The sequence below is a fragment of the Oncorhynchus clarkii genome, chromosome 6 (genome assembly GCF_045791955.1).
Source record: "Oncorhynchus clarkii lewisi isolate Uvic-CL-2024 chromosome 6, UVic_Ocla_1.0, whole genome shotgun sequence".
NCBI lineage: Eukaryota > Metazoa > Chordata > Actinopteri > Salmoniformes > Salmonidae > Oncorhynchus > Oncorhynchus clarkii.
Genome location: NC_092152.1, coordinates 20524372 through 20586343, shown reverse-complemented (window position 1 = coordinate 20586343; position 61972 = coordinate 20524372). Strand labels below are relative to the sequence as shown.

Here is a 61972-nt window from a genome sequence, read left to right as displayed (position 1 = left end):
TCTTGATGTCTATAGTATTCTCTCGGGTATGCAATCTGGTTTCCGCTCAGGTTATGGACGTGTCACTGCAACCTAAAAGGTCCTAAATTATGTCACCATTGCCCTTGATTTTAAGCAATGTTGTGCTGCTATTTTTATTGACTTAGCCAAAGCTTTTGATACGGTAGACCATTCCATTCTTGTGGGCCGGCTAAGGAGTATTGGTGTCTCTGAGGGGTCTTTGGCCTGGTTTGCTAACTACAGTGCCTTGCGAAAGTATTCGGCCCCCTTGAACTCTGCGACCTTTTGCCACATTTCAGGCTTCAAACATAAAGATATAAAACTGTATTTTTTTGTGAAAATCAACAACAAGTGGGACACAATCATGAAGTGGAACGACATTTATTGGATATTTCAAACTTTTTTAACAAATCAAAAACTGAAAAATTGGGCGTGCAAAATTATTCAGCCCCTTTACTTTCAGTGCAGCAAACTCTCTCCAGAAGTTCAGTGAGGATCTCTGAATGATCCAATGTTGACCTAAATGACTAATGATGATAAATACAATCCACCTGTGTGTAATCAAGTCTCCGTATAAATGCACCTGCACTGTGATAGTCTCAGAGGTCCGTTAAAAGCGCAGAGAGCATCATGAAGAACAAGGAACACACCAGGCAGGTCCGAGATACTGTTGTGAAGAAGTTTAAAGCCGGATTTGGATACAAAAAGATTTCCCAAGCTTTAAACATCCCAAGGAGCACTGTGCAAGTAATAATATTGAAATGAAAGGAGTATCAGACCACTGCAAATCTACCAAGACCTGGCCGTCCCTCTAAACTTTCAGCTCATACAAGGAGAAGACTGATCAGAGATGCAGCCAAGAGGCCCATGATCACTCTGGATGAACTGCAGAGATCTACAGCTGAGGTGGGAGACTCTGTCCATAGGACAACAATCAGTCGTATATTGCACAAATCTGGCCTTTATGGAAGAGTGGCAAGAAGAAAGCCATTTCTTAAAGATATCCATAAAAAGTGTCGTTTAAAGTTTGCCACAAGCCACCTGGGAGACACACCAAACATGTGGAAGAAGGTGCTCTGGTCAGATGAAACCAAAATTGAACTTTTGGCAACAATGCAAAACGTTATGTTTGGCGTAAAAGCAACACAGCTGAACACACCATCCCCACTGTCAAACATGGTGGTGGCAGCATCATGGTTTGGGCCTGCTTTTCTTCAGCAGGGACAGGGAAGATGGTTAAAATTGATGGGAAGATGGATGGAGCCAAATACAGGACCATTCTGGAAGAAAACCTGATGGAGTCTGCAAAAGACCTGAGACTGGGACGGAGATTTGTCTTCCAACAAGACAATGATCCAAAACATAAAGCAAAATCTACAATGGAATGGTTCAAAAATAAACATATCCAGGTGTTAGAATGGCCAAGTCAAAGTCCAGACCTGAATCCAATCGAGAATCTGTGGAAAGAACTGAAAACTGCTGTTCACAAATGCTCTCCATCCAACCTCACTGAGCTCGAGCTGTTTTGCAAGGAGGAATGGGAAAAAAATTCAGTCTCTCGATGTGCAAAACTGATAGAGACATACCCCAAGCGACTTACAGCTGTAATCACAGCAAAAGGTGGCGCTACAAAGTATTAACTTAAGGGGGCTGAATAATTTTGCACGCCCAATTTTTCAGTTTTTGATTTGTTAAAAAAGTTTGAAATATCCAATAAATGTTGTTCCACTTCATGATTGTGTCCCACTTGTTGTTGATTCTTCACAAAAAAATACAGTTTTATATCTTTATGTTTGAAGCCTGAAATGTGGCAAAAGGTCGCAAAGTTCAAGGGGGCCGAATACTTTCGCAAGGCACTGTACCTCTCTCAAAGAGTGCAGTGTATAAACTTAGAACATGTCTCAGAAACTGTCTGCCATCAAGGGAGTACCCCAAGGCTCAATCCTAGGCCCCATGCTCTTCTCAATTTACATCAACAACATACTGTAGCTCAGGCAGTAAGAAGCTCTCTCATCCATTCATAAGCAGATAATACAGTCTTATACTCAGCTGGTCCCTCCCCGGATTATGTGTTAAACGGTCCACAACAAATCTTTCTTGGTGTCCAACAAGCTTTCTCTGCCCTTAACCCTGTTCTGAACACCTCCAAAACAAAGGTCATGTGATTTGGTAAGAAAAATGCCCCTCTCCCTACCGGTGTGATTACTACCTCTGAGAGTTTAGAGCTTGAGGTAGTCACCTCATACAAGTACTTGGGAGTATGGCTAGACTGTCCTTCTCAGCAAATATCAAAGCTGCAGGCTTAAATCTAGACTTGGTTTCCTCTATCGTAGTCGCTCCTCTTTCACCCCAGCTGCCAAACTAACCCTGACTCAGATGAGCATCCTACCTACACTAGATTACGGAGACGTAATTTATAGATTGGCAGGTAAGGGTGCTCTCGAGCGGTTAATGTTCTTTACCATTCGGCCATCAGCTTTGCCACCAATGCTCCTTATAGGACACATCACTGCACTCCTGTGTAACTGGTCATCTCTGTATACCTGTCGCAAGACTCACTGGTTGATGCTTATTTATAAAAACCTCTTAGGCTTCACTCCCCTCATCTGAGATATCTACTGCAGCCCTCATCCTCCACATACAACACCCATTCCACCACTCACATTCTGTTAAAGGTCCCCAAAGTGCACACATCGCTTGGTCGCTTCTCTTTTCAGTTCGCTGGAGCTAGAGACTGGAACGAGCTGCAAAAAACACTCAAACTGGACAGTTATCTTCATGCAAAGACTGTCATGGACACTCTTACTGACAGTTGTGGTGCATCGCCCGATGTATTGTTGTCTCTACCTTCTTGCCTTTGTGCTGTTGTCTGTGTCCAATAATGTTTGTACCATGTTTTGTGCTGCTGCCATGTTGTGTTGCTACCATGTTGTGTTGATACTATGCTGTGTTGTCATGTGTTGCTGCCATGCTATGTTGTTGTCTTAGGCCTCTCTTTATGTTGTGATATGTGTTTTGTCCTATATTTGTATATTTTGAATTCCAGCCCTCATCTCCGCAGGAGGCCTTTTGGTAAGGCGCAATTGTAAATACATTTGTTCTTAATGGACTTGCCTAGTTAAATAATGGTTAAAAAATATACATTTTAAAAAGGTACGACAGTCTGCTTGGAGTTTGCTATAAAGCACCTAAAGACTCTCAGACCATATGAAACAAAGATTGAACTATTTGGCCTGAATGCCAAGCGTCACATCTGGAGGAAACCTAGCACCATCCCCATGGTAAAGCATGGTGGTGGATGCATCATGGTGTGGCAATGTTTTTCAGTGGCAGGGACTTGGAGACTAGTCAGGATTGAGGGAAAAATGAACAGAGTAAAGTACAGAGATCCTTGATGAAAACCTACTCCAGAGCGCTCAGGACTTCAGACTAGGGCCAAGGTTCACCTTCTAACCGGACAACGACCCTAAGCACACAGCCAAGACAATACAGGAGTGGCTTCGGGACAAGTCTCCAAATGTCCTTGAGTGGCCGGGCAGCGACACTCCCCATCCAACCTGACAGAGCTTGAGAGGATCTGCAGAGAAGAATGGGTGAAACACCCCAAATACAGGTGTGCCAAGCTTGTAGCGTCATACCCAAGAAGACTCAAGGCTGTAATCGCTGCCAAAGGTTCTTCAACAAAGTACTGAGTAAAGTGTCTGAATACTTATGTAAATGTGATATTTCAGTTTAATTTTTGTATACATTCGCAAACATTTCTAAAATTGTTTTTGCTCTGATGAGGGGAAAAAACTATTTAATCAATTTTAGAATAATGCTGTAAAGTAACAAAATGGGGAAAAAGTCAAGGGGTCTGAATACACTGTACCTTTAAAATACTGGATAGTCATGTTCATATGTCCTTGAATAGTTCAAGAATCCATTCATCTGTCTCTGCACGATGATGGATGAGAGGTGTAAATGCTGCTTTGTGGTCACTGAGTGAGGAACAAGAAAATTAGGTGTGATATCATTGCAACAAAAAAATATAAGTATGATTCATTCAAAGCTTTGCTACACAGCATACTAAGATGTAAGACGAAACATGCCTTTAGGTTCACTACCATAAAGTTATGTTTGATTTTCTGATCCTCGGTCATATTCAACAACAATCACAGAGCAATGTTTCCAGCATGTGCAAGAGCTGCAGGCAAACTTAATAAAACAAGAATGTTTTACCAAAAGTTGTGTAGTCCTCTGTTGTGCTGTCTTCCTTCTTCAAAATGTTAGGGGGTTACAGTAATGTAAATTACGTCACATGTGGGACGTATTGGCAGGATTTCATCAGTGGGCAGTCAGACTAAATATTGTCAGGTGCTGTTCAGTTATTCGGTGATATGAAGGTCTACTAACGGATGCTTTTCTTCACAACCTCATCCCCTCTCCTTCCCTCAAACACTGGAAAAAAACACATATACTCTCTGTGCAATGAGAGGCAGTCACGGGATGCTCTTTTGATTACACAACCACCATATACAGTAAGGCCGGAGAGATCCGGGCTTCTGATCACATGATTTAAGGTTACATAAAATTGAATTTCCAACTCTACAACTGCAGAATTACATACATCTCTATGGGCATGCAAACAATATCATAATATTACTTCACCTAATCCACTCACAATAAAGATGATTTTTTCACCACATGAACTGAAACTACAATTCATTTTAGTAATATTTATTTAACATTTTACTCCTAGGCAGAATCTAATCACCACTCTTTGAAGTTTGGCAGAAATATGTAAATACTGACATTAAACTTAAGGTATAGTTTAATTCATGGATCTCTACAAAGCATTTCAGTGAACAATACTGTTTATGTTCATCTACATATTTCCTGCCTACACCTCCATTTTACAATGAGTAATACAAGAGAAAAGACCTTTATATACATGAAGGCAGGGAACAAGAATATCAAACAGGTCAAATATTAAAGTCTCCATTCCCTGTAGGGACCTTGTCTGCATCAGCATACGCCTGGTACTGTAGCTTATGGTGCTTCTGTGGACATAGTAACATTAGAGTTGTAGAGAACACAGAAAATGCCTTAAGACTGCAGTTCTTGTTTGATGTAAATATCTACTCTAGAGGGTAGCAGTATTGGGGTACTTTGGATTGAAGATACATTTGTGTAAATCTCCTGCTGGGCCATGAAGCCTATGCCGCACTGACTAGGATGCCACATAATGGCAGGGATGAGATGTCATTCCACTAATAATTACACAATCATCCCTTATTATTATGACTTTCATCTACCTGATATTTATACAATGTCATGTCATAACTGATCATCTTAAAGCTGGAATCCTTATTGGTGAAGCAGCCACACCATTTGCGATATTACAACAAAGAAGTTACTGCAAACAACAAACTGTTTTTTCAACTCTGACATCATTTAACACATCATAGAAGAGTACTGCATTTTTTTTTTTACCATGCTACGTGATGCTCCTCATCTCGGCAACAAAAACAAAAACGGTGCTGGTGTGGCCATTGGCACCGTTTTCATCTTTAATTCACATCCTCTACAGTAGTCCTGCAGATTTGTCCCGTGATGTGAAGTATCTTCCTCTCATATTGCTCCATTTGGAAGCTAACACATTTGGACTGCACTCCCGCACTCTCACAAAATTTGATGGTCACTTTTCCTGGTACCAACAATGGTTCCTTGAACTCTGCGGTGACAGAGATGGGGGCTCTAATGGCATCAACTCCTGTGGAATCAATGGATGTTTGGAGAATATCAATCAAGGTGCTAGATTGAGGATAAATAAAGTATGGACAGCAACAACAAAAAAATACTATTTGAGCCACCATCATTTTGCTTATAAATAATTCAGTTTTGAGGTAGAATCACTAGAAAAGCTACTTTACCTTTGTGCTTTTCAATTTCAGCCAAGCATTTAGACAGCATCCATAGACTAGGAGTTGGGGTACATCTGCAGCCCAAGAGTTTAGCAGGAAGAGTTAGGAGACAACGTGGAGAGTAGTCAGAGAAAGCCCACACAAACTTCAGTCCTGTAGTCCAGGGAACATTGATATCCACCGCCTTCACGTCATCTGGCTCTGATGTGTCCATGTGACCTGTCAAAGTGTAAGAAAATATATTGGTTTATGATGTGGGTTCTGTGCTATTCAAACTTGAATAGAACAATTTCATTCAACTTCCTCAGGTTTGTTGACTGGTGGCAAAATGTAGAATTAATTAACTTAAGTATTGGTCTACTCACCATCATACCACTCAGGTTTAGGTTGTGTGTTTGGTGTTCGGCCTCTGTCCTGGGAGAGCATTGTCAAAACACTCTCCCATACTGGCTGGTCAGTGTGTGAAATGGCAGTTAAAGAAATGTCAACCTCCACCCCATCTTCAACGACCCTGTACTCTAACACACGAGCCTGCAACTTGAAGGGTCCCTTCTTCAGCTCATCTATTGGCTGCCATGTTCTCAAACTCTGACGTACCCGGACTAGACCTAAGGAAACAATGTATTGAAGTGGGGGGATTTTGTATGAACTACACATCTGGCTGAATTGAATTAATATATTCTACAGAAATGTAGGAAGAAAACTGAGTACCTTGAGTGTTGACATTTGGATGGCCTTCAAAGACATGCAATACCCAGCCAGCAGAGGATGTGTTACTTACCCAGAGGGCTCAATCTGAACTTCTCAGCAGATATTAATATGTCAAGCATCCGCAGACAGAGGGTGTCTGGGTAACACAGAGGGATATCCCTGAACTCAATGTCTGGGTAGTCCCAGCCATATCCAGCTGCACTACAGAACCTCCTCAGTAGATCCTTGTTGAACCTTAGAGAGAAAAAAGTACAGCACATAGGAGATAATTGGTCCAAATGTGAACAAATAAACAACCATCTTTGTAAGGCAGTGTTGTTTGAAATTATTATAATAAAAGCAAACCATAGCACTAAAACAAATTGGACTGCTACATTGTCAAGCGCAATCAGTTTACCTGCAGTTAAAGATGGTGAAGGCAACTTCACCTTTGACATCTCTATCGCAAAAGTACAAATGCCCCTGTCTTTTGATAAGAGCTCTGAATACATATCTGAGAAAAAGGTAGGCAAAACTTGGAATCCTCTGACGACTGTCAAACACCACATTAGCTTTCAGTAGTTTATAAGAGCAATAAATGTTGGCGTAAAGAAAATATATGGCACACGCTGGGAGCCCAGCAATGAAAACGTTGGTCATAATATTTTCCATTTTCAAGTATTACATGAGATGCATCCACCGACTCTATTGTACTTGGTCACTAATATGTACTATACTGTTATAGGAAGGCCTCCTCGGGAGAACGAGTGCTAGTTGCCCTTGTGCTGAAGTTTGCAGCTAGTTCGAGAGTACACTGCCATGCCATTGATACACGGCAATTAAAAAACAAAAAACATCGCCAACATGCACACAATTTTGTATTTAACAAATATATTCCTAATCAAGTCACTTTGGTCTCCTTACTGCACTTTTGACACTTTCAACCATGATCAAAACGAAAGTTGTGAAGTAAGGAGTGCGTTATGGGACAAAACAATACAACGCAAAATGTAATGTCGTTGGGTAATATCAGTTATTGATATGAACAAACTCAAAATGTGTTGATATTTAAAACATCTTTATTTTTTTCAAGTAATTGATTGAAAGATACTGAGAAAAAAAGTCATACATAATTAAGTTGTCTACATGAGACACAAAATATATATCCCGATTTATGGCGTTTATGTCTGTTCAAATTATGTACATTTAACATTTTGTCCAGGAAGGTGTGAAGAAAAATACACTTTTTGCAACATAAGATTACAATATGTTAACAGCAACATGCATGCCATAATCAGCACTGTGACGCAATCACAGTTTCATATTAGGAGAAAGAAAGTTTAATTAAATTGCATGCTCAAAGTAAATTATCCTTTGACATTGTAGAAATCATCCAGCAGCAACATGCTTTGGACTGCTTTGTGTAAACATCATTGACTAACCGGTGTCTTTGAAAGAAACTGAATGGCGTAAAGGAGTAAACACTGACTGTTCCTGCATCTGAACTGTTACTCAGTCTGACCATGTAAAGTGGGAATAAATAAAAAGGAAATCAAATGTAATGCTGATTCTTTGTGATACAACACGTGTGTGTGTGTGTGTGTGTGTGTGTGTGTAATCTTCTTTGTTGTGCATGTAGGGTTTCTCCTTCAGGAATCATGGAGACATCCCCATGAGCCCTGAAAATGTCTTCTCTTAGTTCAACATCCAGATTCAGTCAAGTCTTCGCTTCAGCCAAACAGCAGCAACAACACAATGCAGACCGAATTGACAGCAATCAAGGGCACTGCAAGATGAGAGAAAATATGATGAAAAATGCCACAAACCAGTCTCAGTTCAGTTAGGTCAACATCATAAAAGTGTTTATAGAAAACAAGAAAAATCTATTAAAAAAAAATGCATGCAGAACGATGTTTGATATTTATAAATGGTATTGATTTTTCAGTCATACCTCTCATTACTGTTCTCACAGAGCGGACAAGGTTCATTAGCTGCACTTTAATGCCCGGTTCATCACCAAATCCCCCAATACTTTGGTCCACACCCCAGCCAACTAAGTTAGAAGGAACAAAACAATTACATTAATGCAAACAAAAATGACCCTGGCCATGAGGCAGATCAACGTATCTGTACGCTTTTCTAACTCATTATACTGGTGTAGTTAGCTAGCTAATTTAGCGGTAACGCCAAATTATCCTAAAATGACTCATATCAACCAAATATCGTTACTTTCTTGCTTCCCTGTCTAGCTAGCAAGCAAGCAAGCAAATCATTGTTGAAAGTAATGTTAGACCAAATGTGTAGACGGCCACTTACTTTTACTTAAAAATCTTTCTTCGTGCAATACGGCGACAGCATTTACACACAAAATCACCGCTTGAATAAGGGAGTATAATGTAAACGCCATATCTGTAACGTGTTAGCTGACGTTAGCAGCTTCAAGTATTTCCTTATGACGTTGCCTAAATGTATGGCATCATGAGAAGAACAAATTGAACGGGCAGTTCGAAAGCGTGACTTTCTTGACGGAATACAAAAGTGGGTGCCCAACAGTAAATGACCAATGTAATACCAATACTGTATAATCATAATCCATACTCATGTCCAAAGGGGTAGCATTTTGTGACTATTGATTTAATGTGGTAAGTGCTTGAAAACGTTGCAGTTGAACTAGCTAACATTCCTGAGAGGTTATTGATGTATCTAGCCAGACACACCACTGGAAGGCTATCTCCGTTAATAACACCTCAATATCTCCTTTATTTGCACTTGATTTACTAGAAAGGTAAAGGCATATTCCCAGAAGTTACATTTCTGTAGATGAGAAAAGGTAAACATGAGTACACCACTGTAGACCACTGAGATCAGTGGTAAACATTCTTGTTAATAAAGATGGAAAGAAACACATGGGCATCATGAGAATAAAAATCTTTATTAGTGTTTTATGAAGTCTGCATAATATGCCACACGCCTGAGAAGCATATGGTCAGAAAAAAAACCTGCTCTATCAATAACGCCCTCTACTGGTAAAACTGAGAACTACTGTACTGACTGTTTTGCAAATATTTGACTGTTAAATACACACTACTGTATAATGTACGTCTGGTCCACTTCAGATTTGTTATGTACTCTCTTCACATTCATATATTGTAGGCCAATGGTACAAGGATTCAACACTGGACCTTAACACATGGTTCAGTTCCCCAAATCCAAACTCACTAGTTGCACTTACAAAGTACAATCACTAGTGCCGTAAGGTTAATAGATGAATAACATCAATAAAGGAGATGGGAGAAAATAGATGTTAAAAGAAATCTTGCAATAGCCACAAAATGACAATGTCAGACTGCAAGCTCAGTCTTGTTGTACATACTGTATTTTATAGACAAGAACAAATACAATGCACACTAATACAGAAAATATGTCCCAGTGTGCAGTTTCATTTCTCTCTTCCTTTTGTGATGTAAGAACATAGAATACTGCCAAGTTTCTGTAACATTTAGCTAAAAAATAAATCACTTTTTTTGGTTGACCACTGTTTTATGGTGGACCTTTTTATCCTTTACTGAGCACCAAACAGCTTCCAGAAATCAAATGTGTTTCAAGAGTGAAGAGATGAATGAGTCAAAAGAAGTTTATACAACATTCCTCAGTCACATAACCCATCCATACATTGCAGGAAAGCAGATATCATGTTACAGGCATTTATGCTTTGATTTGTGTACTTCTGATGCACCAAGTTTATTCTTTTAAAGAGACAGAAACTGTCTACATAACATGGGGCTGTGTTTTTCTTACCAAGGCAAGGGCTTAAATTGGATTCAAGTTGAACCTTAAAAAAAACACAAAAAACCCACTAATGATCCATGCTCACCATGTCACTTAAAAAGAGACAGTCTTGAAAATATTAACTTTAATAAAAAGTGAACGACAGAAGTTGAATTATATTTATATATAAAAATACATGAGAATACAAAAAAGTAGCAAAAGAAAGGGGATATAGGCTAAAAACAATATAGAATGAAATTCATTGATACCTTCCATTCTCCAAGTGAAATAACTTTTTAACAATTCACCTCGAGAGACCTGGACACCAAGTGAGACATCAAAAAAAGATTTTACAGCTGATATTCTCTGGTCCTTGCCCGTTGCATCCAAACCTAACAGAGCCTAGAATTCACTAGCCTGCATCTGAGGCGGTGTGGTCCAAATGAAAACACGGGCTACCTATAATTACATTGGAGGTGCCATATAATGACAGAGCTAAAATGTATGTCAACTACAGCCGGATTGATTTCGCAGCTTGTTTAGTTTTTTTTGCTAAACATTCCTATATGTCCATTAAGAGGTGTCTTACAACGACACATCTGGAATTTAAAAAAAATACATTTTGACAAAAGGGTAGAGTTAATTAGGTAAATTAAACAATTACATTTTAAAAACATAATTGAGCATTTCCCTTCGAGGAGAAAGCGACAAATGCCATCTTCATTTCTTAACCACACTAACTCCCCAGACAAAAACAGATGGGTCCATGTTTCCCAGAGAAAAGTTACCTCATGGCCAAAAAGATGGATGGATGAGTTGAACCAAAATTCATTTAGCATTCACGCTTGTGTTACTTATACAAGCATTCTCCAATACTGAGAAACTATTTGTAAAATATTTTTTGGTATTTCCACTGCCTCCAATAACTCATACCTGGACTTTAAAAATCAATATACATTTTATTTGCACCACAAATAGATCTAATATTAAGGATTTGGGGGAAAGCAATTTAACAAAGATGGGTAACAAAGTGCCTAATTCTATTCTGAAAAGTATGTCTTGCTGTGTGTGTGTGTGTTTAGACAGGGACGTGGAGCTAGGCCACAAATACTATGAAGTATGTTAATAGCAGAAATTATTTCTGCAGCTTTTTTTCATGATAGGACTTGCAAGTTAGAATTTGATGATCTTTGAGTGGGCGACGTTTTGGGTCGTTTTCTAGCATTATGACATACTGGAGCAGCGTACAGAAGGGGAACCCATCTGAGTCAACACTTTGTCCAGCCATTGGAGAGGTCCATTCAAATGCAGTTCAATCCAGCAGGGAGTGCTCGTGACAGTCTGCCGTCTAGTAGACAAAAAGACAACAATGACAAATTGGTGAAATCACTCAGCATGCAAGCACAGGAATGTCACCAAAAAACAAAGAATAGCCTGAACCTCTCTTGACTTCTTCCATAACAGAAGTATTGTTTAAGAGGGACAAATCACATTTGAATACCCATCCCAACTCCTTAAACATTCCAAAGTTTCTACAAATACAGAAAAATGGATCATTAGCAGGCTAATGTTTTTTTTAAATATATGCCAATGATTACATTAATATTACTGTCTTCCTCCAACTATTCATCTTCTACTAACTATGCCATTGTGTACAACTGAAAGAATAAAAAGTAACAAGTCGGTCATCATGCTTGCCTGTATTCAGCCCCCCAGCCTTTGACAAAACTCATGCGGATGGTGCACATCCTGGTGAGCTGGTACACAGCCTCAAAGCCCTGGTTCACGGACTGGGCCAGCAGGGCGGCAAACTCCTGGTTGTTGAAGATCTTCAGGTTACAACCTGAGGGGCATTGGAAGGAGAGGGTCAGTTGAGACATTAGAAATGATTTCACTAGTCAAATAAGCAGGGGTGTAAAGTACTGAAGTAAAAATATTTTAAAGTACTACTTAAGTAGTTTTGGGGGTATCTGTACTTTACTATTGATATTTTTCACATTTCTAAAAAAAATAGTGTACTTTTTACTCCATACATTTGACCTGACACCCAAAAGTACTCGTTGTATTTTGAATGCTTAGCAGGACAGGAAAATGGTCCAATTCACACACTTACCAATCCAACACATGGTCATCCCTTCTGCCTCTGATCTGGCGGAATCACTAAACACAAATGCATCTTTTCTATGGGTTCCCGAGTGGCGCAGCGGTCTAAGGCACTGCATCTCAATGCTAGAGGCGTCACTACAGACACCCTGGTTTGAATCCAGGCTGTATCACAACCGGCCGTGATTGGGAGTCAATTGGGCGGCGCAAAATTAGCCCAGCGTCGTCCGGGTTTGGCCGGTGTAGGCCGTCATTGTAAATAAGAATTTGTTCTTAACTGACTTGCCTAGTAAAATAAAATGGTAAATAAAATAAAAAATGTTTTTTTTTGTAAATGATATCGGAGTGTTGGAGTGTGCCCCTGGCTATCCATACATTTTAAAATGCCGCCTGCTTCGCTTGATAGAAGGAATTTTAAATTATTTTTTACTTAAGTATATTTAGAACCAAATCCTTACTTTTACTCAAGTAGTTTTTTTACTGGGTGACTTTTACTTGAGTAACTTTCTATTAAAAAGGCATCTATATTTTTACTCAAGTATGACAATTGGGTACTCCATCACTGCAAATAGTACATTTTGTTCAGATATTTATTTTGACTATTTAAAAAAAAAAAAAAGTTGAAACTTGGGAACTGGCTTGGGAGAGAGGTGCCGCTCAGCCTGCGCGACTTGGGAGAGAGGTGCCGCGCAGCCTGCGCGACTTGGGAGAGAGGTGCCGCGCAGCCTGCGCGACTTGGGAGAGAGGTGCCGCGCAGCCTGCGCGACTTGGGAGAGAGGTGCCGCGCAACCTGCGCGACTTGGGAGAGAGGTGCCGCGCAGCCTGCGCGACTTGGGAGAGAGGTGCCGCGCAGCCTGCGTGACTTGGGAGAGAGGTGCCGCGCAGCCTGCGTGACTTGGGAGAGAGGTGCCGCGCAGCCTGCGTGACTTGGGAGAGAGGTGCCGCGCAGCCTGCGTGACTTGGGAGAGAGGTGCCGCGCAGCCTGCGTGACTTGGGAGAGAGGTGCCGCGCAGCCTGCGTGACTTGGGAGAGAGGTGCCGCTCAGCCTGCGTGGCTTGGGAGAGAGGTGCCGCTCAGCCTGCGTGGCTTGGGAGAGAGGTGCCGCTCAGCATGCGTGACTTGGGAGAGAGGTGCCGCTCAGCATGCGTGACTTGGGAGAGAGGTGCCGCTCAGCATGAGTGCAGCAGTGAAAGGGTCGGTGAGTTTGATATGAGGGAGACAAAGCTTAAAAACGATGTCTGAGTGAACCCTGAATACAGAAAATTAATGGTGAACTCTTCTGGACACAGTAGACTCCTCCTCATCACTCTACAATTCAGGTTCCCTCTAACATAATTTCAAGCTTTGTTTTACTATTGACAGTTACAGCTGATTTCGGGATTGTACAGTGCCTTCAGAAAGTATTCACACACCTTTCCCTTTTCCACATTCTGTAGTGGAATTTAAAATGGATTCAATTTAGATGTGTTTGTCACTGGCCTACACACAATACCCCATAATGTCAAAGTGGAATTGCTTTTCTAAATTCGTACAAATTAATTAAAAATGAAAATATGAAACGTCTTGAATCAATAAGTATTCAACCCCCTTTGTTATGACAAGCCTGAATAAGTTCAGGAGTAAAAATTAGCTTAACAAGTCACATAATAAGTTGCATGGACTCACTGTGTGCAATAAGTGTTTAACATGTTTTTTTATGACTACCTCGTCTCTGTACTCCACACATACAGATAATTCTAAGGTCCCTTAGTCGAGGAGTGAATTTCAAACACAGATTCAATCACAAAGACGAGTGAGGTAAAAAAAAAAAAAAACAGATATTCAATATCCCTTTGAGCATGGTGATGTCATTACACTTTGGATGTTGTATCAATACACCCAGTTACTACAAAGATACAGGTATCTTTCCTAACTTAGTTGCAGGAGGGGAAGGAAGCTGCCCAGGGACTTCACCATGAGAACAATGGGGACTTGAAAACAGTTGCAGAGTACCCCGGCTTCAACGCTCGTCAGATGTGGCAGGGCTTGCAAACTATTATGGACTACAAAGGGAAGCACAGCCGCGGTCTGCCCAGTGACGGAAGCCTACCGGAGGCTTTTAAGCTTGTTTCGAGGCAAGCAACACTGAAGCATGCACGAGAGCACTAGCTGTTCCGGACGACTGTGATCACACACTCCGTAGCTGATGTGAGCAAGATCTTTAAACAGGTCAACATTCACAAGGCCGCGGGGCCAGATGGATTACCAGGACGTGTAATCAGAGCATGCACGGAACAACTGGCAAGTGTCTTCACTGACATTTTCAACCTCTCCCTGACCGATTCTTGAATACTAACATGTTTCAAGCAGACCACCATGGTCCCTGTGCCCAAGAAAGCAAAGGCAACCTGCCTAAATGACTACCACCCTGTAACATGTCGTTAGCCATGAAGTGCTTTGAAAGGCTGGTCATGGCTCACATCAACACCATCATTCCGGAAACCCTAGACCCACTCCAATTGGCATACCGCCCCAATAGATCCACAGATGACGCAATCGCACTCCACACTGCCCTTTCCCACCTGAACAAAAGGAACACCATGTGAGAATGCTGTTCATTGACTACAGCTCAGCATTCAACTCCATAGTGCCCACAAAACTCATGACTATGCTAAGGACGCTGGGACTAATCACCTTCATCTGCAACTGGATCCTGGAGTTCCCGACGCCCCCCAGGTGGTAAGGGTAGTCAACAACATCTGCCACACTGATCCTCAACATAGGGGCCCCTCAGGGGAGGGTGCTTACTCCCCCTCCTGTACCCCGTTCCCCCATGACTGCGTGGCCAAGCATGACTTCAACACCATCATTAAGTTTGCTGATGACACAACGGTGGTAGGCCTGATCGACAACGATGAGACTGACCTCCTCCCTATAGGCAGAGACCTGACAGTGTGGTTGCAGGACAACAACCTCTCCCTCAACGTGAGCCAGACAAAGGAGTGATTGTGGACATGGACTATAGGAAAATGCCCTCAAAAGAGTTCCTTGGTGTACACATCACAAACAAACTATCATTGCTGAATGTCCTTTACCCTCAGGAGACTGAAAAGATTTGACCTGGGTTCCCAGATCCTCAAAAAGTTCTACAGCTGCACTATCCTGACCGGTTCATCACCGCCTGGTATGGCAATTGCTCGTCATCTGTCCGTAAGGCACTACAGAGGGTAGGGCGTATGGCCCAGTATATCACTGGGGCCAAGCTTACTGACATCCAGGACCAACACGTGTCAGAGGAAGGCCCAAAAATTGTCACTCCATTCACCCAAGTCATAGCCTGTACAAATTACCTCAACTGACCTGTATGCCCGCACATTTGACTCGGTACCGCATGTATATAGCCTCTGTAGGTATTTTACTGTGTGACTTTAAAAAAAAAAATTGTTTACTTTGATTGAAAAACAGCCCCAGAGCATTATTCCTCCTCCACCAACCTTTACAGTTGGCACTATGCATTGGGACAGGTAGCGTTTTCCTGGCACCCGCCAAACCCAGATTCATCCGTCAGACTTCAAAACCAGTCATTTGAAGGAATGTCCACCTAATTTTATATATATATGGTGTATAATGAGTAATCCAGGAATGTCACAAGTTAATCGACGAGAAAACTTTAGAAAATAGCAACTCTACATATCGCTATGACTACAATAAATGGCTAAATAACTTCCGGACACTAAGGTTCCGCGGAGCTCCTTCTCACCACTCTCAAGTATTTGAATACTAACATCCGTTCGGATATTCGAATAACCATGCCCATTCCTACTGGGCATCATGTAAGGACTGCAGAACAACACTGCTATCAGTTTTATATTGGCTGTAGAAACAAGTGGTTAGACTGACTAAATATGGAATCTAAACATGTGAAAAACATGTAATACTAAGTAATGATTATAGGAACACATGGAATATTAAAGAAATTGTGTTTGGCTAAATTACCTGGAGGAATTTTGCACACGGTTGCTGGGTGCCACCCATACCGCTGGTTGCAGTTTGGACTTTGAACAAAGATGGCGCTATCACTGAGACACTCAGCAAACACCTCACCACCAATATAATACAGCCTGACTCCTCGTCCTGTGGAAAATAATAGACAATTAGCATGAGTATTTCTGCTACAAAACATCTCTGTTCCTGGGCAAATCTGAATTGGCACCCTATTCATTTTAGCCATAGCCTTCAAAAGTCATGCACTATATAGGAAATAGTGTGCCGTTTGTGACATAGCCCCTGTTGTACCTATATGCCTCCTGGTCATCTCAACAGTGGCGTTCCTGTTGACATTGGAGAGCAGGCCCAGACAGAAACGCTCTGAGTTGGAAGGGTCTGTAAAACCGTCCACGGTCAGAGAGGGCTGCGAGGCGTGGAAGGTCTCTCCAACACGCTGGTTCAGCTCATAGTAAGCTATAGAGCACCAGAACGCAGGCTCAGAGTAGGTCACCGGCTGCAGGTCTGGGGGGAAAAAAAGTGAGATGTCATGATGAAAGACAACTACACAGGTTGACAGGCATAGACCAATGATCTCCAGAGTGGGCACTGGGCTATTTAAATTGTACTCAATGGATGTTTACACAGGCACCCCAAATTCTGATATTTTTCCCACTAATTGGTCTTCTGACGAATCACATTTTTTTCATCATGTCTTTTTCAGAGCTGGTCTCATTGGTCAAAATACCAATTAGTAACAAAACCAGAAATATCAGAATTGGGCTGCCTGTGTAAATGCAGTCAATGAGTTTAATCAAATTTGTTCAGATGATCAATTACTGGTCCTTCAGACGTCGAGCAGGTCTAAAAAGACAATTCTTCTTACCCATGCTATGATTGACAGGTGAGAGGGTGCCAGGGGACAAATCAGCAGGAGAACCTAACATGGGACAAAACAAAAAAAGTTGCATGGTCAGATTTATTTGTGCAAAGAATCTACCAAGATATTTAAATCAACAAATTTAAACTTGGCAAACATTTTTATTTTATGTTAGAACTTCTTATTTGAGGTAAGTGGAATATACCTGTGTCCATACTTTGATTCATCGGTTGATCACTGGCTTCCCCATCCTCACTTATGTATCCAGGTGGTGGCGTTTCTATAGTAACAGGGGAGGGAAAAATACTGATGAGCTGAAATGGATACCTCGTTATCGTGAATACCATTTGCATATCAACTCATGATAGATACACAAACCTGGTATGTAGTTATTTGGAGGCTCGATCCCTGCAGGAAAGTTTGTGTTCTCAGGTATGGAATGAGTGTAGTCATCCAATGGGGGCAGTTCTGTCAGAATTTCTGAGTGTCTTGGCACAAGGACAGGTGGCAGAACTAGAGGAAAGGTGGAGAAAATATTATTCAATGCCAAACAAAATTCAAAATAAGTGACATCTTTACAAAACATAGTTGAAGATTATACTAACACCACTTTTAGCCTCTCATACAAATATTTTTTCATGTTCAGAAATAAGAATGTCACAACTAGCTGTCAACATGGGCTTTGATGGCACCTACAAGTCAGCACACACACACTAGTGGTTCAAATGACAACCTACCTGGGGTCTCCACCCTCTGGTAGTGGTAGGGGTTGATGCAGACCTCATCCTTCTTGAGGTGGAAGGCGTACTCGCAGGCCTCGATGGCACGCAGCTCATGGTGGCTGTGCAGGTCGGGCCATCGCCACAAGCGGCAGTAGATGACATGAGGAAGACCCTTTCTGTGCGAGACCTGCAGGCGCCCATCCAGGGATCTGACAGGACAGGCAATGGAGGAAATAGGTGTGAAAAGTGAGTGCGAGGAAAGGAAGAAAAGGGGGAGGAATCGATAGGAGTAAGAAAAGGAGATGCATGTGGCCAGCAAAACAAAAGGTGGGGGTGTGGAGAGGGGAGGTGGGGTATGATGAAATGAGATGAGAATGATAGAGGGATGAATAGAATTTGTGCTCTCAATGTCCCTCACCCCCCTGGAATGATTAATTCCCACATCAAGGTTGTACAACAGTATGTAGCATAGGACAGTTGAGGATAGTCACCTGGTTTGGTCAGGGTAGCTGTATAGGCCTGAGGTATCCCACTGTTCTATCGTATTTGGTGTACTCAGTCCCCATATTTCAGAGCAATTGCTGTGCACAGAAAAACCAAACAACAAAACAAAAACAAAATGATAAACATGGGGCATGAGTCATTCAGAAATACCAGTATGGGTAATGTAAACATTAAAAGGCATCTTTTATTAGAGTCATTTTCAATCGGGTATTTCATTCTTTCAGTCTGGAACTGAAAAAAATAACCGTCAAATAAGAGAAGCCTTTTGACAGAATAAAGAAAAACAACAGCATAAGATGGGAGTACAGTAGTATACACAAACAAACATTATGCGAGACAAAAAAAAACATTTCTACTGTGGCATATCAAATTTTCGGAACAACTGAAACATTTCCACCACAGCTGTGTAGGTCGCAAGCAATTGACTTATCTTGAGACATTTAAGTAAACACAGAAGACACAAAATGGAACTAAAAGGAAAGGAGGGAGCAATCTTGGAAAAAAGTAAATTTCCAATTAACTACCCTCTATATTTCACTTTGTGATTGTAATGGACACGTAGAAAGGAATGATAAAAATAAACAACTCTAGAAATCAAATAAAAATGAAATGGGGAAATATGATGTGATAGTTGCTGCTCATACAATATCCTGACTTTAGAACTCAGAGCTAATATAGCCTACCTCTGAAGTGGGACTGAATCTAAACTATTGGCTAGGCCTATATACTGTGTTCTAAAAGCTGGAATAGGTTCTAAACTTCACTCTAATATATACACATGACATGTAGATTGGCAAATAGCATTAAACTTTAATTTCTTTGCAAGACCATCAATTATAGGCCTACACAATATATTTATTCCATCTGTCAAAAAGCTCTATACAAATTTACTCAGTGTCTAATAAACATACTAGACATCTGAACTGTTCTTAGCTAGTCATCATTGAACAAATAGGTATTTTACAGCACACAACATTTCCCAGAGAACATGTTCTACTCTAGGACATCAAGGTTAACTGGCTGATAAGGAATGTTCTCACCCTACACCCTCAGACAAATGTGATACAAGTACATAGCGGGAGGCTAAGTCAGTGTTTACAAAACAAACTGTTGCACCATTTCTGAGAGTCAATGTTAGACAAAGTAGAAGCCTATAAAATGTGAAAGAATTTGGGAGTTGCTAAGATCTCTATGTATTGGGATCTTGTATGTTACATGCTGTTTAAGGAAACATGAGGCGACAAGAGGGTTACCCGATACTAAATAATAATCTCCAGAAAACATACAGGAAACTGCCAAAATAAAGGAAACATTTGCATAAACGAGGGATACAAAGTATATTGAAAGCAGGGGCTTCCACACAGGTGTGGTTCCTGAATGAATTATGCAAGTAACATCCCATCATGCTAAGGGTCATGTGTAAAAATGCCCTGTTGCGTAATATTTTGTCTACCATTGCTAGAAGACATCTGTGACTCTGAAAGAGGGGTCTCAAAGGAGTGTTTAAAGGGTGAGTGTGTGTCAGTCACCAGATCTCACCCCAATTGAACACTTATGGGAAATTCTGGAGTGCAACCTGAGACAGGGTTTTCCACCACCAATAAAACACAAAATTACAGAATTTCTCATGGAAGAATTGTGTCGTATCCCTCCAATAGAGTTCCAGACACTTGTAGAACCTACGCCAAAGCGCACGGAGGCTGCTCTGGCGGCTCGTGATGGCCGAACGCCCCATATTAAGACAGTTTGTCTGCGTTTACACAGGCAGCCCAATTCTGATATTTATTTCACTAACTGGTCTTTTGAACAATCAGATCAGCTCTGAAAAAGATTGATGTTATTGGTCAAAAGACCAACTAGTGAAAAAGAATTGGGCTGCCTTTGCAAATACAGCCATAATGTTAGTGGAATTGGGCTGACTTTGTAAATGCAGCCATAATGATGGCATTTCCTTTAATTTGGCAGTTACCTGTAGGTTTCTGATGAATGGTCAACTGTTAATTCTACAGAACCATACAATGACTATAGGCAAACCCTAGCTCTGTTACCTGGCATGGGGCTATGGTTACTTACCTGGGGATGGTGACACACTTGGTGTTGCAGTTCTGGGTGGTGATGGCCTTCTCCAGCTCGTCCAGCTGTCCAGTCTTCTTCAGCTTCTTCACCAGGCTCTTGACAGCCTTCTCACACCACTTCTCCTCCTGGCCATTCTGCTCTCCACCCCCGGCACCACTGGCTGACTTCTTCCACCCCAGGAGCCTCTTAACTACCGGAGGGGTGAAAGGCAAGATGGAGGACATTTTGGTTGTAGCGAGGAGGAGTCTTTAGAGAACTCAAACACACACTGAGGCAGAGGGGACCTGGAGGAAGGGATGCACAGTTTAGCCCTTTCTCTGGTGTGGTCCCTCTGTTTCGTGAGGAATCACAGGGCTGGAGTGAGGAGGAACTGGATATGTGCAAAAGAGATGAGACACCTGAGGAGGTAAAAATCAAACACAGGAATTTAGTAATCAATGTCTAAATAAAAAAAATTGTGATAACGAGTGCATTCAATTGTGTGATGGGTGCATTTTAAATTGAATGGGTGGTCTTGAAAAACTTGTTAGATAAATCCCACCATCACATAATTTCATTAGCAACAACTGTAGTTACATAATATATCTAATAATAGAGGCGACTTGAGCACTCAGTGGACTGAATCACTAGCAGCAAGTAAACATAACATACCATTGTTTGCGAATAGACATATAGCCACAAAACAAACATTTCATACCAGTGTTGGTGGATGCTGTATAACACCACATCTTCATTATAAAGGTGGTTAGCTATCTACCGTGATATACTGTTGATAAACTCCATTGTTGGTTAATTTATATATTGCAGTTAGTACCAAGCTTAGCTACCTCGGCTAAGGGGCTAGTTAGCTCCATAGCTAGCTGATACTTTCAGGCCGGTTGGTTGATGATAGGCATTTTATCAGCAGTACAAATCTACTATTTAAGTTAGTTAAGTTTGCAATTATTTACTCATAAGGTAGCAAGCCATGAAAGGCTGCAGAAATGATTGAGTACATGACTCGTATGGTGGGATTACGTTATCGTCAATACCTTTTGTTGTGAAAACAACAATTACTGTAGCTAGCTAACGTTAGCCACCTAACTCAGGCTTTCAATACAGCTAAATGACTGGTTAGCTAACTTACAACGAAACAATGGTTTGATTGAGACATACAGCGCCATCATTGCCAGTTACAATAACAATCGTGTTTTTTATGTTAACACTAGAAGTGATAAATAAGCCAACTAACGTAAACTAGCGAGCCCAAATAAAAAAAATCTGGCTAACGTTAGCTTGCTAGCTGTCGTTAGCTAACAACATCAAAGTCGAGGGAAAATTAAAAGCATTGCATTACCCTGATGATGAAGCTCACGAGCTCTTCTCTGTGTAAAGATATGTGCAAAAGACAAAGTGGGAAACTCCTCAAAAACAAAGGGATACCTTAAAAAAAAAAAAAAACGATAAATGTAGCCGCTATTTCGACGAAAAGATTGTTGCCTTTTTTCAAATCTGATAACTAGCTAGCTGTTTAGCTTCACAAGCTATCAAGACCTGAACAAGAAACACACCCTAGCTGGCTAGCTGCATTCAGAATCGTAATCCCTCCTCTTATCACCTGATTGGATAAAACAAGACAATCATATTACTTTTGTAGAACGGATTGGTCGCCAGCAATGTCAATCTGTATTGTTTATTTGACAGCGTGGTTTGTTTTACAATCTGTCATTGTCGGGGAGGAACTAGCACTCCATTGTTATTTTTTTGTAGAATTTGTTATAGCCGTTAATCCTTTCTCATACTCCATAAAGACTAGAAGTGAGGAAAGACATATTGGGTGAACTATAACAGGAAGTGGTATCCTCTAATTTGTTAAGAAATTATGCGCAATTGGGCCCACAGGAACAATGATACGATTCCATGTAAAAATCCAGGCGAGGCTACTTTTTCACAACAAGGTTGATGAGAAAATGTATGTTACGTTTTTGTTTCACAGTAGCAACCGAGGCCGATGTATATTTAATTACTCACTTGAAATAATCACCAATCTAACACATCTGGGTAAATTAAAGCACGTTTCAAAACTATTCCTAGTACAGCATATAACCACATCGGTGAAGGAATGCAATTAAAAAACTATTCCGACACGGCTACAGATTCATCATAACTCGAGGCTTCTTTCATGCAGAAGCAGAATTCCTGTCTGATAGTGATAGCAGAGAGGAAGAGGCGAAGCGAGCGGGTTTCTTCCGCCTAAAATCTGTCTCAAGGTATTAAGCAAGTGAGGAATTTTGTATAGGGGGCAATGGGAGTGTCGAATTTAGTCAAGATAAAACCCCATTGCTATTTTGATACGTGATCTAATAGAAGTATCGTAATGCTTAGTTTATTACGAATGTACTGATATGTGTGATGCACGTGACACTTCGTAGTTCGAAACGGCGTAGGCCTATCTCTGCATATCCATGAGGATAGCGTAGACCCAAACGGCGTTCCATAACACAGTGATTCTCACACTCCATTGAATACATGTGGTTGACGTCAACACCCCTCATCGAAATTCGTTATTAAAATAACGAAATATATCCACCAATCCAAAGAGAGGAATAAGCGGGAGCTTGACAGCCTGCCGTTCTGCTCTGTGACAACGAATCCCATTATTAGGGTGGAGACACAAGCATCTCGTCATTATATCCAGTATCTCTGATGATAGGCAGGAGAAAAGGAAAGGAAGCAAATGAGGGGGTGTCGATAAATCTCCCCCTGTCCCCCACAGTAGGCGTGTTTTACACCGGCTGAAAGTTGATAGCATTCGATTTGGAACTTGGCTGCCTTCCGGGTATTCAAAAAAACGGGGAACTCAGACTCTCCGACTTCAGTGGGTTCAAGACAACTGGGAACTCGTAAGAAAACGAGCTCCGACTGGGAAACATTATTTTGAAAGGTTATCCAACTCGGAATTTCAGATCTGATGCCGCGTTCACGTGCTAGTTGAAATTAAGGAAACTGAAATGTTCGACTTGCTAGACTTGCTTATACACAGGCCGCGTTCAAAGAACCAGCAAGTCAGAAATTAGCTCCTAATGTAAAAACTGAACGGTCATCCAAATTCCCATTCGGGAACACGGTCCTCTTTCCAGACCTCCGACCTGAAGATCACCGATGTCATGATTTGACCTAGTTTTTTTTCTCTTGAGTTCCCGGTTTTCTTGAAAGTACCTCCCTCCCTGCTTTTGTCCGATGACGTGAGGGGTCTTTGCTCAGTTCAACAGGGGCCAGCATAAAGAACTCCCTCAGAGACAAATATTAGGGAGACAAGCGTCCTCTCTCCTCATCTCTTTCTGAAATGCCATTGGAGGAGAAGTCCAGAGGGGATGGACCTCTGGCTTTCTCATCCAATGGGTTTTGATAAGGAGGCAAAGAGAGAGGATGTGAGGAGTATTCAATTGAGATTGAAATGCTCCCACACTCTACAAATGGGCCTACTGCTCCTCCCCCCTCACTGATGGTTCAATTGGTGTCACTTGGCATCATTATAAAATCCTTGACCTGATCTCTTGTGTTATTTGGTCCACTTGCATTAATCAGGCATGGCTTTCTGTTTGCTTCTGTGTATAGCAATTTTGGAAATCACAGGTGAGCTAGTTGTACCGAACTGGATGTGAATAATCACCCCTCCATAGTTCACATTGCTGTATTTACTGAAAAATAATTACCTTTAATTCCCTTGAGTGTCGCAGTTCAGACCATCTCATATTTACATCTTAAACCTATAGCACGAATGTGTGATTTGTTGTGCCCTACTTTTTCCAAACAGTATTGAGTGCAGCAGCGCAGACCCCGTTGAACTGCAACCTGGGCACCAAACCTTGCAAGGATGGATCTGAGTGTGTACTCCACCAACATGTGTGCGACGGAGAAGCCGACTGTAGGGATGGTTCTGATGAGGAGGACTGCACTGTCGCATGCAATAATGGTAGGGCCCTGTTTGAGGACCTCTTCAAATGCATCCATTCCTTCCTATCTATGAAGAAATGGTTTCTACTCCATTGTTTTCATCAATTTTACTGCGTTAAACCAGGAAAGGGTATATTTTAAAGTATTCACAGTAGTTATCCAAAATCTATTGAGTCAAATGCATGCTTTCAATCTGTCCGTGCATAACACTTGAAGTGTTTCATCATCCACAGGCCAGTTTCTGTGTGCCCATGGGAAGAAATGCATTGACCAGTGGCAGGTGTGTGACGGTGTGGCCCAGTGTCAAGACCGCTCTGATGAGTTGGACTGCCTGAATTCCATGGAGGGCTGTGTTCACCACTGTGACAACAAGACCCGCTGCCTCCCAGACACCTTCCTCTGTGATGGAGAGAGGGACTGCCTGGATGGCACTGACGAAGCCAACTGCGGTAATGCCCCCTCTGTGTCACTTGCCTTTAGTTGAATTTTGAAACCATGATCCATCCTTATTTATAGCTTACAGAAGTTGAAAGATGTGAGATTTATTTTTGCCTTCCTTCTGGTAGTAAGGTCAGTATTTCACCTTATTCCTAGATTCAGACTCTACTGATAATCTTAAAAGTCATCACAATGTTGCTGAGGATGGCAACAATGGGAATACCACAATGTCTGCACCAGCACCCCTCAAGTGCCCTTTTGGCACTAAACCATGCCGGGACAGGATTGAGTGTGTTCTTTACAACCATGTGTGCGATGGAGAGGCGGACTGTAAGGATGGCTCGGATGAGGAAGAGTGTATATTAGAATGTGAACGTGGTAAGAAAATCATCAGTGATAAATAAATATATATGAACAGTAGTTTGAAGTTTTAAAAATAATATCCCTGCCCTTGGTTTTATTGTACAGTACATCATGACAATACTCTTTAGTGTAATACAGTACAAAGGTTGCTACTTTAAGTAACTAGCATACTGGAATTTACTTACATACACACAGAACATGGTTGCGTAGACCACTGTGCATGGTATGCATGTTTAGCGATCTGTCTTTGAGACGTTCCTCGCAGGTCACCATTTATCAGTGTTATTGATTGCACTTAAATGGTACTGTATGTTCAGGCCAGTTTCAGTGTGCACATGGGAAGAAATGCATTGACCAGAGGCAGGTGTGTGACGGTGTGGCCCAGTGTCAGGACCGCTCTGATGAGTTGGACTGCCTGAATTCCATGGAGGGCTGTACTCACCACTGTGACAAGACCCGCTGCCTCCCAGACACCTTCCTCTGTGACGGAGAGAGGGACTGCCTGGATGGCACTGATGAGGCCAACTGTGGTAAGTTTAACTTCCAATGAATTACTGAACTGGGGCTATGTTGACCTTAAGTCCTAAAATGCTTGCTGAAAGAAATGGTTTAATACTCCCAACAGTGGCACAAACACCACAGGGTTTCCCACTGTTTTACTTTCACTGATCCAAACTAAGTTAAACTTAAATGTCCCTTTGACCCATAGCTGATGAGAGCTGCAATAGTGGGGAGTTCCGTTGCACCAGTGGTCAGTGTTTATCCGTAAGCATGCGCTGTGATGGGCATCCTGACTGTCGAGATCGCTCTGACGAGGAGAGCTGCACCGAGCCCCCCCAGTGCACCACCAAGCTCCGGTGCCCACAAAGCCAGGAGTGCCTGCTGGAGGAGTGGGTCTGTGACAGGGAGCAGGACTGTAAAGATGGCTCTGATGAAAAGGTGGGAATATTTAGGCTGGGTGCAATTGTTTCTGCTCTTGCCAACTCCTTGTTTGGCATGACAAATGTATTAGGAGTTGGCAGGAAGCACATTGGCACCCATGCTAGGTAATATTTGAGATTTCTGCGTTTGGAGGATGTAGACGTGACTAGACGGCAAAATTAATTTGACTCCCAATTATTTTGAATGTCGTCATTGGATACTAATGTGCTTTTGCCTTGTTATACAAATCAAAACTTAGATCTAATACACAGTATATGAGTTCTCTTTCAGAATTGCAAGATGGTCCAATTGAAGTGTGGCGATTTCCAGTGGGCCTGTACATCTAAGAGCCAGTGTGTTCCCAAAGCATGGAGATGTGATGGAACAAAGGACTGCGCTGATGAAAGTGATGAGGCAGGATGTGAGAAGTTATTTCAGCTATGTATGATTTGTTAATTACTGGATTAGTATGTGGTGACAATCTTTAACAGTAAATAAAGCCTTTAACTGAGATTGTATTAGAAATGAAGTTGGGTATTGTGTTCCCAGGTGGTCAGGTAGCAACATGCCCCTCTCATCAGTTCCAGTGTGGCAGTACGTGGGAGTGTTTGGACACAGCCCTGGTGTGTAACACGGTCAGGAACTGTGCTAATGGTTCTGACGAGGGTGGCAACTGCCAAGCAAAGTGTCCAGACAAAACCCAATGTGCCCATAACTGTTACAGCACACCACATGGAACGGTGAGTAATGGGATGGGGGGGGGGGGGGGGGGGGGGGGGCTTGTGTAGTTTGTTACAAAGCTTCTTGAAGTACAGCTTTGTCTCACGTTTTAGATTTCTGAGTGACCTCTTCTAACGATTTCCTTTTTCCTCGATGTAGAGGTGTGGCTGCAAGGCTGGTTACCGACTCCAAGAGGACACAGTGTCCTGTGTTGATATTGATGAGTGTGAAGGCGGTAGACCAGGTGTTTGCAGCCACCTATGTGTCAACACCCAGGGCTCCTTCCAGTGTCATTGCTACCCTGGTTACCTGCTGGAATCTGATGGTCGCCGCTGCAAGATCACAGGTAAAATGATTTTTAAAAATCCAGATTTAGTGACCAATCATGGAAATTCCCTCTGCTGGATGGGGTCTTTAAATATTTGTTTAAAGGGAGACTGCACGAAGGTGAACAGAATTTGTGAATGCAGAGTATTGCCCGGCGAAAGTACTCCCCTATTAATTTAACACAGTAGGCCTATAACAACCCACTGTCTTCCCACAGGTGAGCCCTACCTACTGGCCTCTGTGCAGACTGAGCTGTTCCTGTTTGGGCTGAGAAGCAGCAGTCTGGATGTCCTGGTGTCCTCTGCTAAGAAAGCCATCCTGTCCCTGGACTATGACTGGAGGGATCAGAAAGTGTACTGGGTCAGCCTGGATTCAGAGAGCATCAAATGGTCTTCTCTAGACCAGAAAAAGAGAGGAACTCTTGTCAAAGGTTAGTTGTGTGGTTAAACTGAGAATCTGTTAAACTGGTTGCGACTGTAAAAATAGCACATCTTATAAAAAGCACAGGTCAGTGTTCACTTGGGTTAACTAAAACTAACATAATCGTAATCCTTTTAATCTCACTACAGGCATCAAATCTGATTGCATTGCTGTTGACTGGGTAGGGAGAAACCTGTACTGGATTGATGGCATTGGAGGTGGTCGGATTATTGCTGTTGGATTAAACTCAACCATCATAAACTCTATGGATCTCACAGTCATCCTCGATGAGGACTTCGAACAACCTCGCTCTCTGGCACTCCTGCCACAGAAGGGGCAAGTTCTTTTCTAGGTCTAACACAAGCGGCACCCACCCAAACAATCTGTTATTCTAGTGATTTTGTATACGTTTGGTGATGACTAAACTAATACATATGGCTAAACAGTGTTGATCATGGGCAGGCTCCTGCTTATTGAATTGGTTTCCACCTAGAGATGTTTAACTTCTGTCCTATGATAGGATCATGTTCTTTGATGGCTTATGCATTACTGTCAGTAATCAATAATAAAATATTGATTTGGCTTTAACTGCAGGATCATGTTCTGGTCGGAGATTGGTAACGAGGTGAAGATTGAGCGGGCGGGAATGGACGGGTCTGAGAGGAGAGTAGTGGTCAGTCACAGCCTCAGCTGGCCAGGCGGTCTGGCTGTGGACACACTAGGGGAGAGGATCTACTGGACAGACGAGAAGCTCCGGTGCATCGGCTCAGCCAACCTGGATGGCGGGGACATTGAGGTACTACAGAAATGGGTTTGCATACGACTAGATCAGACTTGTATTGCGTGTTGCTGTATGCCAAGGTGCATGAAATTAAATCCACATGGGTTGGATACCCTAGATCCCTCAAACTCAACTCTGGCTCTTGAAGCCAGTTACACTGCTTTTCTCATTGTTCTGCTCTAATCAGACTGGTTTAGACGTGGGACACCAGGTGTGTGCATGCAGTTAATGATCAAGTAGAACACAAGCAGCAGGTTCTGGACCTCATAGGGTTAGACCCCAGGCCTTGATAAAGGCACATTGTAACATTTATCTGTTCCTTTCATTCCTGAAGCTTCTGCAGATGATGGAGACCACCAATCCGTTCTCTGTCACAGTTTACAATGACCTGCTCTACTGGTCAGACACCAGGAGGAGAACTATTCAAAGGGCTCATAAAATCACTGGAAAGAACCGCAAAGTTCTACTCAAACGACCTGGACAACCTTTTGGACTGAAAGCAAGTATACGAGCCCCCAATTTAAATGAATATTAATGCATGCATTATGTAAACCATTATGTTAATTTCACCTAAATAGGATTAAATTATGCAATGGGTTTGCTGTAATTACACAAGCAACCTCTCTTCCTTTTTGATGTAAGCTTAATGATTTGTGTCGTTCTGGGATGCAGATCATTCATCCACTTCTGCAGACAAGCAATGAGCGTCCCTGTGAGAACCTTCGTTGCTCTCACCTGTGTGTGCTGGGCCCAGGCCCCAAAGGGGTCTGCAAGTGTCCTTCTGGTCTGCTCCTAGCTGAGGATGGCCTCACCTGCTCCAACCTGGTCAACTCTGCCTTCCTCTTGGTGCTCTCGCCAACTGTTGTCACACAGGTATGACTCTGGCCACTGCAGGTTTACCCATTTCACTTGGTACTGCACTATATTTAATGCCACTAGGTACATATTGTGTGAAGTAATAGTCTGTCTTCTAATTTGAATTGAGTTTTATTTCAGTATACATGGCAGCTAAAACAGTTTAGGGTTGGTTACCTTCACAAAAGCTGTCAGTAATAACCTGGGCTTTGAAAGGCTGTGGAAGCCCTTGTTATTTGTGTGCAATTCAGGAATAAACACAAAGATTCTGCACCTTGTAATTCAACACTTTATATACACTGCTCAAAAAAATAAAGGGAACACTAAAATAACACATCCTAGATCTGAATGAAATATTCTTATTAAATACTTTTTTCTTTACATAGTTGAATGTACTGACAACAAAATCACACAAATTGTCAATGGAAATCAAATGTATCAACCCATGGAGGTCTGGATTTGGAGTCACACTCAAAAATTAAAGTGGAAAACCACACTACAGGCTGATCCAACTTTGATGTAATGTCCTTAAAACAAGTCAAAATGAGACTCAGTAGTGTGTGTGGCCTCCACGTGCCTGTATGACCTCCCTACAACACCTGGGCATGCTCCTGATGAGGTGGCGGATGGTCTCCTGAGGGATCTCCTCCCAGACCTTGACTAAAGCATCCGCCAACTCCTGGACAGTCTGTGGTGCAACGTGGCGTTGGTGGATGGAGCGAGACATGATGTCCCAGATGTGCTCAATTGGTTTCAGGTCTGAGGAACGGGCGGGCCAGTCCATAGCATCAATGCCTTCCTCTTGCAGGAACTGCTGACACACTCCAGCCACATGAGGTCTAGCATTGTCTTGCATTAGGAGGAACCCAGGGCCAACTGCACCAGCATATGGTCTCACAAGGCCCCCCACACCATGACTGAAACACCGCCAAACCGGTCACGCTGGAGGATGTTGCAGGCAGCAGAACGTTCTCCACGGCGTCTCCAGACTGTCACGTGCTCAGTGTGAACCTGCTTTCATCTGTGTAGAGCACAGGGCGCCAGTGGCGAATTTGCCTATCTCTGTGTTCTCTGGCAAATGCCAAACGTCCTGCACGGTGTTGGGCTGTAAGCACAACCCCCACCTGTGGACGTCGGGCCCTCATACCACCCTCATGGAGTCACATTTGTGGCCTGCTGGAGGTCATTTTGCAGGGCTCTGGCAGTGCTCCTCCTTGCACAAAGGCGGAGGTAGTGGTCCTGCTGCTGGGTTGTTGCCCTCCTACGGCCTCCTCCACGTCTCCTGATGTACTGGCCTGTCTCCTGGTAGCGCCTCCATGCTCTGGACACTACGCTGACAGACACAGCAAACCTTCTTGCCACAGCTCGCATTGATGTGCCATCCTGGATGAGCTGCGCTACCTGAGCCACTTGTGTGGGTGTAGACTCCGTCTCATGCTACCACTAGAGTGAAAGCACCGCCAGCATTCAAGTGACCAAAACATCAGCCAGGAAGCATAGGAACTGGGAAGTGGTCTGTGGTCACCACCTGCAGAACCACTCCTTTATTGGGGGTGTCTTGCTAATTGCCTATAATTTCCACCTGTTGTCTATTCCATTTGCACAACAGCATGTGACATGTATTGTCAATCAGTGTTGCTTCGTAAGTGGACAGTTTGATTTCACAGAAGTGTGATTGACTTGGAGTTACATTGTGCTGTTTAAGTGTTCCCTTTATTTTTTTCAGCTGTGTGTGTGTGTGTGTGTGTGTGTGTGTGTGTGTGTGTATATATATATTTTTAGATCTACCTGCAGACCATGCACAGTGCTGTGGGTCTGAAAAGCTGGCCGGAGCACCTCGCCCTACCTCTCCCCAATGTCAACGAGGCAGCGATGTTGGATTACACCCTGCAAGATCAGACTCTGTACCTAGCTGACTCTGGCCAATCGTCTGTAGTCCTCTTCAAGCTGAAGGAGACCGGCTTGGTGCCTCGCGGCCAGTTCCTGCAACTCAAAGGGGACACAGTTACAGCCCTGGCTCTAGACTGGATAACCCTCAGCGTATACTGGAGTAGCACCAAGCAGCCACGGCTGCAGGTCACCTCTTCCAGTGGGGAATACACTGCTGTGTTAATTCAGGATATTGGAAGTCTGGAGTCCATAGCGCTTCACCCACTCAGTGGAAGACTCTGTTTTACCAACCTGGCCAAGCAGGGGGAAGGCGCTCAGGTGGAGTGTGCTCACATGGATGGGGTGAAGCGCGCTCCGGTGTGGAAGGATGCTTTTCAGCCCACCTCCCTGACTTTCTCCAACAAGGGCAATGAGATCTACTGGGCTGACATCGGTGAGGAATTCATTATTTTATAGAGTAAAACCCTTTTTAAAAATCTATCTATAGTAGTGATGGTGAGGTAATACTTCTATCAACAAGTCTATGTTCTAGGTTATGGGGTGATCGGCTCTGTCAGAGTTGATGGTACTGGATACAAGGAGTTTAAGACTGGGGATGGCCTGACTGCATTTGCACTCAGCAACGGAATGCTCCTCTGGGTGACAGACAGTGGTAATGTGGATTATTTTTAAACGGCTGCTTCCACCAGAACCTAGTGCTATGTTATGTCTTACTGTGGTTAGTAGATGGCTCTGTTTTAGTCATTAACCAAAGTAGCACTAACAAGGATAATGGTTGATCTTTAACCCAAAGTTATTTCACTGTGGTTTTGGATTATCATGGATGTTGAGTTGATCATGTACATGTTCCTATCAAATGTTTCAGACACAACCAAAGTTTGGTATAGAGATGATCCATTGACTAAGAAGCTTTGGTTCGAGGTAAACACTGAAATTGTCAGTTTGAAGGCGTACAGCAAGTCCAGCCAGATGGGTAAGAAAGGACACATTTGCACATAACCCACTACTCTATCATTTACTGATATGTGACTTTTCAACCTTTACTCTTTCTCATCCATTTCCAGGTTCCAACCTCTGCTCAGATGGGAATGGAGACTGCAGTCACTTGTGTTTGGCTCTTCCTGGTGGTAGGACCTGTAGGTGTGCCCATGACCATTACCCAGTCAATGTCACATACTGCGCCCCAGACCAGCACTGCCCAGCTGGAAGTAGACCCTGTCTGGATGGGCACACATGCTTCCCCTTGGAGAAGTTCTGTGACGGACATCCTGACTGCCCTGACACTTCAGATGAGAACTGCAAGTCTTCTTTCCATTATCAATGTTTCAATCTTCCCTTTCCCATTGTTATGAGCTTAAGAAAAGATTATCACAGTTCAATTACAAAGATTTTTAGCTATCATAACTCCGCATTCTCCAATCCTGGTCTTGGGGACAACAAGTGTTTATGCGTCATTATTTAAATCTGATGTGTAGTGCTAAGGAAAAAACAAATGTGCAGCTCTTGAATCGCTGTCCTAACTTAAACTAATTTGAATACAACCTGGTCTTATGTATTCCCCATTGTCTCAGGTGTCGATCTCAAAGGGAAGTCTGTCAAGGCCAAAGCCCCAAACCAGCTTCCCAGTCCCAGCTTTCCTATACCTGCAGATCCTGGCTCCACCTCTCTGGACAATAGTTGGCTGGTGAGAAACCTGGAAGCCCAGCAGTGTAGTGAAAAGCACTGCAATGGGAATGGGGAGTGTGTGGAGACCAATGGGGGCATCTCCTGTGCCTGTGGTTTAGGCTACAGTGGCGACTCCTGTCAAAACCAGCTCACCAAGACTATGCAAGGCCCACTCATCTATGGGGCCATTGGCCTCTGTGCTGCAATTATTGTTATCAGTGTCCTCGCTGCGGTGGTTAAGAGGAAGATTGCAAACACAAGGTACACCATAACAAACTGCTTGATACTGTAGGTCTTCCCCCTTAATATCTCTACAATATCGATCTGTTCTCGTGGTGTTTCAGAATCCATTCTGACGTTTAGCCAGTTTGTGTCAAGATTGAGATTATATTCACCTTTTCCATTCCCAGGATTGCCAACCCTGTTGCAAAGCAGACTAGTATGATTGAGCTGGAGAAGGGTGAAGGTTGTGAAGGAGCTTCACCTAACAGTGACTTTGCAGAGGTACAGTGAGCTGTTATACTGAATTTTAAAGCAGTTGATTGAAAACATCTGTTTTGCTTCATGGTTGCTTTTATTTCACAGGAAGTGGTGTCTGTGGATTAACTACTTTATCAGCAGCCTCTTTCTATTCAATAAAGTTTCATTTTCTACAGTTCTGTTTGTCTTTATCTACACAATCGCAATTCAAATGAACATTTTGCTTGTGAGTATCTCTACATAAGTTTAGTTGTGAGTTCTTGTGTATGAAAGGAAGGCTAGATTTGAGAAATGACTCCTGCGTTATTGGTTTTAGTTATGAAGTCAAAGCTTTCAATATGTCTTTGGGTCGTGTCGTGGCGCGGCTCGCCACGAAGAGTGACCATATACCACAAACACCGTGTCGTTTTGCTATTATAAACTGGTTACCAACAGTGCCTGTGAGCAATAATGAGTCACTCAACATGTTAAACACTAATCTCTGTACCCAACATGTAAAATTATCTGTAAGGTCCCTCAGTTCAGCAGTGAATTTCAAATGCTGATTAAACCACAAAGACCAGGGAGTTGTTCCAATGCCTCGCATTGGTATAAATCAAAAGCAGACCTTGACTATCTCTTAAGCATGAGTTCATTACATTTTCGATAGTGTATCAATACACCATCACTAAGCTACAGGAGTTCTTCCTAAAGCCGTTGCCCGAGAGGAAGGAAACCGCTCGGGGATATCACCATAAGGCCAGTGATTTTAAGAATTAAATGGCTGTGATGGGAGAACTGCTGGATCAACATTGCAGTTACTCCACAATACTAACAAAATTCAGTGGCAAGGAAGCCTATATGTAACAAAGCTGCAAACAGGATGCATGTTTTGTAGTAAGGCCCTAAAGTAATACTGCTGAGAATTTACCAAAGCAATTAACCTTGTCTTTTGTGTTGTGTAAATACAACATTGAGTACCACGCTCCATATTCAACTATAGTGGTGACTGCATCATGGGTATGCTTGTAATTTGTTAATGACTGGGGAGTTTCGAGCTGGGAAAGGATTGTGCTTGCACCATTTATGGGGAAAACCTGGTCTGCTTTCCACCAGACACTGGGAGATGACTTGTCCTTTCAGAAGGACGATGACCATGAGTTGCTTACCAAGAAGACGGTTCCTGCGTGGCAGTAAAGTTCCCGTAGATTTAAGTTAACGCAAGACCTGAAAATGGTTGTCTTGCAATGATCAACCTGTGGCAGCACTTGAAGAATAGGCAAAGGTTGCACAACCAAGGTGTAGAAAGCTCTTAGACGTACCTCAAGTATTGACTGAATATTTATGCAAATACGTGCTATTAAATTTCTAATCACTTTCATCAGGTGTGTAGATGGGTGAGACTCTATTTTGAGTAAGGGCTGTAATGTGGAATAAGTCAAGGGGTATACATTTTTCTTGCGTCATACCTGTGGTATATTGACAAACGCACGGCTGAAATGCGGTTTCAGCTCATCTGCATCCAGGACCCAAACTACTTGGTTTATAATTTTTTGTTATTACTTTTAAAGGCTTATGCTTCTGAAATTAGTTTATGTAGCCTTGAGTGACATGGCCTGGTGAATCACCTTTGTCAAAGCATGCTGCATTGCGTGAGAGGGCATGTGTATTTGACAGTCGTTTCTATTTAATGTGCCAATTCTTGGTGGTTCCAAACTTCTATTTAATAACGATGGAGGTCACTGTGTTCTTGGACCTTCAATGCTGCAGAAATGTTTTGGTACCCTTCCCCAGATCTGTGCCTCGACACAATCCTGTCTCTGGGCTCTACGGACAATTCCTTCAACCTCATGGCTTGGTTTTTGCTCTGACAATTATGGGACCTTTTTTATATAGTCAGGTGTGTGCGCCTTTCCAAATCATGTCTAATCATTTTAATGTACCAAAGGTGGACTCCAAGTTGGAGATACGTCAAGGATGACCATTGGAAACGGGATGCATCTGAGCTCAATTTTGAGTCTCATAGCAAAGGGTCTGAATAAGGTATTACATTTTATTATATACATTTCAAACCTGTTTTCGCTTTGTCGTTATGGGGTATTGTATAGATCAGGATTTTTTACAAATGTTTCAGTTTTAGAGTAAGACTAATGTAACAAAATGTGGAAAAAGGGAAGGTCTGAATGCACTGTATATTTTAACCTGCTCTGACTAATACTGAACATGAAGGAAAAACGGTGTAGTTGGAATAGGATAACTACCAGCCATATTTTATGATCAATTCCCCATGTACTCACATTATGCTGCAATGTGATTGCAGCTTCTCTGCTTCAAGCAAAATATGTATCGGTCTGTTTGTTTCCCACCAAAGAAATAAGGTTGTTCTTTTGGTTTGCTGGTTTCCTATGATTAAATAAACATTCTTCCGGTGATGACTAGACTGTTTTTCATTGTTTACACAATCCACATGTTTAGCGTTTTGTCTTCACATTGGTTTATTTGTTCTCTAATTATTCAGTAAAGATATCTTAATCGGTTTGCTGGATACTCTCTAATTAAAGGATTTTGGGGGGTTGAATCTGAAAGGTTATCTTCAAATATAGACAAGACTAAAGTGTATATTGCCTTGGAAATGAGTCAAATTAATTATTGATCCCACCCACTTCTGCTTGTCTAGCATATAAACATGCCCCATTCAAACATCTGTTCATAATGTCCTTTTGATTCTAGTCTTACTTGCACAGGATATGCAGTAGGAACATCAGCTTTGAATTTGTATTCATTTTGTCTGTAAACTCCTTTTAATGCTGAAGAGGACACTCTTCAAGATCATGATTAGTGTAACAGCTTTACTACTGGTCTTTTCCCATAGTACTGTTGAGGGTCCAACTGAAAATTAACTACATTTTTACTTACATTTATTTTACTCTTTGAGAAATGAAGGAACATAGTGGAGATTCTAAGGACCACCCTTTATGCTTTCTTTATGGTGACGGTAACATCTTCCAACCCAGTGAGTGAGTGCTTTTTATAATTGTCATCTAATGCACCATACTGTCCAAGATTACATAAAGTGAGTGTAAAAGGTGTGCTGTGTTTGTCTCTACACCAAAATATGATTTATATTTGTGAAAATGGGTAATTCGGCATAGGTTCTATTTTAGAACAAAGTCTTTCGAGTCATCCTCAGAGGTCATTGGTCCACCATAGACAACCCTTCAGACACCTGGAAGGAGATAGACCTACCAGACAGTTTTAACCCTAACCCAGCCTCACAATCCTCAGAAGCTGAAGCTACACAAACCTCCCTTCAAACCTACAACTCAAATCATGTCACATGCACCGAATACAACAGGTGCAGAACTTAGTTACAAGCTCAACCAACAATGCAGGTAAGAAAATACTTTAAAAAAGTAAAATAATTCAAGAGCAGCAGTAAAATAACAATAGCAGGGAGTACAGGGAGTACCCATAAAGAGTCAATGTGTGGGGGCACCCGTGTCGAGGTAATTAAGGTAATATGTACATGTAGGTAGTTATTAAAGTGACTATGCATAGATAAGAGAGTAGCAGCAGTGTGGAAGAGGGGGGGAAATTGTAAATAGTCTGGGTAGCCATTTGATCAGATGTTCATGAGTCTTATGGCTTGGGAGTAGAAGCTGTTTAGAAGCCTCTTGGACCTAGACATGGTGCTCCGGTACCACTTGCCGTGCGGTAGTAGAGAGAACAGTCTATGACTAGGGTGGCTAGAGTCTGACAATTTTTGGGCCTTCCTCTGACACTGCCTGGTATAGAGGTCCTGGATGGCAGGAAGCATGGCCCCAGTAATGTACTGGGCCGCACGCACTACCCTCTAGTGCCTTGTGGTCGGAGGCCGAGCAGTTACCATACCAGGCAGTGATGCAACCATGCTCTCGATGTTGCAACTGTAAAACCTTTTGAGGATCTGAGGACCCATGCCAAATTTTTTCAGTCTCATGAGGGGGAATAGGTTTTGTCGTGCCCTCTTCACAACTGTCTTGGTGTGCTTGGACCATGTTAGTTTGTTGGTGATGTGGACACCAAGGAACTTGAAGCTCTCAACCTGCTCCACTACAGCCCCGTCGATGAGAATGGCGGCGTGCTCGGTCCTCCTTTTCCTGTAGTCCACAATCATCTCCTTTGTCTTGATTTCGTTGAGGGTGAGGTTGTTGTCCTTGTACCACACAGGCAGGTCTCTGACCTCCTCCCTATAGGCTGTCTCATCGTTGTCGGTGATCAGGCCAACCACTGTTGTGTCATTAGCAAACTTAATGATGGTGTTGGAGTCGTGCCTGGCCGTGCAGTCATGAGTGAACAGGGAGTATAGGAGGGGACTGAGCACGCGCCCCCGTGTTGAGGATCAGCGTAGTGGATGCGTTGTTACCTACCCTTACCACCTGGGGGCGGCCCGTCAGGAAGTCCAGGATCCAGTTGCAGAGGGAGGTTTTAGTCCCAGGGTCCTTATCTTAGTGATGAGCTATGAGGGAAATATGGTGTTGACTACAGCTCAGAGTTCAATTAATAGCATTCTCACATATGTGTTCCTTTTGTCCAGGTGTGAAAGGGCAGTGTGGAGTGCAATAGAGATTGCATCATCTGTGGATCTGTTGGGGTGGTATGCAAATTGGAGTGGGTCTAGGGTTTCTGGGATTATGGTGTTGATGTGAGCCATGACCAGCCTTTCAAAGTATTTCATGGCTACAGACGTGAGTGCTACCGGTCGGAAGTCATTTAGGCAGGTTACCTTAGTGTTCTTGGGCACAGGGACTATGGTGGTATTACAGACTCAGACAGGGAGAGGTTGAAAATGTCGGTGAAGACACTTGCCAGTTGGTCAGAGCATGCCCGGAGCATATGTCCTGGTAATCCGTCTGGCCCTGTGGCCTTGTGAATGTTGACCTGTTTAAAGGTCTTACTCACATTGGCTGCGGAGAGCGTGATCACAGTCGTCCAGAACAGCTGATGCTCGCATGCATGTTTCAGTGATACTTGCCTCCTCAAAGCGAGCATAGAAGTTATTTAGCTTGTCTGGTAGGCTTGTGTCAATGGGCAGCTCTCGGCTGTGCTTCCCTTTGTAGTCTGTAATCGTTTGCAAGCCCTGCCATATCCGACGAGCGTCAGAGCCGGTGTAGTACGATTCGATCTTAGTCTTGTATTGAGGCTTTGCCGGTTTGATGGTTCGTCGGAGGGCATAGAGGGATTTCTTATAAGCTTCCGGGTTAGAGTTCCGCTCCTTGAAAGCGGCAGCTCTACCCTTTAGCTCAGTGCGAATGTTGCCTGTAATCCATGGCTTCTGGTTGGGGTATGTACGTACAGTCACTGTGGGGATGACGTCATCAATGCACTTATTGATGAAGGCAGTGACTATGGTGATGTACTCCATTCTGTGCTAGCAAAACCGTCCTGTAGTTTAGTATCTGCTTCATCAGAACACTTTTTAAAAGACCAAGTAACTGGTGCTTCCTGCTTAAATTTTTGCTATCAGGAGGATAGAATTACGGTCAAATTTGCCAAATGGAAGGCAAGGGAGAGCTTTGTACACGTCTCTGTGTGTGGAGTAAAGGTGGTATAGAGTTTTTTCCCCCCTGGTTGCACATTTACCATGTTGATAGAAATGAGGTAAAACTGATTTAAGTTTCCCTGTATTAAAGTCCCCGGCCACTAAGAGTGCCGCCTCTGGATGAGCGTTTTCCTGCTTCCTTATGGTGGTTTTAGTGCCAGCATTGGTCTGTGGTGGTATGTAGACAGCTACGAAAAATACAGATGAAAACTCTGTAGGTAGATAGTTTGGTCTACAGCAGGTATACCCAAAGTGGGGTTTGCCATCGGGGGTACGCCAATAGACGCCTCACAAATCCTCAACTGGCAGCTTCATTAAATAGTACCCGCAAAACACCAGTCTCAACGTAAACAATGAAGAGGCGACTGTGCAAATCTCCCTAGAAGGCTAGTATCCCAATGAAAAAGCTATATCTCAGACTGGCCAATAAAAAGAAAAGATTAAGATGGGCAAAAGAACACAGACTGGCCAGCATCCCGGAGTCGCTTCTTCACTGTTGACGTTGAGACTGGTGTTTTGCGGGTACTATTTAATGAGCTGCCAGTTGAGGACTTGGGAGGCGTCTATTTGGCGTACCCCCGACAGCAAACCCCAGTACATGTCTTCTTGCTCAGTTGTGCACCGGGGCCTCCCACTCCTCTTTCTATTCTGGTTGGAGCCAGTTTCTTGGCAATTTCTCACATAGAATAGCCTTAATTGTTCAGAACAAGAATAGACTGACGAGTTTCAGAAGAAAGGTCTTTGTTTATGGCCCTTTTGAGCCTGTAATCAAACCCACTAAACTAGTCTAAAGAAGGCCAGTTTTATTGCTTCTTTAAATCAGCACAATAGATTTCAGCTGTGCTAACATAATTGAAAAAGGGTTTTCTAATGATGAATTAGCCTTTTAAAATGATAAACTTGGATTAGCTAACACAACGTGCCATTGGAACATAGGAGTGATGGTTGCTGATAATGGGCCTCTTTACACCGATGTAGATATTCCATTTTATTTTTTTTATCTGCCGTTTCCAGTCACAATACTCATTTACAACATTTCCGATAAATTAGATGTTATTTTAAATGGACAAAAAATGTTGCTTTTCTTTATAAAAAACAAGGACATTTCTAAGTGAACGTTGGCTAAAAGTACAGATCGCAAAGGGAGATTTGCCACTCGCCACCTGATCCTCACACGGCACCCCGATCTCTTTCTGTGAAATCTCAAGTTTCTTTCTCCAGCGAATGACGGGGATGAGGGCCTGTTCGGGTGTTGAGTACATCCTTACCGTCAAAAATAATTTGTCCAATTCGAGGTGAGTAAACACTGTTCTGATGTCCAGAATCTCTTTTTGGTCATAAGAGACGGTAGCAGCAACATTATGTACAAAATAAGTTACAAACAATGCGAAAAAACTAAACAAAATAGCACGGTGGGTTAAGAGCCAATAAAATGGCAGGCATCCTTTCCGGCGCCATCTTTCATGAATCAGCAGATTCAATAAAATGCCCAGAAAATTAGTCTTCTTCACAACACCCAGTCATCATCGCTGTGACTGATTCTCCTAGTCTGACGGTGGCACAACAGCTCTGCCATCAGTCACTGACATAATCACGTTCCAAGAATTCCATGTGGGCACAACTCCTCCCCCAGCCCCATACATCATTGGGCCCACTCCTCCCCCAGTCTCTTCAGTACTAACTCGGCAGCCAGTTCTATTGGGAACCACTGACAGCAACACGTCTGCGGTGCCAGTTTGCTTTACTGTATACATAACCAGCCCTCAGCTAGTTCCTACCAGAGGAGATAACATTTAAAGCTTATACAAAAGCAGGCAATAATGATTTCCCCCCCCCCCCCCCATGTTTCCAGTCTGTATCAGACTGTAAATTTGTATAATTTGTTGGACTTTCTATACATTTCACAGAATGTTAATTGCATTTGTTTTTATAAAGAACACGTTACCACCACTATTCACTATTTATTTTGGGATAACTGACGCAAATCTGAAATTACATTCATCACAATCATGGGTATTTATTATTAGTTATGTTAAAATGTCACTGAATCCCAACACCCACATCAATGAATGACACCAATGGCAATACAGATGCAATATTTTCATACTCCACTTCTCTCCTTTGTTTGAGCAACAGTACCAACAATATGAGTTAAGCATGGAGTGAGATATAGTTGCCAACAGCCATTGTCTAACTGCAGTATTTATTCAATAATTTACATACATGTGTTATTCATGATAATCCACAGGACTAAGTAAAATGTATATTCAGCTCATAAATGGAATGAACACGATTTGATGTTACACAGTATATAAAATATTTTTGTTAAATACCTGAGTTTTACAAATAAACATTAAATCCCATTACTATTGTAAAATGTCAGTCTAAAACATTTAGTTAGGCTTTTAGACATGCAAAGCCGCTCAAACATTGGTAAACTCCTCACAAAACATATACAAAAAAAATAATATATATATATATATATATACATTTTGTGAAAGCGTTATTATTGACAAATAGGAATCCATTCCAACTTGGGACAAAATGGGAAAATAAATTGTGTGGCTGACTATATTAGATATTATAGGCATCTGATTTCCACATTAAAGACATACTCCGGTACTTTGGCAACTAAGAAAGTCTTTTTTAAACCTCCCGCTTTGGACTGGATGTGTCAATGTATAGTTCATACATGCATAATCTATGAGCAGAATTACTGTTTTACCTTAATTAGCCACGAAATCCCTAGTTTGAAAGCAACTGTTTTCTTGAAGCTGTTCCACTCCATTTTCCCTCCATTTTCCCCCAAGTGGGCCAACTGCCTAGCAATTTGAGTTCTAGTCAATAAATTTCAGCCCCTCACATTTGAGTGACAGCCAACAAGAGGTCTGCCCAGCGTTATCCAATGAGGTTGCAGGGCGGGCCCAACGGCTCACCAAACACAGCAAAGAGCAATGATGTGGTGCACATATCTTCACGTCACACAGTGCACAATTTTCGGGGTCCACTTTTGGCTAGCGAGCTCTACTTTCAGAACTACTGGTTAAAAAGTATACAAAAAGTACCGGAGAATCTATAAGAAAATGAATTCCTCATTCACAATTCTCTTCTGCTGGCTTTTTATCTGAGAAACAAATAGTTCAATAGCAATTGCTTTTTAATGGGTATGTAATAACAGAAATTCAATCCAAAAACTACTGTACAACACACTAGACTGTGGATAAAAGTTTAGGACCCCAAGTACTTGGAACCAGGTTCTGGAACCCAGGCATGACTAACTGTACTCTTGGCAGAGCAACGTTGGGAAAGATGTGGATAGTATAGTTAAGTCTGTGTAGACTGGGGAAGTAGGGTGGAGCAGAGAGATAACTACGGGGTGGACTCCTAATGTTTTCTCCATAGAATTATAATTATAGATATTCTAATTCTATGGTTCTGGCACTGGGGACTGGGGCTTATGCTCTGGCTCTTGCTGTGGCTCCTGGGGCTGTGGTTCCTGGAGCTGCTGTATCAGTCCCCCATCCTGTGCTGTGTTGTAGGACCCACAGCCACTGCACTTCATTCCCAGAACATGAAAAGGCACTGTACAGTGGGTTTGGCAGTCATTACATATGATCTACAGTTAGGGAAAAGGAGAAAGGAAAGGCTGAGCAAACCGTATCATGAGGCAGAAGTAGTGCTCACTACTGAAACTTCAAAAGGGAAGTTTAAATATCCCTCATATACAAGCTTGAAGTGACTCACATTAAATAAACCAATGTAAATCTACACCAGATCAGGGTAGTCACAGTATCCCAGAACACAAGGGACCACAAGAGGTCAGCATGTTTTTTGTTTGTTGTAAAGGTCCATTTCACATTCAAAGTGAATACATGTGTGTGTAACAGTTTAACTTTAGTCCGTCCCCTCGCCGGGCTCGAACCAGGGACCCTCTGCATACATAGACAACTGACACCCATGAAGCATCGTTACCCATCGCTCCACAAAAGCCGCGGCCCTTGCAGAGCAAGGGGAACCACTACTTCAAGGTCTCAGAGCAAGTGACGTCACCGATTGAAACGCTATTAGTGCGCACCACTGCTAACTAGCTAGCCATTTCACATCGGTTGCATGTGTCATACCTTCACAGTGGCATCCTGGTATTCAGTGGGCATGGGTGACTGAGCCATATCTTTGTCCATCTGCTCCCAGGAGTCCTCCATATTCCAGGCCGAGTGCATACAGAGTGGGCAGCGATATGCACTGAAGAGAAAATATAGAGGCAATATTCCTGGTCACACAGACCCCTGCTTATATGAAAGTCATGCAGATTATATGATTTATAAGTTATTGAAAGTAATTAGGATTCATATATGATTAGTAGCACAATATTTGAAAAGGAATAGGGACATTACCCAGTTCGGACCATGTCATCAAAGCAAGTTCTGAAAAACAAAGAAAACCAGTGAACCTTCTAAAAATCGTTCCATAGACCAGAAGACAAGAGTAAGTAAGACTCCACTAATGCACCTGCTGTATCAGCCATCAGATTAACAGTGGCATCAATACAATCTTTTTTTTTGGGGGGGGGGTCATATAGGCTAATGACAATGGTTTTGAGAGTGTTATGAAGAAAATGTCATACTTGTGTAGAAGATGGCCACACGGAAGAACGTGAGCTCCTATTCTTGATGTGTGCATATCCTTAGTTAGAGAGGACAAAACATTATGTATGTATTGATTATAAACTGTATGAGGAAAAGTACTTATGAAACTGTCAAATACAGGTTGTGAATTCCTATAAAACAATATTGTACACCGAGTATACCAAACATTAGGAAAACCTTCCTAATGCCTTCCTAACTTTCCTAAAGCGGATTTGACAAGTGACATCAATAAGGGATCATAGTTTTCACCTGGTCAGTCTATCATGGAAGAGCAGGTGTCCTTAATGTTTTGTACACTCAGTGTATACTAAACAACATAATAAAAGTGAAATGCACAGCAATCGTTTAACTGATCTTACTATTCATTAACTTACCTCCATACACACTGGGCAGTTCTGTCTTGAAACATTTTCAACACACTGAAACAAAAAAAAACAGTCTTGTACAGATAAATTAAGTGAAAGACAAGAGCCATGGCATTAGAAGTATTGTATTGGGGCAATTCCATGGTAACGTAATTACGCTGAGACATAAATATATATGCCAAACAAAAACCATTGATTTAGAGTTGTACAGTTTGCTAAACTTTGAAATCAAGATTTTGTTTGGTATATATTTGAAAGTGAAAAATCTGAGACTCAGCGTAATTCCATGACCATGGAATTGACAATTTACAGACTAGCGACAGATATAATAACGGTCAGCGGAGGTTGACAATCACCTTGTGATTTCCTCGTAGATCACTGGCTAAACAGAGATTGCACTTCTGACAGTGGAAGTATTTCTCCCTTGGTCCAATCCTGCAGGAGTACATAACATGACCGTACATATTTAATATGCTATTCAAGTGTTTTAAGACACCAATATTTGCAAATAAAATGGAAATCTAAAATATGCTGGAGGTCAGAAGCTGGTCAGATATATCAGATGATGAACTTGGGTGAACTATATATGGAAATGTATATGTCAAACAACAAGACAGTTACTCACCTGCATATTCCACAGGGCTGACAGTGATACTGCTTCTTGTCTTTATCAAACAGGTGACAGATATCACAGTAATAGTCCCCAAATGTAACATTACACTCCTGGCAGGTTTTTTGTGCCTGAAAGAAGAACCAGATGTAAGAAATGAAATGGGACAAACAATGGGACCATATTGATATGTTGAATGAACAGTATAGATGGGACTCAGAGACTGACAACAGTTCCCCTCTAACATAATTACCTGCTGTACTGTGTTGCAGACTGAGCACTGCACCTCTTTGACCAGGAAGCGGTCCATTTGATGGTCCTCTTCAGCATCATGACACAGGCGACAAACATACGCTTTACCACAACATGGAGCCTGGGGGACATAAACAAGTTTGGGCAGGGCTTGAGAAACAAACCAACACATTCCATGGGGGACTGTGCCTTTTCCTTCCACACACCACACCTTTGGAACTCCTTCCTGACAATCTCAGAGCTGTTCAGACTGTCGGCTCTTTTAAAGCAGGCCTTAAGACCCTTCCTCCAATACGTTTATTGTTGCTTTTATGATATGTTTATATCATTTTTTGCACTTTGACATTTTTGTATAATCAAAAGCGCTTTACAAATGTAATTTATTATTACATTAATTTGACTGACAGTTGTTGGTGATCATGGTACTTGGTAGTCCCAAGTACCATGAGGGTTGCAGGGTTGCCTTCTCTTCATGATGATAGATGTTAACCCTACAATTACAAAGAATTATACTTCTATGACGTAACTTAGCTAAACATTCTGCTCATGTGCATACATTCATTTACAGTAACGTTAGCTGACTAACGTTGATTTAAGACCATGACAAGCCGATCGCTAGCTAACGTTATTCAGATAGCTAGCATGGCTAGCTATATACGAATGACACCAAGCAAACTAATGTTACATTAATGTAAAATACAAAAACAATATTTACAACTATACAATTCCTGATTCATGACCTAACATATTTCAATGTCCTCTTCAGACAGCTAACGTTAGCAATTTACCCAGCAACCTAACGCACTAGCTATATAGGTCTGGTATGACAGTGCAAATCACGTTAGCTATTATAAAGCAGGGAACATGAATAAGACAATCAATAACAGTCTTAATATCTCGTCGAAATAAAAACAATTTCTCACTTTCAAAAAACAGCTGCGTATGTAGTGATCACATCCAACAGGAGCAGCCATTTTTCCATTCATGACTGTTTCTTCTTTATTTTCTCGTATGAGCAGCTCCTGAGCGCATTACTGCCACCTAACGCGCTGGAGGGGCGCTCATGGCGCAACTCTGCAACGCTGGCTGCAAACCGGATCAAATTAACGTCTAATTTGACTTTTCGTAGCAAGTTAGTAGAATTTATGCAGGTTAAGGTTAGGAAACGAGTTAGGGATAGCTAAAATAAAATACAAAAATCAACTTTTGATGTTTCTTTTTACAAAGTCCCTTCTAGCTATGACCCTGCAACCGCTCTGGTTGCAACCCTCATGAAAATAACTTGGTTCAGGCAACCCAATTGTTCAGAACAGGCAACACAATTAGTCAGGTTTTCCTCCAACAAAATAACAATTTAACCTTCTAACGTCTGATAGGCAAGCTGTTTTGTGGTATCAGAAAATCAATTTGCTTCAGAAAGTAGTGGTGTCCTGCCACAAGGGGGCACTGTTTACTTATTATCATAGGCCTAAAAGGGACATCAACCGTATAGTCCATGCTAACGCTAAGATTAGGCCCAGGTTTTCAATCTGGACAATGGAGATCCAAAATAATAGAGTTGTGTTGTAGCTAAATTCTGTATTAGCTCTTTACAGTCCCTAAACTCGAATGACATGACATTTCTATCTGCTACATTCAGTGTGCTACAGATTCAAAGAGTGTGTGATGTTTATTACTAATAACGAATACTCAAAATCATCATGCTTTTTTAAACAATACAAAACATACGCATACAAACGACAACATACAGATGCACACAAATATCCACAACATCACCTCTGCCCAGACCCACCTACTCACACCCCCATCTCAAGCACCCTCATTATGCTTCACAACATGGCCTTTTTGTTTCTCTCCGTCGCCCACACATTTTCAACATTCAGATAATAAAGCATTTGACCTGTCCATTGTGTTAAGGATGGAGGATTGGTTGATTTCCATTTTTTAAGTACAGTTGGGCAAAAAAGTATTTAGTCAGCCACCAATTGTGCAAGTTCTCCCACTTAAAAAGATGAAAGAGGCCTGTAATTTTCATCATAGGTACACTTCAACTATGACAGACAAAATGAGAAAAGAAAATCACATTGTAGGATTTTTAATGAATTTATTTGCAAATTATGGTGGAAAATAAGTATTTGGTCACCTACAAACAAGCAAGATTTCTGGCTCTCACAGACCTGTAACTTCTTCTTTTAGAGGCTCCTCTGTCCTCCACTCGTTACCTGTATTAATGGCACCTGTTTGAACTTGTTATCAGTATAAAATACACCTGTCCACAACCTCAAACAGTCACACTCCAAACTCCACTATGTTCAAGACCAAAGAGCTGTCAAATGACACCAGAAACAAAATTGTAGACCTGCACCAGGCTGGGAAGACTGAATCTGCAATAGGTTAGCAGCTTGGTTTGAAGAAATCAACTGTGGGAGCAATTATTAGGAAATGGAAGACATACAAGACCACTGATAATCTCCCTCGATCTGGGGCTCCACGCAAGATCTCACCCCGTGGGGTCAAAATGATCACAAGAACAGAAAAAATCCCAGAACCACACGGGGGGACCTAGTGAATGACCTGCAGAGAGCTGGGACCAAAGTAACAAAGCCTACCATCAGTAACACACTACGCTGCCAGGGACTCAAATCCTGAAGTGCCAGACGTGTCCCCCTGCTTAAGCCAGTACATGTCCAGGCCCGTCTGAAGTTTGCTAGAGAGCATTTAGATGATCCAGAAGAAGATTGGGAGAATGTCATATGGTCAGATGAAACCAAAATATAACTTTTTGGTAAAAACTCAACTCGTTGTGTTTGGAGCACAAAGAATGCTGAGTTGCATCCAAAGAACACCATACCTACTGTGAAGCATGGGGGTGGAAACATCATGCTTTGGGGCTGTTTTTCTGCAAAGGGACCAGGACGATCCGCGTAAAGGAAAGAATGAGTGGGGCCATGTATGGTGAGATTTTGAGTGAAAACCTCCTTCCATCAGCAAGGTCATTGAAGATGAAACATGGCTGGGTCTTTCAGCATTACAATGATCCCAAACACACCGTCCGGGCAACGAAGGAGTGGCTTCGTAAGAAGCATTTCAAGGTCCTGGAGTGGCCTAGACAGTCTCCAGATCTCAACCCCATAGAAAATCTTTGGTGGGAGTTGAAAGTCCGTGTTGCCCAGCATCAGCCCCAAAACATCACTGCTCTAGAGGAGATCTGCATGGAGGAATGGGCCAAAATACCAGCAACAGTGTGTGAAAACCTTGTGAAGACTTACAGAAAACATTTGACCTCTGTCATTGCCAACAAAGGGTATATAACAAAGTATTGAGATAAACTTTTGTTATTGACCAAATACTTATTTTCCACCATCATTTGCAAATAAATTCATTAAAAATCCTACAATGGAATTTTTTTTCTCATTTTGTCTGTCATAGTTGAAGTGTACCTATGATGAAAATTACAGGCCTCTCTCATCTTTTTAAGTGGGAGAACTTGCACAATTGGTGGCTGACTAAATACTTTTTTGCCCCACTGTACATGAACTTTCAACAGGATTGACGAGAAAAGTATCGTCCAACACATCGGGTGTCTCACTGCATCCTCATATGCCATGTCTTGAAATATGCACATGGACATTTACATTGCAATCCGGTGCTCTTTCCTTTTGGGAAAAGAGACTGGAAGAGTATACATATTATATGCACATCAAATCATAGAAATGATTTACGTTGCAATGTGCAGTAGTTTAGTTGATTCCCGCTAGTCTTCCTGGTGAAGGCCTATGAGATAAAATTTTCTCCATGTTCCCTTTCTTAGTCAGCTAGGCTACTTACAAAGTGTGATGATAACCTATTGTGGTAAAAAATCTGTCTTTATCGGTGAGATTTCTAGAACTGGCTGAATGTCGGTGCTGTCTTTTCAACACCACATAATATAATATAGAATATAAATGTAATTCTAAGGCATATACTGGGCCATTGACAGTCCAGTGCTGTATATCCATGGCCACTTTCACAGAAAACATTCCTCTATGGAACCATCAATCATAATATAATTTCCGCATTGTCTTTTTTTACCCAGCAACCAAGAAATACCATAGATATTTCCAAGTCTTGTCCTAAACATGCCCTCTGCATCAAGTCAACTGTACTCTTAAGAGTTAACCAGAGGTTAGTACAGAATATCTCATCTGTCATTCTGTATTACAGTTGTTTACTAATTGTTTGTGGCACATTGCTACTTGAATGTGTTGTCACAGTTCAGAGTGTGTCCGCTGCAGGCTAGAAACACGACCCAGATTAAGATGAGAATGAATTTCTCTATGCGGTGGGGGATAGCAGAGATAGCTGCTGAAATGGGCCATGTAAAATATGTAAGCTCTGTGTAGATGTGCAACACTAATTCATGATCTCCAATTTTTACATCAGGACAAAACGTCTCTTTTACATAATATTTTAAATTAAATAAACCTACAGTCACACACACACACGCACGCACACACGCACGCACGCACGCGCACACACACACACACACACACACACACACACACACACACACACACACACACACACACACACACACACACACACACACACACACACACACACACACACACACACACACACACACACACACAGAGGGAGCGTAGCATGCTGACTTAGTGTTTTGATGTCAATATGTTATATGGGATGCAATGGGAGCCCTAAAATTGGCCTATCCCTGGGATGTTGAGCATATCATCTGTACTACAGTAGAAGGACAAAACAATATCTGCATGTTAATCAAAAACAAATGGATTGGTCTGTGAATGTATTATTACTCTGGATTTTTGCATATTTAAGATTTAAAGACCTTAGTTTGAGGGAGGGAATATAGAGAAATTAAGGGATCTCAGTTCAAGTAATCTCCCCTCAGACTACCAAATGTGGGCTCTGCCTCTGTCTGCCACTGCTGCTAGGACTGCTACATTCCCTTCATGATTGTGCTGTGTATCATGATGAAGGGAAGTGTAGTTTAAGTAGGGTCAAGGTATTGGGGTTTCTATACAGCAGAGGCAGACAGGGTAGAGGCTTTCTGTTCTAGGAACCAGGCAACCATAACAGCCTCAGAGGGCATGGATGGTCCCCCTTCCCTGTTACATGATGTGCTCCAACAGCCTCTCCCCCGAAGCCTGTCTCTGGAGACCTCACCCTGGCTCTAACCCTGGGCTGTCTGGGGTGCTGCTCTAACTAGGCCATGATAAGGCTAAACATGTGAAGTGGCAGGTCACTATGAATCTGTGTAACTCAGCTCGAGAACACACACATGAGAACACACGAGAAAACACACACACACACACATACACACACGTGCCTGCCCTGGAACATCATATGTCATTCACTGTTTATTTTAAGGCCCACAATGTTCTATGGAAAATACACACAATTGTACAGTTGTGCAGTAGTCTATTACACAATCATAATGCTGTCACTAGTGTCTCCTCATTTAAAGACACAATTTATTAAGTGGTTAGGATTATTCCGAGTTGGCAGTGTTATTATTTTGAGAACATGATATCATTCTTTTGCTGTCTTTCATACAAAGGATCAAACAGACATGTTTCTTTGAAAAGTTCAGAGAAGTCAAAGAGAAACTGAAGACAGAAGGAATAGAACACAAGTGGAGCCTTGTTTCAGGTGAGGGGGAGAAAACAAGATGATAATTACATAGCGACAAGGTACTGTGACAAACTGTAATTTGGTTGTGCCATATCACGATGCATGGTGGAACTGGCACCATCACCAATCAGGGAGGCAGAGCCTGGGGAAAACACATTCTCACATCACGCCCCCTGCTTCCATCACCACTGGTTAAAGATGAACTCAGTAATGCTGAATGTCTGCCATGTACGTTTGCGATATTACAACAACAAAACATTACTTTAAACAATGAACAATCTTTTATCCCCTTGTAAATCATTGCACATCATTGCATTGTGTGATAGAACAGTATATATTGCAAATTTGTTTATCACGATGCTGGATGTTCATCTCCTCTGTTTCATTAACAAAACAAAAACAATAACAAATGTGCTGGGGGTGAACAGTGGCACTGTTTACCATAATGCGAAATCCAGCTTTAAGTATAATATGTTCTTATATATATATATATATATATATATATATATATATATATATATATATATACTACTTCTTCAAAGTAGCCACCATTTGCCTTGATGACAGCTTTGCATACTCTTGGCATTCTCTCAACCAGCTTCATGAGGCAGTCACCTGGAATGCATTTCAATTAACATGTGTGCCTTGTTAAAAGTTAACTTGTGGAATTTCTTTCCTTCTTAATGCGTTTGAGCCAATCAGTTGTGTTGTGACAAATTACGGTTGGTATACAGAAGATAGCCCTATTTGATAAAAGACCAAGTCAATATTATGGCAAGATTGCAGCCCAAATAAATGCTTCACACAGTTCAAGTGACAGACACATCTCAACATCAACTTTGAATAAGGCCTTCATGGTCGACTTGCTGCAAAGAAACTACTACTAAAGGACACCAATAAGAAGAAGATACTTGCATGGGCCAAGAAACAAGAGCAATGGACATTAGACCGAGGAAAATGTATTTTGGGCTGATGAGTCCAAATTGGAGATTTTTTGTTCCAACCGCCGTGTCTTTGTGAGATGCAGAGTAGATGAACGGATGATCTGCGCATATGTGGTTCCCACCGTGAAGCATGGAGGAGGAGGTGTGATGGTGTGGGGGTGCTTTGCTGGTGACACTGTCTATGATTTATTTAGAATTCAAGGCACACTTAATCAGCATGGCTACCACAGCATTCTGCAGCAATAAGCCATCCCATCTGGTTTGTGTTTAGTGGGACTATCATTTGTTTTCAACAGGACAATGACCCAACACACCTCCAGGCTGTGTAAGGGCTATTTGACCAAGAAGGAGAGTGGTGGAGTGTTGCATCAGATGACCTGGCCTCCACAATCACCCGACCTCAACCCAATTGAGATGGTGTTGGATGAGTTGGACCGCAGAGTGAAGGAAAAGTAACCAACAAGTGCTCAGCAGATGTGGGAAATCCTTCAAGACTGTTGGAAAAGCAGGGGCCTCCCGGGTGGCGCAGTGGTTAAGGGCGCTGTACTGCAGTGCCAGCTGTGCCATCAGAGTCCTGGGTTCGCGCCCAGGCTCTGTCGTAACCGGCCGCGACCGGGAGGTTATGGGGCGACGCACAATTGGCCTAGCGTCGCCCGGGTTAGGGAGGGCTTGGTCGGTAGGGGTGTCCTTGTCTCATCGCGCACCAGCGACTCCTGTGGCGGGTGTTTCCTCCGGCGCATTGGTGCGGCTGGCTTCCGGGTTGGATGTGCGCTGTGTTAAAGAAGCAGCGGCTTGGTTGGTTGTGTATCGGAGGACGCATGACTTTCAACCTTCGTCTCTCCCGAGCCCGTACGGGAGTTGTAGCGATGAGACAAGATAGTAGCTACTACAACAATTGGATACTATGAAATTGGGGAGAAAAAGGGGTAAAATTAAAAAAAACAAAAAACTGACTGTTGGAAAAGCATTCCAGGTTAAGAGAATGCCAAGAGTGCGCAAAGCTGTCATCAAGGCAAAGGGTGGCTACTTTGAAGAATCTTCAATCTACTTTGAAGAATTTATTTGTTGAACACATTTGATTTCATATGTGTTATTTCATAGTTTTGATCTGTTATTCTACAATGTAGAAAATAGTAAAAATAAAGAAAACCCTTGAATGAGTAGGTGTGTCCAAACTTTTGACTAGTACTGTATATATGCATATTTTTTATGTGACGACCCGCCCACTCTGTCTGCATTATTCTTTCTCTTTGCTCTTGTTTTCCTTAATAGGTTGTCAGTGGGCGGAGCCGGGAGGGTCGTTAGCGAATAAATGGATAAATGCACCTCTTCCCCATTCATTGAGGAGACCCTCTCCATGCAGACACAAATTGTGGCAATGTTGTGGCAATGTTGTGGCAATGTTGCGGTTGTTTGCGTTGCACCTTTCAACACCCCTCATTATCACATTTATGCACGCAACCACTCACTTACACTACTGATTACAGATTACACACACCATTGTTAATTATATTTAGTTTACTTTAGTTAAATAAATATGTTGCTATTCCTTATCTCCACGTTGTCTCCTTGTTTGTTACACATCTTTGAGCCGGTTTGTGACAATTATTATTATAATTTTTCTTTTTTTTCTTAGATTTATGAGGGGGTGCTGCAGCACCCTTAGCACCCCTACTTTCCGTGGCTATGCCCTACACTCTTAGCACCCCTACTTTCCGCGGCTATGCCCACACTCTTAGCACCCCTACTTTCCGCGGCTATGCCCTACACTCTTAAACATTTTTTTCTCCAAACGGGTTCTTCAACTGTCTCCATAGTACAGTGGTTCCCGAACTTTTTATAGTTCCGTACCCCTTCAAACATTCAACCTCCAGCTGCATACCACCTCTAGCACCAGGGTCAGCGCACGCTGTGACATAGAGCTCTTATAGTACCAGGGCACAAATAATAATATAATAGTAATAAATAAATGTGCTCTTTATTTAACCATCTTACATATAAAACCTTATTTGTTCATTGAAAATTGTGAATAACTCACCACAGGTTAATCAGAAAGGTGTGCTTGAAAGGATGCACATAACTCTTCAATGTTGGGTTATATTGGAGAGAGTCTCAGTCTTAAATCATTTTCCACACACAGTCTGTGCCTGTATTTAGTTTTTATGCTAGTGAGGGCCGATAATTCACTCTCACATACTGTAGGTACTGTATGTGGTTGCAAAGGATATCAGTGTCTTGACAGCTCGATTTTCCAAGGCAGGATACTCTGAGCGTAGCCAAATCCAGAAATCTGTCAGTGGCTTCTGATTAAATTCAATTTTCACAGAACCACTTGTTGCAATTTCGATGAGGCTCTCTTGTTCAGATATTGGTAAGTGGACTGGAGGCAGGGCATGAAAGGGATAACGAATCAAGTTGTTTGTCATCTGTTTCGGGAAAGTACCTGCGTAATTGTGCACCCAACTCACTCAGGTGCTTCGCTATTTCACATTTGACATTGTCCATAAGCTTGAGTTCATTTGCACACAAAAAATTATAAATTGATGGAAAGACCTGTGTGTTGTCCTTGTTAATGCAGACAGAGAAGAGCTCCAACTTCTTAATCATAGCCTCAATTTTGTGTCGCGCATTGAATATAGTTGCAAAGAGTACCTGTAATCCTAGATTCAGATCATTCAGGCGAGAAACAACATCACCCAGATAGGCCAGTCGTGTGAGAAACTCGTCATCATGTAAGCGGTCAGACAAGTGAAAACTATGGTCAGTAAAGAAACTTTAAGCTCGTCTCTCAATTGAAAAAAACGTGTCAATACTTTTCCCCTTGATAACCAGCACACTTCTGTTTGTTGTAAAAGTATTACATGGTCGCTGCTCATAGCGCAGAAAAAACATGAGAGTTCAGAGCCTTTAATTAAGAAAGTTAACCATTTTCACTGTAGCGTCCAAAATGTCTTTCAAGCTGTCAGGAATTCCTTTGGCAGCAAGAGCCTCTTGGTGGATGCTGCAGTGTACCCAAGTGGCATTGGGAGCATCTGCTTGCACGCGTGTTACCACTCCACTATGTCTTCCTTTCATGGCTTTTGCGCCATCAGTACAGATACCAACATGAGCAGCAGCTACGTTTGGCTACATACGGACCGTTAGTGGGATTCCCGCGAGAGAGTAACGGTTAATGTGATTGGATGTTAATTGTTTGACTAGGCTACCTGTATATGATATTGTGAGGTTATTTCGCTGAACACTAGATGGTTTCATTTTATTTTTGGCAGTAAAACGAGGCTACTCAGGCGAGAAAAAACCCCCACCAAAATGTATAGGCCCGTTGGAAAATATAAATGGAATGTTTTTAAATGTGAATCACATTTCTATTTGGCGTACCTCCGATGGCATTGCGCTTACCCCAGTTTGGGAATACCTGCCATAGGAGAACCGTTTTCGGTGCCAGGTAGAAACATTTTTGGTTCGATGTAGAACTCTCTGTGGAAAGGGATCTACATGGAACCAAAAAGGGTTATTCAAATGGTTCTCCTATGGAGACAGCCAAAGAACCCATTTAGGTTTTAGATAGCACCTTTTTTTCTAAGAGTGTGCAGCAGTGGCCCTGGGTCTGACTCACACACCAACAGACACAACCCAGCATTTTCAGCACTGGCTGTACCCAGTATATTATGGAGTGTGGTGAAATGGCTGATATACACAGGCCCTGACTACCGTTTAAGAATAAACACAAGTCAATATTTGTGTGTGAGATGTACCAGAGCTAGCATAATGTGTATGTGATTTCAGATAGCATTTTGTTTGTGGTTGTGTTTGTGCACTATGAAACCCTAGGGGATTGCAACCACTTGGAACATTATGTCTCAAAACGGACAATGTTTAAAGTGTTTAAAGTGTGATATCTTATAATCTATTCTCATCTCTGGATGTTTGTTTGCTTGTGTTTGAGACCACTACATTCCCAGCTTGGCATAATCATTGTTTTTTGTTGTTGAGCATTTTACCATGATGAATATGATGAGATTGCATCCATACAGAAGAGGGTATGACAAGGACAATCAGTGATACAGTCGTGCACCATGTTTACCAGCAATACTGCACAGATAGCTGTTTTTCAGTGTGGTCCAACCCATCATTTCACATCTTGTTTTGATTTCACATTTTAATTAATGAATTGTTGCCACTTAGTAAAGTCTAAAGCAATGTTTCTTAAACTATGGGTCAGGACCCAAAGTGGGCCTGTGAGAGGTTGGTTGAGAGTTATTATAATACATCGAAAATCACATGCTATTTCTTCTTCATTTGGGTCGTTTGAGTACAATTTGGTTCACAAGAGGACGGTGCATTTCTCATTCGAGTCTCGAGCTGAAAAGGTTTAAGAAAGCAATCAACTTGTCACTCCTTCCTCCTGTTACTCTGTGGCTGCTGCTGGGTTGGACTCCCATCACATGTGCGGTCACTGTTCCTCTTGACTGAACATTACTGCCCCAGTCCCTCTCGGGGGAAGGAGAGGGTGTGTGTGTGTTTGTGTGTGTGCGCGTACACGCGCAAGGACACCGAGACACTAAGTGACGATGACAGGCAATGACTTAGCATTACCCAAATGAAGCAACTCTGTGCTGTCTCCCCAGAACAAGCTGATGATTCCATTCCTGCCTTCATCTTATTGTATAATAATGAGAATGAAGAATCAGCATGAGCTTGTCATTTAGTTCATGTCTGTGCTGTGTGGACGGTCTGAATTCATGACAGCAACTGAAGATACAGCAATTGAATGGGAGAGTCAGTTGTCTTGCCGGTGATATGGCTGTGTGTGTGTGTGTGTGTGTGTGTGTGTGTGTGTGTGTGTGTGTGTGTGTGTGTGTGTGTGTGTGTGTGTGTGTGTGTGTGTGTGTGTGTGTGTGTGTGTGTGTGTGTGTGTGTGTGTGTGTGTGTGTGTGTGTGTTTATCAGAGGGATGCAGCAGAGTTCAACTCAGTGTTACTAAAGTAAACAGACAACCTAAGATAATATGTACACTGTTCACTCTTCCTATATGTCTTCTGATCCATGAAGCATGTGGTACCCATAAACCCTTGTGGTCAAACGTGCGAAGCTTAATAAGGTCAAATATTAGGATGATTGGTCATCTGATTTACTAAACCTATATAATCAAAAAAGTGAACCTCTGTAACTAGCACTGTAGCTATAAACAAGTAACATGTAACTACAGTACATACAAGCAATATTTGAGTGCCTCAACAGGCTTTACTTTTCTCCACCCTGCAGCCATCTCTGTAATGTTATATAGTATTACTGGTAGTACTACAGCTGTAGCTAGTGAATGAGTGTGTGGTACAGCAAAGCAGATTAATCAAAAACATTTTGACTGAGAATGTGTGTCATACAGTGCAATATCCTCTAACCCTAACCCTAACCCTAACCCTAAACCTAACTCTAACCCTAACCCTAACCCTAACCCTAACCCTAACCCTAAACCTAACCCTAACCCTAACTCTAACTCTAACCCTAACCCTAACCCTAACCCTAACCCTATCCCTAACCCTAACCCTAACCCTAACTCTAACTCTAACCCTAACTCTCCTCTCCTCTCCTCTCCTCTCCTCTCCTCTCCTCTCCTCTCCTCTCCTCTCCTCTCCTCTCCTCTCCTCTCCTCTGCTCTCCTCTCCTCTCCTCTCCTCTCCCTCTTCTCTCCCCTCACCTTTCCTCCCCTCCCGTCTCCCCCTCTTCTCTTCTCCTCTCACCTCCCTCTCTCCTCCCTTCTCCGTCATCTCGCTTCTACTCTCCTCCCCCTCTTCTCTCCTCCCCTCCCCTCCCCTCTCTCCTTCTCCTCTCCTCTCCTCCCCCTCTCCTCCCCTCTTCTACCCCTCTCTCTCCTCTACTCTCATCCCCCTCCCCTCCCCTCTCCTCCCTTTCTCCTTCTCCCTCTCCTCTCCTCTCCTCTCCTCTCCTCTCCTCTCCTCTCCTCTCCTCTCCTCTCCTCTCATCTCTCCACTCCTGCTATCCTCTCATTTTCATAAATACTTTTAATTCTCTTCTCATTTTACACTTCTATCCCACTCTCTTCCCTCCCCTGTCCGACACTACTCTCTTTCACTGTGACATCCTCCTCTTCTCTCATTCTCTGTTCCTTCCCTGTCTTCACTCATTCGCTGTTCCTTCCCTGCTGGGAACTTCAAAGGGGAGGAGGGGTTAGGGACTGGAGCGTAGTGAAGTGGAGGAGCCGTGGGATTGGCTGAGAGGCGGTTACTTTCTCAGCTCATTGGCTGAGAGTCTGAGAACTCTCTGAGTTGAGTTCCATCCTTGTTCCAGGCAGCATAAGCAGTGTGGGACTGCTCTGGTTAACGACCAACTGCTCAGGAGAACAGAAGCACAGTGGACACTTTTCTGTTTGTTTTGGGTTTTTTAGATTGCCAATTTCACAGTGAGGAAAATACATCGTGATGCAGCCAGCTGCAGAGTGACTTGCTCTATCACTCCCTCTCTCTTCCTCTCCAAAGGAAAAAAAGTACGTTGCTGTTTTGCCTTTTCTCTTTCCTCTTCCTCGTTCCCAAAGTGATGTATAGATGCATGCTGCCCATGCTGTGAGAGGGACAACTAGTGATTTGGAAACTACGCAATCATGTGCAATTCCTATCAATATTGATGTGTCATCTGTGATTGTGTTCTTGTGTGTGAGGTTGTGTGTATGTGTGTGTGTGCACGTGCGTTCGTCCGTGTGGAAAGGACATATAGAATGTAGGTACTCTAGGGAAGGAAGAGGTGCAGTGCGACTTCACATTGACCAAGCTCATCAGCAAACTAATCACTGCATCGAATTGCATTGACAGAGTAGCTGAAGGTCTCCCTCCCAAAATCTCCTGATGTGACTTTCAGGCTGCAGGATGGCAAACACTATTAAAAAGTGTGTTGCAGTTATACTTTTATCCAGACGAACAGAAATGGACAGAGTTCTGTTTTGAATCAAAACACTTTGATATTTTCCAGAGCTGGAATTTCTTTAATGCAGACATCGCCACCATGTTGTTAGTAATACATGAATACAGCTTACGGTCTAATAATGACTTTGGTGTTTATTCCTGTGTTAACTTCAGGTCACTTATACAGCAGGGTTTTAGGAAAGAGCTAGTGTGTTATAATTTTTCCTCAGTGTGTGTGTGTATATATACATGTGTGTGTGTGTGTGTGCGTGTGTGTGTGTGTGTGTGTGTGTGTGTGTGTGTGTGTGTGTGTGTGTGTGTGTGTGTGTGTGTGTGTGTGTGTCTGTGTGTGTGAGTGAGTGAGAGAGAGTTACCCTTATTAAACTGAGCCATGTGTATGGAGTGATTTCAGTGCCGACATAAAATGTTATTTGAATGACGTAATTTTGAATTTGTATTAGGATTTTGAAATTGAATGTAATATTTTAGATTTTTTTATGTACAAATTTAATCATTGAATTCATAAATTGAACTTGTATTTCATGATTTGAAATTGAATTGATTGAATATTGCATTCAGCTTAAAAGTTATATTTCTATTTAATTGAATATTCCAATTGAATATTTATATATTCAGTTTCAATATTGGAGATATTCCATTCATTTTCTGTTTGTCAAGTTTACAAACTGTAATTTAGAGTTAATCAAAGTTTCATAAATTCAAACTCTCAGATGCTTTCAGATTCTGTTTCCCTCTATGATGATCAGAGGCTGCGTTAAGGCATCCGCATGCTTCAGTCCAGCTAGCACCTAGCCGAATTTGGCTAGCCAAACCAAACGAGTGTGCTTGCATGGAGTCTTAGCTTTCAGGAATTTGCGTAATTTTACATCTAACTAAGATGTTTGGTGCAATATTTTTTAATAAACGAAATTGCATGGAAACGAGTCGTCTTTCATTGAATGACAAAAAATACTTTATTGACAAATTCCTACTGTTGACCAATCACCGACGAAGGGGCGTAGACTTCGGTTCCGAACTTTGGCTTGCCTCCAGAAAAAAATGTATGTGCCCGAACACCCAGAAAAACCCTCACCGACGTCCAAAACAAACAAAAACATCACAAAATGTCATCATAATATATGCACAAACTCTACCAAACTGTTTCGTCTGGGAAGCATGCCAATTTGGCCCACATAAAAATATAGTTGAATAGCCCTGTCATAGCCCTTCTAATGATAGCCATTCCACTTCCTGTTTAATCTTGCTCTTGTGACTGACTGGGTTCGAACCAGGTCTCCCGCATGTCACAAGACTGTGGTAGTAGAGCTGGGACGATAGACCGAAAACGATCGATACCGACCATACTTATAGCAGGCATTCTGCTAATATCGTTCATATACAATAAGTAGCCTATACAAGAGAAAAGTTTGAAATTAAATAATTTTGCTAATATGGCTGACTGTTAATGGGACAATTGATGGCTGCAACCATCAAACTAGTAATGGTAATTTAAAGGATAATACCAAAAACTGTGGTGCACATTAATGTTATAAACTTATCGTTCTATTTATCGTTATCGCATCAATTCAGGCAATTTATCGCAATATGGATTTTTGTCCATATCACCCTGCTCTTTGTGTTAGCCCACTTAGCTAAAAACCAACCTATATAGATAAGTTCAGGAAGTTCATGTAAGGGATGACACGTTGCTTGCTTAACGAGTACAGGTTCCCCCTGATTAACCCAGTCATGTTAACCTTATAATGACTACCCTTGCCAGAGACTTGAAACTAACACGTCTAACACAAACTAAAACATGTCAAACTAACACGTCTTCAGGTCTCAGGCAAGGTTCTCATCACATAAGCATGGATCACCAAACCACACTCTTTTGATAAATAACCTTCCTGGATCTTGAAGACTTGTATTAGTGTAGCAGATGGGGATCTGTGAAACTCACTCCTCAGCCTGAAGGTCGCCCCTTTCGCAATTAAAGAAGGGCTTTTTTAAAAGGACGATGGGTTGGAATGCTTCAGGAGGGTGATCACGTGTGTTTTGGAGGCAGAAGTGCATATAAGTCTGCATATTATTCATGTATTATCCACAACATGGTGGCGATGTCTGCGTTAAAGAAATTCCAGCTCTGGAAAAGAGGAAAGTGTTTTGATTCAAAACAGAACTCCGTTTCTGTTCGTCTGGATAAAAGTATAACTGCAACACACTTTTTAATAGTGTTTGCCATCCTGTAGCCTGAACGTCACATCAGGATATTTTGGGAGGGAGACCTTCAGCTACTCTGTCAATGCAATTCGATGCAGTGATTAGTTTGCTGATGAGCTTGGTCAATGTGAAGTCGCACTGCACTTCTTCCTTCCCTAGAGTACCTACATTCTATATGTCCTTTCCACACGGACATACGCACGTGCACATAGACGTGTTCGTTTCAAGTCTCTGGCAAGGTTAGTCATTATATGTGTCTGACTGGGTTAAGGCTATGTTAGCCTGTTGAGCTAAAGCCTAGTCATTGGTCCTGTGACTTGGATTGATCTCTTCAAGGAGGCCAAAAGGGTGACCATGCTCATGTGATGAGTAACTTGTCTGAGACCTGAAAAGTTGCATTGTCTGGTGCACAGAAGACCTATGTTAGAACCCCCATCACTCAAACTAGCACGTCCTCAGGTCTCAGGCAAGGTTGCTCATCACATGAAAGGATCAACAAACCACTTATGTTGCACTCTCATCAAATTGGGTGTTATATTCTTTGAACTGTATTCTTATGTGGGACAAATTGTGGTTTTGTGACACTCCCTTCTAACACGGCCTGAGTTTTAGGACCTGCCTCGTTAACTATTTTTAAACGTACTATCAACAAGGCAGGTCCTACAGGCCCTAGTTTTGTCACACCTGGACTACTGTTCAGTCGTGCTGTCAGGTGCCACAAAGAGGGACCTCGGAAAATTACAATTGGCTCAGAACAGGGCAGCACGGCTGGCTCTTAAACGTACATGGAGAGCTAACATTAATAATATGCATGTAAATCACTCATGGCTCAAAGTGAAGGGTAGATTGAATTCATCACTACTTGTTTTCGTAAGAAGTGTTGACATGCTGAATGCACCGAGGTGTCTGTTTAAACTACTAGAACACTGTGCTTTATTATGGACAGCCTTCTTCCCATCTTAGCTACTGTTGTATCAACATATTTTGACCATGACAGTTTAGTCACCTCAACTTGCTCAATTTCCACATTATTTGTTTGAAGATTTAGTTGACGTTTAGGGTTTAATGAATGATTTATCCCAAATACAATGCTTTCAGTGTTTGAAATATTTAGGACTAACTTATTTCTTGCCACCCATTCTGCCACTGGCTTTACGTAAAGCCAGTGGCATGTCACTAGTAAAGATTGAAAAAAGTAAGGGGCCTAGACAGCTACCCAGGTGAATTCCTGATTCTACCTAGATTATGTTAGAGAGGCTTCCATTAACCTCTCTAGGGTATGTGCGACGCTAGCGTCCCACCTGGCCAACATCCAGTGAGATTGCAGAGCGCCAAACTCAAATACAGAAATACTCATTATAATAATTCAGAAAAGATACAACTATTTTACATAGGTTTA

General features: G+C 42.2%; 5 protein-coding genes across 13 annotated transcripts; 1 reads left to right on the top strand and 4 right to left on the bottom strand.

Moving 5' to 3' along the window:
- Nucleotides 1-4707: 4707 nt before the first annotated feature.
- Nucleotides 4708-7596, bottom strand: LOC139410742 (uncharacterized). Of its 2 annotated transcripts, XR_011634533.1 has the most exons (6): nucleotides 7015-7567; nucleotides 6688-6851; nucleotides 6272-6514; nucleotides 5916-6125; nucleotides 5476-5755; nucleotides 4708-5042 (listed from the first exon to the last, which is right to left on the bottom strand). XR_011634533.1 is itself a non-coding variant. In XM_071156197.1 (5 exons), exons 1-5 carry the CDS (start codon nucleotides 7266-7268, stop codon nucleotides 5553-5555), a joined length of 1074 nt encoding a protein of 357 aa, XP_071012298.1. In that variant the 5' UTR covers nucleotides 7269-7596; the 3' UTR covers nucleotides 4708-5552. The 2 variants fall into 2 exon arrangements, 1 of the variants encoding a protein (XP_071012298.1); XM_071156197.1 differs by having other exon boundaries at nucleotides 4708-5755; nucleotides 7015-7596.
- Nucleotides 7597-7657: 61 nt separating this feature from the next.
- On the bottom strand, nucleotides 7658-9058 carry LOC139410741 (immediate early response 3-interacting protein 1). The gene is made up of 3 exons (XM_071156196.1): nucleotides 8913-9058; nucleotides 8548-8649; nucleotides 7658-8382 (listed from the first exon to the last, which is right to left on the bottom strand). Exons 1-3 carry the CDS (start codon nucleotides 9001-9003, stop codon nucleotides 8327-8329), a joined length of 249 nt encoding a protein of 82 aa, XP_071012297.1. The 5' UTR covers nucleotides 9004-9058; the 3' UTR covers nucleotides 7658-8326.
- Nucleotides 9059-9512: 454 nt separating this feature from the next.
- Nucleotides 9513-22195, bottom strand: LOC139410740 (mothers against decapentaplegic homolog 2). Of its 4 annotated transcripts, none has more exons than XM_071156192.1 (11): nucleotides 21949-22195; nucleotides 20610-20896; nucleotides 18524-18613; nucleotides 18048-18241; nucleotides 17689-17823; nucleotides 17516-17590; nucleotides 17317-17370; nucleotides 16743-16955; nucleotides 16443-16580; nucleotides 12063-12207; nucleotides 9513-11712 (listed from the first exon to the last, which is right to left on the bottom strand). In XM_071156192.1, exons 2-11 carry the CDS (start codon nucleotides 20834-20836, stop codon nucleotides 11589-11591), a joined length of 1395 nt encoding a protein of 464 aa, XP_071012293.1. In that variant the 5' UTR covers nucleotides 20837-20896; nucleotides 21949-22195; the 3' UTR covers nucleotides 9513-11588. The 4 variants fall into 4 exon arrangements, with proteins under 4 accessions (XP_071012293.1, XP_071012292.1, XP_071012295.1 ...); XM_071156191.1 differs by having other exon boundaries at nucleotides 20610-21010; nucleotides 21949-22191; XM_071156194.1 differs by having other exon boundaries at nucleotides 17528-17590; nucleotides 21949-22183.
- A 120-nt stretch (nucleotides 22196-22315) lies between these two features.
- LOC139410739 (very low-density lipoprotein receptor-like) lies at nucleotides 22316-33583 on the top strand. Of its 3 annotated transcripts, none has more exons than XM_071156190.1 (21): nucleotides 22316-22861; nucleotides 24409-24567; nucleotides 24782-24997; nucleotides 25143-25364; nucleotides 25667-25879; nucleotides 26059-26288; nucleotides 26562-26691; nucleotides 26820-27010; nucleotides 27150-27336; nucleotides 27535-27747; nucleotides 27887-28073; nucleotides 28332-28533; nucleotides 28853-29017; nucleotides 29191-29391; nucleotides 31156-31696; nucleotides 31796-31915; nucleotides 32129-32236; nucleotides 32328-32561; nucleotides 32835-33189; nucleotides 33339-33432; nucleotides 33514-33583. In XM_071156190.1, the coding sequence occupies exons 3-21, from the start codon at nucleotides 24889-24891 to the stop codon at nucleotides 33532-33534; spliced, it is 3723 nt and encodes a 1240-aa protein (XP_071012291.1). In that variant the 5' UTR covers nucleotides 22316-22861; nucleotides 24409-24567; nucleotides 24782-24888; the 3' UTR covers nucleotides 33535-33583. The 3 variants fall into 3 exon arrangements, with proteins under 3 accessions (XP_071012291.1, XP_071012289.1, XP_071012290.1); XM_071156188.1 differs by lacking the exon at nucleotides 22316-22861 and adding an exon at nucleotides 23406-24227; XM_071156189.1 differs by lacking the exon at nucleotides 22316-22861 and adding an exon at nucleotides 24149-24227 and having other exon boundaries at nucleotides 31784-31915; nucleotides 33339-33573.
- Nucleotides 33584-40916: 7333 nt separating this feature from the next.
- On the bottom strand, nucleotides 40917-45848 carry LOC139410738 (RING finger and CHY zinc finger domain-containing protein 1-like). 3 transcript variants are annotated; one of them, XM_071156187.1, is made up of 10 exons: nucleotides 45765-45829; nucleotides 45232-45332; nucleotides 44843-44962; nucleotides 44605-44720; nucleotides 44336-44414; nucleotides 43989-44033; nucleotides 43593-43651; nucleotides 43363-43392; nucleotides 43090-43210; nucleotides 40917-42584 (listed from the first exon to the last, which is right to left on the bottom strand). In XM_071156187.1, exons 3-10 carry the CDS (start codon nucleotides 44897-44899, stop codon nucleotides 42396-42398), a joined length of 696 nt encoding a protein of 231 aa, XP_071012288.1. In that variant the 5' UTR covers nucleotides 44900-44962; nucleotides 45232-45332; nucleotides 45765-45829; the 3' UTR covers nucleotides 40917-42395. The 3 variants fall into 3 exon arrangements, with proteins under 3 accessions (XP_071012288.1, XP_071012285.1, XP_071012286.1); XM_071156185.1 differs by having other exon boundaries at nucleotides 41158-42584; nucleotides 45268-45332; nucleotides 45765-45791; XM_071156184.1 differs by lacking the exon at nucleotides 45232-45332 and having other exon boundaries at nucleotides 45765-45848.
- Between the last annotated feature and the right edge of the window lie 16124 nt (nucleotides 45849-61972).

What these genes read in the sequence shown, in the direction of transcription:
- LOC139410740 (XM_071156192.1), bottom strand. Translation starts at nt 20,836, where the DNA reads ATGTCCTCCATCTTGCCTTTCACCCCTCCGGTAGTTAAGAGGCTCCTG. An exon ending in CCAGAGGGTGGAGACCCCAG is followed by an intron (nt 17,824 to 18,047) that starts GTAGGTTGTCAT and finishes CCTTTCCTCTAG; the next exon opens with TTCTGCCACCTGTCCTTGTG. An exon ending in TCCAAATAACTACATACCAG is followed by an intron (nt 17,591 to 17,688) that starts GTTTGTGTATCT and finishes CTGTTACTATAG; the next exon opens with AAACGCCACCACCTGGATAC.
- LOC139410739 (XM_071156188.1), top strand. Translation starts at nt 24,182, where the DNA reads ATGGCTTTCTGTTTGCTTCTGTGTATAGCAATTTTGGAAATCACAG. An exon ending in CACTGTCGCATGCAATAATG is followed by an intron (nt 24,568 to 24,781) that starts GTAGGGCCCTGT and finishes CATCATCCACAG; the next exon opens with GCCAGTTTCTGTGTGCCCAT. An exon ending in CACTGACGAAGCCAACTGCG is followed by an intron (nt 24,998 to 25,142) that starts GTAATGCCCCCT and finishes CCTTATTCCTAG; the next exon opens with ATTCAGACTCTACTGATAAT.
- LOC139410741 (XM_071156196.1), bottom strand. Translation starts at nt 9,003, where the DNA reads ATGGCGTTTACATTATACTCCCTTATTCAAGCGGTGATTTTGTGTGTA. An exon ending in AGAAAGATTTTTAAGTAAAA is followed by an intron (nt 8,650 to 8,912) that starts GTAAGTGGCCGT and finishes CTTCTAACTTAG; the next exon opens with TTGGCTGGGGTGTGGACCAA. An exon ending in TGTGAGAACAGTAATGAGAG is followed by an intron (nt 8,383 to 8,547) that starts GTATGACTGAAA and finishes CTCATCTTGCAG; the next exon opens with TGCCCTTGATTGCTGTCAAT.
- LOC139410742 (XM_071156197.1), bottom strand. Translation starts at nt 7,268, where the DNA reads ATGGAAAATATTATGACCAACGTTTTCATTGCTGGGCTCCCAGCGTGT. An exon ending in TAAACCTGAGTGGTATGATG is followed by an intron (nt 6,126 to 6,271) that starts GTGAGTAGACCA and finishes ACACTTTGACAG; the next exon opens with GTCACATGGACACATCAGAG. An exon ending in TGAAATTGAAAAGCACAAAG is followed by an intron (nt 5,756 to 5,915) that starts GTAAAGTAGCTT and finishes TTGATTCCACAG; the next exon opens with GAGTTGATGCCATTAGAGCC.
- LOC139410738 (XM_071156184.1), bottom strand. Translation starts at nt 45,827, where the DNA reads ATGAATGGAAAAATGGCTGCTCCTGTTGGATGTGATCACTACATACGC. An exon ending in TGTGGCCATCTTCTACACAA is followed by an intron (nt 43,393 to 43,592) that starts GTATGACATTTT and finishes TTTGTTTTTCAG; the next exon opens with AACTTGCTTTGATGACATGG. An exon ending in ACCAGGATGCCACTGTGAAG is followed by an intron (nt 42,585 to 43,089) that starts GTATGACACATG and finishes CCCTAACTGTAG; the next exon opens with ATCATATGTAATGACTGCCA.